Source organism: Arachis stenosperma, chromosome 4, assembly GCF_014773155.1.
Source record: "Arachis stenosperma cultivar V10309 chromosome 4, arast.V10309.gnm1.PFL2, whole genome shotgun sequence".
Lineage (NCBI taxonomy): Eukaryota > Viridiplantae > Streptophyta > Magnoliopsida > Fabales > Fabaceae > Arachis > Arachis stenosperma.
The window spans coordinates 142541173-142613261 of NC_080380.1; the positions used below are offsets into that span (position 1 = coordinate 142541173).

Sequence of the window (72089 nt, forward strand, 5' to 3'; positions counted from 1 at the left end):
ATACATTTTTCTCTAATCATATATTTACTGTTTTCTTTTTCTTGTTTCAGCATTTTGAACCTGGGTTTAACTTCTCGTAGTTCTCATTTCTCAGTCATTCTATTAGATGTAGTTGATAACTATTGAAATTCTTCGATTAATATAGGAAAAAAATATATTATTATATGATATAATTAATATGAATATATTTTATTAATAAATAAACAAAATTAATATAAAATAAAATTATACATAAGAAAAAGCAAAGAAAATAAAATTAAAATAGCAAAAATGATAAAAAGATTATTTTTATAATTTTGTTTTGTCATTTTTATTTATAGAAGATTAGAAAATAGTAAATTTTTAAATAAAGTAATTTATATTTGTTGTATTCAAGTTAAATAAGTAATAAATTATCTTATTTTAATTTATTCCTTAAATGTATGTATCATAAAAATTAAATCAAATAATTAATATACATAATTTTAAATTGTGTGATACTTAAATATCTATTCAAATCAATTAGTTGATATAATTAATTCATCATAATGAATTGTCGTTAATGAGTTAAACAAAATAAAGCAGAAGCATGCTATGTTGATTCTATCATTAAAGATAAAAATTCGATGTAAAAATTAAATCAAATAATTAATATACATAATTTTAAATTATGTGATACTTAAATATCTATTCAAATTAATTAGTTGATATAATTAATTCATCATAATGAATTATCTTTAATGAGTTAAATAAAATAAAGTAGAAGGAATAAAGGGTTGGGGGAAGAGAGAGGGGGAGGGGAAATTTGGGTCACGAGGGGGGGTTGGGAATGACTTGGATCTGTTACTTTTATTTTTCCTAGAAGTAACAGATCCAAGTCATTCCCAACCCCCCCTCTTGACCCAAATTTTCCCTCCCCCCTCTCTCTTCCCCCAACCCTTTATTCCTTCTACTTTATTTTATTTAACTCATTAAAGATAATTCATTATGATGAATTAATTATATCAACTTATTAATTTGAATAGATATTTAAGTATCACATAATTTAAAATTATGTTTATTAATTATTTGATTTAATTTTTACATCGAATTTTTATCTTTAATGATAGAATCAACATAGCATGCTTCTGCTTTATTTTGTTTAACGCATTAACGACAATTCATTATGATGAATTAATTATATCAACTAATTGATTTGAATAGATATTTAAGTATCACACAATTTAAAATTATGTATATTAATTATTTGACTTAATTTTTATGATACATACATTTAAGGAATAAATTAAAATAAGATAATTTATTACTTATTTAACTTGAATACAACAAATATAAATTACTTTATTTAAAAATTTATTATTTTCTAATCTTCTATAAATAAAAATGACAAAACAAAATTATAAAAATAATCTTTTTATCATTTTTGCTATTTTAATTTTATTTTCTTTGCTTTTTCTTATGTATAATTTTATTTTATATTAATTTTGTTTATTTATTAATAAAATATATTCATATTAATTATATCCTATAATAGTATATTTTTTTCCTATATTAATCGAAGAATTTCAATAGTTATCAACTACATCTAATAGAATGACTGAAAAATGAGAACTACGAGAAGTTAAACCCAGGTTCAAAATGCTGAAACAAGAAAAAGAAAACAGTAAATATATGATTAGAGAAAAATGTATAATAATAACAAAATATACTAAAACTGAAATTTTGTCCCCAACTAATAAAAGTGAGGTGTTAATTCCTCATGAATTTATTTTTTCTGTAGAATGAAATCACTGTTCTATTTTCTAAATTTATTTTAGAAAAATATATCTACTATAATTATATTACAATTAACATTTAACGAATACTGCATGATTATACTAATTTAGAGAAATCTTTTTATTTTAATTATATAAAATCAATATTTAATACATTATCAACTAATAAAAGTGAGGTGTCAATTCTTCATGAATTCATTTTTCCTCCAAAATGAAAGCACTATTCTCTCTTCTAAATTTATTTTAGAAAAATATCTTTATTATAATTAAATTACAATATTGCAATTAGCATTTAATGAATAATACATAATGATAATAATTTAGAAAAATAAAATAAAGTCCACTAATTTATCTTTTGACTGCACACGTGTGTAGAATAACTTTTAAGAATGAGCCATGTATAGTAAATGCAGTCGATGATTGTAAAACTGTATACTAACATTGATGTAATATTATTTCAGGTATATATTATGCAGGCATCAAGGAAAAGTGTTCAATTATTTTTTAGTAGATTTAAATTATTTATTGTTTGTTAGCGAATTTTGTGCATTAGAATTCTCTAATAATTTATTATTTATTTTGAGCTAATTTTGATATGTTCTTATTTGACAGTAAAATATAAAAATTTGTTAGTGAGTCTAACTATTATTAAGTAATTTATGGTCACATTAAGTATATATGTTTGATTTATTGAATAAAGTAGATTACTAAAACCAATTAATAACTACTTTAGAGTTAATATATTTAACACTAGATTAAGAAAAAGCAAATAATACATAACATGTTATATTTTTATTAATCAAATTATTATAATTAAATTTAATCTTAACAAAATAATTTAAAATTATAATTTCAATCTTATCGCGTGGATGGCACGGATTAATACACTTGTTTATATAATAAAATAGAATACATTATTGGCTTCTTAAAATTAATTAAGGATAGCCTTTTAATTCATTTACATCTTAAACAGCATGATCCATAATTCAATATAGCTAAAACAATAAAAAAGCTAAGGTAGAAAACGGAATGCATATTTTATATGGAGCTCTTATAAGAATTTTTTTTTTAATACCTTCAGTAGCGTTAGCTTTTTGTTTGGATGCTCGTGGATTTTATTCTCGGTTAACCCAGTATTTTTTTTCCCCTTTCGTAGATCACATCTTTTCAGGCTTTCTTACATTTTATTGGACATCCAAACTCTATCCAGTTATAAAAAAAACAAACTATGTGCATTTTTTTGGTCTATCTCTCAAAAAAGATAAACTACATCATTAAATTAACCACTTCTCTTTGTTTCGGTAATATCATTTGAAGCGAATTCCAACACACTGCATTCGACTGACAGTGTCAGTCCCTTTACCTGCTGAACAATCACAACCTGCTGGCCCCCCTTACATGCGTTGAAAGCATACTCATTCCACGTAGCATCCAGACATATGGATGTCTTTTACTGTCCATACCATAGCCTTTGCCATTCCGATTGTTATGGTGATCAAGATAACCATGAAGAACAACGAGAGCATCGAATTGTGTATTAGCTAGGATAATAGTATTATAACTGGATTTGCATTTCGAGGGCGAGGGATAGAGACGTAAAGTAGCTAGAGAAAGAGAGATTAGGAAAAATAAAATAAAATTGTCTCTAAATATTGTAGATTAATAACTAGATAACTAGACAATGGTAGTACACTGCACACACAATTTTGAAGGGGAAAAAAATGTAAGAAAATACATGATGTAGCGATGACGCGCTCAGCATCAATTATTACAAAAATCACACACATTATTCATTTTACATATACTAAATTAAACATGAATCATTCTTATGATTTTTCACCTGCGGCGTCGTACTGTAATGGGACTTCTAACTCTGTGCTTTCCATCGGTCCACAACAATTCCCCAAACTGATATTTATAAAGCTTAATCACACTTGAAGCCTGTATGGTAACTCTAAATGTCTTCTTCTCGTTGATCTTTGTGAAAGTTAAGGAGTTGGGCACAACAGTAATTTTGCATCCATCTAATTTGGCGGTTGCATTATATGTGCCTGGGGGACCAACATTGGTGAGTGTACGAGTAATTGTTAGCGGACTCAACTTAAGATTTGGTAATGTGATTGAAGGATAGTTTAACTCATCTATGGTGTGAGTTCCTTTACAAATGAAAGTTCTGTTGAAATTAAGTGCCGAAATGAGTTGTTGGTTGTATCCAGAGGCACATAAGAAGTTTAGGTAATCGTTGAGGTGTAGATCATAAACAAGTCCTGGGTCTATTGCACGGTTTGGTTGAACATGCCCTGAACCGTAAGCAAAAGGGTTTGCTAATTTATGATCAAATGCATCTTGAATCGGCTTGTTTGTGTTGTCCAATGTGGTTGCTGAGCAAGATGTACGTAAAATAGGTTAAAATTAACAACAATTAAATATATTCTGATCCTCTGTTTAAGTTCATTTTACCGGTGGTCATAATTGCTGATTTGATAGCTGCCGGACTCCAAGTAGGATGAAGGGTTCTGAGAAGTCCAGCTATGCCGGCAGCATGAGGACAAGACATAGAAGTTCCTTGCATCACGTTAAATGGAAATCCTCGACGGTTGTCTGTTAATAGGTCAGATGCACTTGCGAATAGTGAATATGCAGCAAGTATGTTCACCCCAGGCGCAGTTACATCAGGCTGTTAACTAACAAAAATTAGTCACTCTAAACAAGGATTTTCTAATAGTTATATTGATATGAAAATCTCTTTCTTTATAAAATGGTAGTAGATATATGTGGTTGATAAGGAATCAAATGAAGATGAGACCTTGAGTATGGATGGCTGAATTTTGTTGGGTCCCCTAGAGGAGAAGGAAGCCATAACTGGAGCTGGCTTTCTTCCATAGAGGGTTCTTGCCGAGGAGAATCTTACTGTGATAGACGAGGCCAACGAGGCCGCTACAGGAGCCCTGCTATATTATTATTATAAACATAACGAACATATATAAATGCAAATGGACTCTTCATATCCAAAATATATTCGGAAAAGTTATGGACTGACTATATATTTCATCATATGAATTTCACTTGAACTAGTATTGAATTAAGGGTTGTTTGTATTTTTTAAACCTTGAAGTTGTTAAAGAAGTAGGATTCCTGGTTGGCAGAGCAGGCGGCTTATATGGTGGATGTGAACCATGATCGCCAACTGTTGACAAAACATGAGGCTCAGCAAGAAGAGTATTCCCATTTTGCTGTTGATTGCGCAAGAACATTCCCTTTGCACCTGCATTCTTCGCTTCATTCCCCTCACTAACTGATTTTATTTTTCCTTCTCTCAAGCATGCCACTATTTTCCCTGTTACTTTTGCTGGGTCAAGTGTTCCTGGCCTACAAAGTAGACTGCCAAACAACAACAATAATAATAATTCTCACTTATCAACTTCACATGAAATTTACTGCATTTAAATTTTACTTACGCATCTTGTATTGACGCATTGGCAAGTTTAGCATCATTGGCATCGATCAAAGAAAATGCTTGGTTTTGTGGCAAGTTTACGAAAAGACTCGCACCCTAACAAAAAATACACCAAAGATATTATTATTTCCCTTCATATTTTAAGACACGCATAGAAAAAAGTGTGACAGTACCGTGATGCGTTGACCATTACTAAGAGTGATAGTGCTGCTGAAGTCCCTATCAATGGTGCTAGCAGCAATTGTGAAGACCCAAGGAGCCACATTCAAAACGGTTCCAGGTGTGGGTCCATCATTTCCCGCAGAAGCAACCAAAAGAACATTTCTAGAAATTGCATGGAAGGCACCAATGGAGACTTCATCAGTGAAGATATCTTCAGGGGCAACTAAATACCGGCCACCAGCAGAGAGCGAGATGATATCAACACCGTCGCTTAAGGCTTGGTCTATTGCGGCCAACACATCGGCGCCATAGCAACTGGCTGGGTCAGTTAGCGACCAACAAACCTTGTAAGCCGCAACTCTGGCTCTTGGAGACCCACCCTTTGCGGTGCCATTCCCAACCGCAAACACGCTTGCACCGGCCACAAAGTTGCCACCTGCCGTTGATAGAGTGTGGGTCCCATGCCCCACGAAGTCACGTGCTGTAAGTAGTAACGGGTTTAGCTTCCCATTGTACGCTTGGAAAGCACTGTTATAGTATCTTGCTCCAATTAACTTCCTGTTTACACCACAACATTAAAATCCAGCAACATTTTGTTGAAAAAGAAATTCAATTTTTTTTCTAAATTTTGAAAATAGAAAATATAAAAAGTTAAAGCATAACCTGTTGCAAGGATTTTTCTTGTTATCAGGTATTTGACAGACATTACCACCGCGCCATTTTGATGGAATGGGGCCATATCCTTTGTCACTGAAACTCTGTGATTCTGGCCAAACTCCTATTCAAGGGGAAATAATTTAAAGAGAGCTATTATATTATGAATTTAATCTGGGGAATGATATTTTATATTAAATGTAGGATATTTATGAAAAAAGAAGAAGGAAAAGATAGACACTAATTTTAGTACACTTGTTATGCAAGAAAAAGCTTGGTATTAATTATAAAATCATTTTCACCAAATTTTACTTACTTATTAATTAATTAATTACCTGTGTCAATGTTAGCAATGATCGTATTTTCACCAAATCTTCCCTTTGGCCATGCTGAGTTCTTGTCATTTCTGTGTAGTCCAAGAAATTCCCATGACCGGGTTGTGTGCAATTTGTGCTCCTTGGTCAAGAACACAGACACCACATTCGGTATTTCTGTTCCAATTATTATTCCAAACATTTATCATTAATTAATTATGAGTCAATTTATTTGAAATAAGATTGAGATAAATTGGTTAGATAATGAAAAATGTCAGAGACTATCAAAATTTATTATTTTTAACTATTATTTAGTTATCAATTCAATTTTTTTAATCCAGTAATCTAATAATATATTTTATCACATATTTTTAAACATTAATAGTTAAATGAGGTAAAAAATAATAAATTTTAATGATCTCTAAAATTCCTTTAAAAATAATGGAACTATGAATCGGAAGCATTCTCACTTGCAACATGCGCTGCTTCTTCCTCTTCAAGAAGCGCAGCAAAACCATTTATGTGCTTATTATATGAATAGATAATGGCCTCTTTCCCTTTCTCATGGCTGTCAAAGAACCAATACGCATACACACAACATAATTAATCAATTATCTTTTTTCATGGAATAATTATTTAATGGTTTTATACGCTTAACTTTACTAAACTACTCCCACTATATTTAGATAAAATACTTATCATATGTAGTGGTGTCTTTTCTTAAGCTTTGTGTCTATCATAAGCAAAACTTTAATAATAATAAGAGCAAAATATTTTGTACGTACCTTCCCAAAACTGAACCTAGTAAATTGTAATGATAATTTGTTGCGGCTTCAAGGTCAACAGAGGTAGGGTTTGGGCCATGAGAATGTGCTCCTAGGTATACAATGTAGCACTGTACATATATATATATTGGTGAAATACAACATGTTATCACAAAGCTTACAACTTACAACAATAATTACAGTTTTTTTTTTCATAAGAAATTAAGCAAGAAACAAATAAAACTGAACCTACCTTTTTGCTGCTATGGACAGCATCCGGCAAAAATGCTATGAGAAGAAATGATACGGCAATAATAAGGGGAAGATTAAGGTAGTAAAAACTGGATTTGCCCATTTGAATGTGAAAATTGCTTGGCAGCATACAATTCAATTATATAGGGGATTCATCGATTCCTCTCCTATTATGTTAATGTTCCTTTATTTCTATCAGTGTCTTACGCACGCTTATTGGCCTTCACAAAGTGCTTCTTCTTCACTCAGCTTTTGCTTTTGGAAAAGCAAAATGTCACAACGCATATTCCAAACCTCTTTTGTTTTTTATTCTTTCTCCAAGATTAGTTTCATATTGGGGAAAGGTATATGTTTCTCAAATATAAAGAATATGATATGATATGGGTGTTGATATAATGAATTAATGGGTAGGGTTACACTTGGAAAAGAAGGAAAATTTCTATCGACGACTTCTTTAATTCTTACTAGTTTATAATTTTGGAGCAGCATGTTTCATGAGCTTCAGGTTATTTTAATGTTTTTTGGGGCAAAAGCATCCTCCAAAGCAAAGAGAACAAGGACCATAAGGCAATATCATAACACACTTTCTTTCTTTATGCAGACAAATCACAAACCCTTTATTAGTGAGATAATATTCCAAAGTATTAATTTTATAGGAAAGCTCTATTTTTATATTTTCTTATTTTATTTTATTTTCTTTTCATGGTAAAATGCATAAATAAATTATTACTTTTTATTATGAAAAATATAAACTTATTTTGTTTAACATTCTAAATAATTTTGTTAAATGGACTCCATTTTTAATAAATTAGAGTTAATTTACATTATTTTACGGTTAAAATTATCAGTGATCAAAATTTTTATAACAAAAATAGTAGTTTATTCTAATAATAAATCGAATGTAACAAAAATTTACTATCATTCAAATAACCAGAAATTATTTTTAATATAAAAATAAGAATATTATTTTGGTTGAATATTGACATTTAAAATGTATTACAGTAGAAAAAGTATAAGAAACCAAAAGCTTATCAGCCAAAAACTAAACAAAACTACATTAATTCATATTAATAATTAATTAATTTTAAACTTTTTAAATTTAAAATTTAAAAAATTTTAAATTAATTAACTAAACCTAATTAAAACCTATAAAAACCTTCCTCTTTTCTCTCACATTAACTTATCCACCTCCAACAATCACAAATTCAAAAAATATATAAAAGAACATCCATTTAATATGAAAAAGAAACATTCTGATACTTAATAGAAGAAACATCCATATATATTAATTCGTAGAGATTTTGAATTCATCCAAAGGTATTTGGCTGGGTTTTGGCCGATATGCTTTTGGTTCCCTAGCTTTACTCATTACAGTATTGTAGAAAATATTTAACACGCCTCCCACGTGTTGGCCAATATTACCACGTGTCCAACACGCTTTCCATATGTTGCAACACTCCCTCCATTAGATAACTTCTCACCTACAAAATCCATCCATCTATAATTATACTAAATAATCCCATTTTCAAAAAATACACCAATATTATTTCCATATAAAAAAAATCAACCTCAAATAACATTTATAATGCAAAAACACAAAGAAAGTCCTCTTGCATTGGTGGTCGTACTTCTTCCTCGTGTGAATATAAGAAGCTGAGCACGAAATTTTGTACAACGGACGGAAGTTTTTCAAACAACCAAATGGAATCCAATGCATGTTCTTTCTTAGTCTTAGGTAACAGTATGAAACCAATTATTAGGCTATTAGCAATGAAAAATTAAAGAGAAAGCATTTGACTTTGTACGACATATATATAAACAGTTAAACACACAAATACAAAACATAGTATCTGACATAGAAAGTGGGAAAAGAATTGTTAGACACTTGAAAGACTCACAACACATTCCTTACACATTCATCAAATTTTCTCCTCAATTGCAATTTTTAAGATTTGAACCCTTGATCTTTGAGTTGGAGAGGAAGAGATATGGCATGTGAAAGAAAGCTAATTGACAAATTCAACGTTGGTTATAAATAAGTTATCACTTTTCTTTTAATGTTGGTTTTAACTTTTTTTTTTGTTTTTTGTTCAGGATGATGCTTTTAACTAACAAGGAACATAGTTGTTTTTACGTTGTTGGTCTGGGCCTCCTGAAAGAGGCCTAATTTTACAAGGCTACAAATGTTGCAAGGCCGAGACAAGAACATAGTCCAATACAATACTGCGAAGCCCAAGGTCCCTTGTAGCAGAACAACATAACGAGTTATTTGCCTGAAATTATCAAAGACACGTAAGTAACCTGTTTTATGCTTAATAAAATCAACTAAGACAAAAAAAAAAAAAAAGTATATGAAAAAGAAAAACTACACAAACACTAAATAATATAGAATAGATGTTTAAGTACAGTTTTAGATTAAATTTAAGAATCTAAAATAGATGTAATTCACATAGTTCATAGTTGATTAGAAAAGGAAAAATGAAACCCATATTTATATGGCAAATCGCGACACAATATGTTTAGATGTAAATTATGAAGAAAAGGAAAAAAAATATGCCATATGGAACACAAGGAGACTCACTTGTTCCTATTTCTTTCCCTTTTTATATATTTTTTTCTTCTTGGTCTTCTTTTCTTTGTTTATCTTCATTAATCACACTGAATAAAGGTCTCGTTCAGATTTAGCTAAAACATTAACAACTAAACAATTAATAAAATATCTTTTGTGGTGTGAAGGCGACACAACATAACCTTTTGCTAAAGCAATGAAGATTTTTCCACACAACAATAATAGTATAATACAACCTTTGAAGTGGGTTGGTCCGGTTAAAAAATGATTTTTGTTTTCCTTTGTGCAAAACTTTCCAAAGTGCAGGATCGGCCACTCATTAGTTGCACTTGGTTACTTTTATATATATCATTATATCCATACACCAGAACTATCTTCAGCCTTTGAATGCATTGCATCTTTGATTGATTCAAAAAGTCTTCTTATTATACTTACTCAGCTTGAACCATGTTCCAAAAAATCAGGCTTTTGATGGCATGCAGGGTAACTATATGCATAGTTCTTAGTGTCCTCATAAATATGGCCTCAGCTGCAATTGATGAAAACAGGGAAGCAAATGCACTCTTGAAGTGGAAGGCCACTCTTGACAGCCAAAGCCAAGTTAAGTTGTCATCTTGGAACAACGGCACAAGTCCATGCAGATGGAGAGGAATTCAGTGTGATAAAACAAAGTCAATCACAGGCATGGATATTCAAAATTTTGGACTCAAAGGTACACTCCATACTCTCACCTTCTCTTCATTCCCCAACCTCATTAGCATAGACATATACAACAACTTGTTCCATGGAACCATTCCTCCACAGATTGCTAACTTGTCCAGAGTTAATCACTTGAACTTGTCCAAAAACTTCTTTGAGGGTTCCATTCCTAAAGAGATCTTCACCTTGACAAGTCTTCGCGGGCTTGATCTTTTCGAATGCCAACTAAGTGGCCAAATCCCTGAGTCTATAGGAAATTTGTCCAACTTAACATATCTGGATTTTGGAAACAACAACCTCTCTGGCCACATTCCTACTGGGATTGGCAAATTGACCAACCTTGAGTATTTTTCTTTTATAAATAATTCTCTTTCTGGTTCCATTCCAATGGAAATAGGAATGATGACAAACCTTCAGACGATTGAATTCTCATATAACACTCTCTCTGGTGTTATCCCTTCTACAATTGGTAACTTGAGCAATCTGCAACAAATTTACCTTCCTAATAACACACTATCTGGGCCAATCCCACCCTCTATCTGGAACATGTCTACTTTGACCTTGATATCGCTCTTTGGCAATGAACTTTCCGGATCTATCCCTAGTTACATAGATAACTTAGCCCCCAATTTGAACTCCCTATCACTTGATGACAACCACCTTTCTGGCTCCATTCCTCCCACACTTGGAAATTTGACAAAGCTCACCGAACTATACCTGAGATTGAACAATTTTTCTGGACCAATTCCTTCCTCTATAGGTAATCTGTTCAATTTGAACTACTTGACTTTCCAATATAATAAACTCAGTGGATCCATTCCTGACACAATTGGAAACTTGAAAAGCCTCTTTTCATTAGAATTGTCCAACAACATGCTTACTGGCTCCATCCCACAGGGGATTAATAACATGACATTGTTGCAAGATTTTTTAGTGGCCCAAAACAATTTCACCGGTCATTTGCCACCTCAAATATGCTCAGGTGGGTCACTCATGTTCTTTGGTGCCGAGCACAACCATTTTACTGGCCCAGTTCCAAGAAGCTTGAAGAATTGCTCTAGTATTGTTAGAATCACATTAAAGGGAAACCAGTTGGAAGGTGACATAGCAAAAGACCTTGGCATATATCCCAATTTGAAACATATTGATTTGAGTGATAATAAATTTTATGGCCAATTTTCACCAAACTGGGGCAAATGTCATAGTCTTGAGAACTTGATCATATCCAACAATAATGTTTCCAGTGGTATACCACCACAAATTGTGAAGGCTACCAAACTTGGCAGGATTCACCTTTCCTCAAACCGATTGACAGGGAAGATTCCGAAAGAATTAGGGAGAATGAAAAGTTTGCTTGAACTCAAGATCAGTGATAATCTTCTCTTTGGAAACATTCCAACAGAATTAGGATCACTGCAGAAATTGCAAATCTTGCATCTAGCAGGAAATGAGTTGAGTGGTAACATACCAACAGAAGTTGTTGAGTTACCCAACTTGTTAGAATTGAATTTGAGCAACAACAAGCTAGAGGGAAGCATCCCCTCTCACTTTGGTTCATTCCAACCTCTCTCTTCTCTTGATCTTAGCAGGAATTTCTTGAATGGAACTATTCCAAATGTGCTTGGACAGTTGCAGCACTTGCGGTTGTTGAACCTCTCACACAATAATCTCTCTGGCAATATTCCATCCACTTTTGGTGGCATGTCAACCTTGACATCTGTCAATGTATCATACAACCAGTTAGAAGGGCCGCTTCCAGAAAGTAAGGCCTTTCGCACTGCTACAATTGAGTCATTGAAAGGTAACAAAGGCTTGTGTGGTAATGTCACTGGCTTGGTGCAATGCAAAACTAATAGCTATAGCCAAAAGAGTCACAAGGCCATGCTACTAGTATTGTTTCTTATCTTTGGAATACTAGTACTTGTGCTTTGTGTGGTGGGTGTTTCAATGTATATTATTTGTAGAAGTGTGAGAAAGAAAGGAGACTCAGCCAAAGAAATACTATCAGAAGAACACTTTTCCATATGGAGCCATGATGGAAAAATGGCATTTGAAACAATCATTGAAGCTACCAAGAATTTTGATGACAAATATCTCATTGGAATTGGAGGGCAAGGATCTGTTTACAGAGCTGAGTTACCTTCAGGTATGGTTGTTGCTGTGAAGAAAATTCATGCAGAATCAGATCCAGAGGACAAGTCCAATTTGAAATCATTTAAAAGTGAAATCGAAGCACTGACAGAAATCAAGCACCGCAACATCATAAAGCTATATGGATTTTGCCAGCATTCCCGGTTCTCTTTTTTGGTTTATGAATTCTTGGAAGGTGGCAGTGTGGATCAAGTACTAAGCAATGAAGCACAAGCAAGTGCATTTGATTGGAAGAAGAGAGTGAATGTGGTTAGAGGAGTTGCTAATGCTTTATCATATATCCATCATGGTTGCGAGCCCCCTATAGTTCATCGTGACATATCAAGCAAGAATATTCTTTTGGATTCAGAAGATGAAGCTCATGTCTCTGATTTTGGGACCGCGAAGTTTCTAAAGCCAGGTTCAAATTGGACCACACTTGCAGTCACCTATGGCTATGGTGCTCCAGGTAATAAATCCATTTTCCCTTGATACTAAAAACATATATGGATGTATGAATAACTAACTTTAAATTTTCAATGTTATAGAGCTTGCTCAGAGTTTGGAGGTGACTACGAAAAGTGATGTGTATAGCTTTGGAGTGCTTTGTTTCGAAATCCTTATGGGAAAGCATCCGGCAGATATGATAAATTCATTGTTGTCGCCATCAACAGCATCAATAACATACAATTTGCTATTGGTTGATGTAATTGATCAAAGGCCTCCTCATCCTGAGAAGTCAGTTGTTGGGGAAATCATGTTGATCACAAAGTGGGCGCTTGAGTGTTTGAGCCAAAGTCCACAATTCCGGCCAAGCATGCATCAAGTTTCCAAAGAACTCACGATGGGAAAATCACCTTTCTCTGATGACCACTTTCCCATGATCAGACTTGGACAACTCAATCAAGAATTATTGGAAACTCCACTTGTGTGATTAATGATTAATCTCACCCGTTTCTTATGAATTAGTGTGATCTAATAGGGGTTCATGTAATGCAAGTGTATCATAGGTTTGTTTAATTTGTGAGTGTGTGTAACATGTATGTATGAGTTACTTCAAAATGGAAATGGGAAAGAATATGTGTGATATGGGCAACTGTATCATAGGCTTGTTTAATCATTTTGCATACTGGTTAATGGGATATGCTAATCATTGTGTCTTTGTCTTTGAACTCAATTCTTAATTTGGGTGGAAAGGAAGGATGAGACTATAAACTAGAAAAAAGAATGTGGCATATGTACATGTCAAATATAAAGATGGACAACACAACACAGACCCTAAGTTGGGCAACTCATTGAAGGAGCGGGAAGTGCACTTACGTGATTGCTTCATTATGATCTAATGATTCATACTTCATATATATATAATAAACCTCCTGTGTCTTAATTCTTAAGCTTGTTTACTTTGGCATTGTGTTGTGTACCCTTTATATGTATGAGTTAAAGTTACTTTCTTTGATTAGGTTTTGTACCAACCAATCACAAGCAGATAAGCTTGTTGAGTTAGATTCAACGAATAAAAGTAGAGTAATCTCATTGTTAATTTCTCAATAAAAGTAGAACAAAGCTATTGATAGGAAAAATTGAACTATGACTAAACTAATTCTTAATTTTATTGGTAAAACTTGAAATACATTTTAATTTTATCTTTTAAATTATTAATAAAATTTTTATTTTTCAATTTTGATTAAAAATTTATTGCTGACTAATGAAGTGTTACATGCAACAAATGGGATTTGAAAAACCATTAGGCTAAACCAACTTTTTTTTTTTTTTGGTATTTAAACGGGGCTAAAACGCCCAAAAGAAGGAAACAAGAAACTAAATACAGATAGACCGGGGTAAGGTAGCCCCTTTCTCATCCTCCTGGAGAATGCTAACTAACTCTGGAAATGGATAATCCCAGAACAAAAACCCAAAATCAAGATCAATACTCTTTCTGGCCAGGCAATCTGCACACTTATTGCCTTCCCTATAGTTATGTACAAAAAAAATTCTCCAATTAAGCTTTTTCAGTTCACTAATCCTTCTAATCAGAGAATTAGGGTGCCTTTCTAGTTTTCTTTCCCCATTCAATAACTTCACCACTCCCTCTGAGTCACATTCTACCATTATCTTCTTCATTCCCAATCTCCTTGCCAGGTTCAGCCCTTGAACAACACCCCACAGTTCGGCACTGAAGGCAGAGCAGTTTCCAATCGTGTGAGTGAAGCCCGCAACCCACTTCCCATTCTCATCCCGCAGGAGGCCGCCGCAACCCGCCTTGCCCGCATTCGCCACCGCCGCTCCATCCACGTTAAGCTTCAGCCAGCCCTTTGGCGGGGGTTTCCACCCCACCCGGCCCAGTCTTCTCGCTCGCACCTTTCCCACCAGGTAAGCTTTTTCAAAAGCTTTGTTAATTTCCTGAATTTCTTTGATGATTTCTTTGTATGGCTGGATTGGTCTTCTATAATTGTCTTCATGATTTTCCTTATTTCTCCAAAACCAGATTTTTGAGCATGTAACCATGTATATATCCTTCCAATCTATATTTTGATTCTGTCCCAATTGTTTTCTTAGGTTAGCTTCCACCCAATCTCCCCAATTAAGACTGAAGAATTTTTGTAATTCCATAGGATTAAGAAAATTAACCCAAATTGTTGACGCTTTAGGGCAATCTCTGAATAGGTGTAGAAGATCTTCTTGCACTCCTTGGCAAACCTTGCAGTATCCATTACCACCAAACAATCTTGCTATTCTCTGGTTTGTAAGAGTTCTCTTATGCATAACAGTCCACATGAAAACCTTGACTCTTTAGGGGCCTTTCCAGCTCCACAGGTGACTCCAAATAGTTTTATTTGGTTTGCTCCAATTGTTTAGAGCTTTATAGGTCGATGCAATCGAGAAATCTCCATCCTCATTATGCTTCCACCCTTTTCTATCCTCATCTGCCTCAAAATGAGGAGGGTATGTTGCTGTAATTTTCTGGACAATCTCTTCTGGCAAATAGGTATTGAGTTTTCTCCGGTTCCATTCTCCATTCTCTTCCACCCATTCTGAGACAAGGCTATTGCTATCTGAAATCCGTGTTTTGGCACTCTCCTGAAGTGCTCCTGCCCCTTCAAGCCAGTGATCATGCCAAAATCTAGTACCCCTCCCATTCCCAATAAACTTCACAGTGTTTGCTTGAAAAGTTGGCCACATTTTAAGAACTTCTCTCCAGAAGCTTGAATCTGTGTTTCTACTTTGCGTGTCGTCATCAATTAGGTTCCCATCACAGTATTTGTGCTTGAGGACTTTCACCCACATCTGCTCTGGGTTTTCCTCCATTTGCCATAAAATTTTTATAAGGAAAGCATCATTCATGGATGATAACTTCCTGAACCCCAATCCTCCTTCGTGCCTTGGGAGACACATAGTCTTCCATCCAATCAGGTGCAATCTTTTTTTATTTGGTTCGTCTCCCCATATGAAGTTTCTCTGAAGTCTTTCCACCTCCCTACAAACTCCCTTAGGTACTTTTTCGTGCTGCATCTGGTAGTTCAGAATAGGACTAATAGTTGATTGTGCAAGTGTTAGCCTTCCTGCCAAAGAAAGACACTTAGTCTTCCAGCCTTTAAGTTTGCTTTGAACCCTTCTCACTATGTCCTTATACCTCTCCTTTCCTTCCCTTTTGTCAGAGATGCTCGCTCCCAAGTATTTGCCTAGCTCTCTCTGTTCTTTGAATTTAGACAAATTTAGAATCTCCTCCCTTGTGCTTCCAGTCGTACCCTTAGAAAACACAATGGCAGTCTTATCTTCATTTATTTTCAACCCCGAAGCATTACAAAATGTTTCCAAAACACCTTTTATTGTTGCCATTTGGTCTTGTGTTGCTTCCGCAAAAAGAAGAAGGTCGTCCGCAAACATAAGATGGGATATTTTTGGTCCATCCCTACCTACCCCAATCGGCTTCCATTCCCCGTCCAGCACATTCTGTTCTATGAGGTGCGAGAGCTTGTCCATGCACATAACGAACAAGTAGGGCGAAATGGGATCCCCTTGTCGCAATCCTTTTCTTGGAATAAATTCTTCCGTCTTATTCCCATTCCAAATAACATTGAACGATACCGTACTCGCACATTGCATTATAATCTCGACCATCTTTTCTGGCAATTTGAATTCTTCCAATCTAGTCTTGAGAAAATCCCAACTTATCCTGTCATAGGCTTTTTCGAAGTCTATTTTGATCGCCATGAACTGTTTTCTCCCCTTCATTCTCTTCATAGTGTGAATAAGCTCCTTTGCAATGATGATGTTGTCCTGAATTTTCCTTCCCGGTATGAAACTTGACTGGTGCGCTGCTATTCTGTCATTCAAGTGTGGTTTTAACCTTTCCACTAGTACTTTTGTTATGACCTTATAGCACACATTGCATAGTGCTATGGGCCTGAACTGGTTAATTAGCTCTGGGTTGTTGATCTTAGGCACCAAAGCAATGAGAGTGGAGTTTGCTTGTCTTATAGTTTCTGGATTCCTCCAGCACATATCTATGAATTCCTGTACTTTCCCTTTCATGCTATCCCAATTATTCTTATATATGAGAGAAGGGAATCCATCACTTCCAGGTGCTTTCAGGGAACCAATGCTGAAAATGGCTTTCCTCACTTCTTCTTCATTTGGAGGTGTTATGAATCTCCTGCAATCATCATTGGTAAAATCAGGTGGGGCATAGTATTTTAATTCAAAAGGAACAGTCATTACCTCATTTTGATAGATATTTTTGAAGTGGTTAATAATGTGGTTTCCTAGCTCCTCCTCTTCTTCGATCCACTCCCCATCTATTCCTTTGAGCTTCATTATTCTATTCTTTCCCCTCTTGACAATTGTTTTAGTATGGTAGTATCGGGTGTTTCTATCTCCATCCACGATCCACTTCTCCCTAGATTTCTGCAACCAAAAGGATTCCTCTTTGTCCAAAATGTCATCTAGCTCTCTGTTAAGTTTTTGCTCTAGTTCTTCAAGATAGGGATTTCTTCCGTAGCTATTGCATCTTTGAATTCCTTTAATTCTATTAAGAAGTCTCCTTTTCGTTTTGAAAATGTTGCCAAAAATATTTTTGTTCCATTCTTGGAGGTCCTCCTTGAGCTTATTGAGGGCATTGCAAAGCGAGTTCTGATTGTTCCAACTGTCATTAAAACAGTTCTGAAATTCTGGGTGAAGAGTCCACATAGCCTCAAACCTAAAGGGTTTGTTGTTGGCTATATGTGTAACTCTCTCTGTGTTAATCAGCAGCGGGTGGTGATCCGATCTTCTTCTCGTTAGCACCTCGACAGTAGCATCGTGAAATCTCGTTCTCCATTGATTATTAGCAAGACCTCTATCTAGTCTCTTAAAGACCCTCTCTTGTCCCTCCCATTGGGGTCCTCTCCAGGTGAACCGGGAGCCGATGAAACCGAGATCAATTAGCCCACTTTCATTGATCCAGCTTGCAAACCGGTTACAAGCATTAAGGTCAATAGCCGCTCCACCTTTTTTCTCTGAGTTGTCCTTGATCTCATTGAAGTCCCCTGCTATTAGCCATTCGCCTCTCATAGTGTTAGCTATATCCAGAAGTTTTGGCCAGATCACTCTCCTCATTTGATAGTGTGGATTAGCGTAAACCGCAGTAAAGAACCATTCTTTCTTTCCATCTTCTTGTATTTTAGTGTGAATAAATTGTGCATGGGATTCCACTATACTAATATTCAGGTCTGCTCTGTTCCAACAAATCCAGATCCCTCCTGCAAAACCCTGGGCTTCTTCCCAAATATAGTTGTTATATCCAATCTGTCTAATAACATTCTTTGCATTCTCTCCACTACATTTAGTTTCTAACAATATAGCAATATCTGGCTTGTGTTGTCTGATTATATCTTTGAACGTTCTTCTAAAAGCACTACTTGCTGCTCCCCTGACATTCCAAATTAAACTAATCATTAAAAAGATAGAGAAATAAAGAAAAAAAAAAGGTAACAAAACAAAACAAATTTTTTAAAAAGACACTCAATAAAAGCACAGGAAGCCCAACACCTGGCACCCTAATTGTCATCCATTCTGGTGTCCGCAAGAGCACTGATATGGGGAGTAGTGAAGTCTACCCCCTCCAATAGTTTTATATTCGGATCTTCTGTCTCTTCCTCCATTTCCATGGGAGCTGGACTATTTTCCTTTGTATTATCTAAGTCAGGTGGTCTTCCATTGGTTGGGGTATTTTGATTTGATAATTCAATTCCTTCTTCCATAGTGCATTGGGTAGAATCAACTTTCTCAATCCAATTTTCTTCATGATGTTGTCCCTCTTTTTGTTGTTTGGTCATGCTTCTGCCTCCATTTCCTTTTCCTCCCTTTTCCTTATGTTCTGTGTTGAGTGTATGCCGTTGCTGTTCAACATTATTGGCTCCCCCTATGGCTTTTCCTTCCTGATTCTCTCTTTGTGTTTCAGGTTTATTTTGTTGAATCTTAACCCTCTTCCCTTTTGCATTGTCTTTCTTTCCTTTTTCCTTCTCCTTTTCCCCCTCTGATTTTTCTCCATTTTCACCTTCAGTTGTCTCTTCATTCACTTCCTCAATATGCAGCACACTAAATCTGCTCTTATTTTCTGTCTTTGTACTTGTTTCTTTTGTCTTGCTGGTTCCTGCTTCTTGGCCTTTTCTTCCTTTTTTGGGTCTTTGGACAACCATCCAATCACCAAAATTTTCTTGACTTTTTTGCAAAACTTGCTTTCCTTTATCCAACATCTTTCCGTCTTCTTTCTTATCCCTTTCATCACTTATCTGATTTTTCTCTGGTAACTCCTTCCCCCTCTCTTCTTGAACACTTAGCACATTGTTCTGGACTTCTTTTAAGGGACAGAGCTTTTGATCATGATCTATCCGTCCACAAGAAAAACAGATCTGATGTATCCCTTCATATTCCACCCTATACTCCCTTCCGTTGATTAGGTACTTCCCCAGAAGTGGCTTGGTTAGGTCCACTTCTACGCACATTCTAGCAAACTTTCCTCTGCTTAGTTCTGCTGTGTTGCTATCCACTTTTATTGTTCTCCCAACTAAATTTCCAATCTTCCTTAGCACCATTCTGTCATACAGTTCAATGGGGAGTCCCGGTAGTCTAATCCAAGCAGTTACCTTGTCTATACTTGCTGTCAGGGGATTGAAGTTTGGTTCCCACATTCTCACTGTGAGGTAATGATCATAAATCTTCCAAGGTCCTTCTAGCAGGGCAAAGTCAAAATCTTCCATCGAATAGAACTTTACTAGGTAGTATTCCTGGCCCAAGTCTATCACATCAATGCATCCTTTCTTACCCCACATAGTTTCTAGCCGTCTCTTCATTGCTGCGTATCCAACCTTCCTTCCTAATAGCTTAACAATGAGTGTATTCCACCATGGCTTCCATAATCTTCGTTCAGTTGTCTCATTTATGATTATATTATAGAGCCCTTCCTTAACTGCCTCTACTCTTATCTCTGGGCTGGTTTCCTGTTCTGTTTCCTGCACATTTTCTGACCCTTCTACTTCTTCTTCTTCTGATGACATAGAGTCATCTTCCAAATTATTCTCTGTTGGTCCATTCTTTACGGTTTGTGCAAACGATCTTTGTCTACCCTGGTCCTTCTTTCCACCTAAATCTTCGACCATCCACTCCTCTTCCCTAGGAGTAAGTAGTTGATCCCCTGTAAAGACTCCTTCATTTGTTCTTACTTTTTTCTTTCTTCCTTGCAGGATTTCTCTTTCCTCCATCGCTGGAGGATGCTCTTGGGTAGCTCCTCCTGGATCTCCAGGGTCGCCGGCGCCGGACATCAAAAGCAAAAAGGAAAAAGTTCTTGCACACAAACTCACTTCAGAGAGAAAAAACTAGCCGTTACGGAAATTTTTTATTCACGATTTATAACCAACTTTTTTTTTTATTTTGTTAGAAGTTAAATCTTTTGGAGGCAAAAACTGAAAGTGATAGTAAGTATTTTTTTTGGGTCCTTGAATAAAAATATTGGAGGAAGGATGAGACTTGGGCTTTTGGTAGGAGGGAAGGATGAAACTATATACCAGAAAATGATGTGTCAAATGTTCATGTAAAAAGAAGATTGACAATAAGAAAACCAGGCCAAGTAGGGTGTGGGATGTGGCTAGAACCTTACCAGAATAACTTAAAAGAGCCTGGTAACTCGTAAGCCATATGACATTATGACCCACTTATATTTTAATCTTGTATTCGTCATGTGTGATCTGCTAAATTATTGCGGAAATGATGGGTTCTTATGTTTAATGGGTGTGTAGCGCAGTGCTTCCCCGTCCATTTCATTTTGTCAAATTATTTTTTGGAAAAACACAAATTATCTGTTTAAATTTTTCTTTTTTTAACTATAAGGAGAAGGGAAAACATTCCGTCTTCCATTTCCTTTAAAAACATTTAAGGAGCAAGGGAAATTGTGCACCCCGTTTTTTTCTTTTTAATTTTCTTTTTTGAGAAAAATTAGAAATTGTCCCAGCAATTTTACCCTTTTGCATATATTCCCTATTTTAGCACAATTGGGAAACACCTAATATTTTTTAATTTTACAAAAAAAAAATTATATAAAAAAATGGCAAAATATTATGCATATACAGATCTACATTAACAGTAAAAGAGAAGAGGGGAGACCAGGTGCTCAACTTCATTTTCTATTTTTTTTAATGATATTTTATATATGGATAAATTTAATAAAAAAATGTAAATTTTAAGTGTGTATTTATTAAATTTTATATCCAATTTTTGGGTTTGGAAATTTTTGTTGCAAAAACTGATTTTTAAATATTTTTATTTTTATAATAAAATTTTTATAAATTTAAATAAACTTTTACATCAACTTTCATTTCTTGATAATTAAATATAATCCTATATAATTTTTTTAAAAAAATAAAATTTTCCAACAAAACCGTCCATATCACCTTTGGTAGGTAGATTGTTAACTTCAAAGACAAAGTAAGACAAAAAAAAAGGGGTCATGATTACTATTAGAGTATAATTGATCATAATACTCAAACAATTACATGAGCTCAAACTAAAAGTGTGAAGAGTTTAAATTTTATCTTTTTCATATAATAGTTCATTAATTAGTGACAAACTTTTAAATAAAATTTAAATTTAGAGTGAATTATTAACCGTTTAAAAAATATCATGTACACATAAGATAAAGTCTCAACTATTATACCGACATCCCAAAACATTAAACTCCACAATACTAAAAACAGTTTCCATTTTGCATTCTCGAACGCTCAATGACAGTTCCACAGTTTCAGAAATGCATCCATACATCTTGTTAAAAAAACAAAACCTAAAGGCTTAAATCCGATCTTAGTCTTTGTTGAAGCGATCGTTTAATAATCATTCAGACAACAAAATTAAGTAAAACAAAACTTCCTACAGCTGTTCTAATAACTGCTAATCACTTCATTAATTCTTCTTCTCCTTTGGATGAGTGATGCCTAAGTTTGATTTCAGCATGTTTTCAGAAAATGAAAAAACAACTTGCCATAAATTATCTCAACAGGAGTGTAATAATTATTGAATCTACATAGCTACCCCTTGTATTGAGCCTTTGAAGGAGATAATTAGTAAATGATCAGGATGTTTAATTAGATGCCAAATTTAAAAAGGTGTATACTTCATTATGTTGTTTGTTCTCTTGCCATTGTTTTTCCCTCCCCTACCTTTAGCTTTTTCTTTTCCAAAATGTAATGAGGCATACTTTCTCTTTTCTTTTTATTTTTCTTCTCAAGACTTTTGCTAGCTATGTCACACTTTTCTTCTAGTGCTCTTTATTTATTATTTTTTAAACCCGTACTTATTTGAATGCAAGACACCTATGCATGTGATTATTATTATGAAAAATATTCAATGATTAGTAGAATTTATTATTTTTAACTATTAATTAGTTGTTAATATTTTAAAATATATACTAAAAATATATTATTAGATTATTAAATTAAAAAGATTGAATTAATGACTAAAGCGATGACAAAAAATAATAAATTTTAAATTTTATTAGACTATTAGTCATCTAGCATTTTTCTATTTTTATTCCCTCTTCCCTCCATTCTGATTTTTTTAGAAATGAAAAAAAAATTGTGTATAATCTAGTATTATGGTTAATTTATGCGTTTTTCTTTGATATAAATTTTAATTTTTTTATTTTAAATAATAAAAAGATTCTTAGATTTTATAGGACACAAATTAAAGGATCAATTAGTATATCTAAAAAATTTGTCAACACTAAAATATAAATATGAGTCAGACTTGTATATTTAAAAAATTTTAGAATAAAAAAATAAATCTGACTCTAAAATTTACATGTTTTGAAAAAATGAAAACCATAAATCTGACTATTAAATTTGTGGGCAAATCACTATATTAAGCCAAGAAGAGCAAAAAATTACACAAATCCGCCAAACCAAAAATTATTTCATGAATCAACCGATACACATTTCTATATAGTTCGAATTAAGTTGTTTCGAACTTGATTTACATGTAATTCGAATCAACTTGATTCGAATTATACACAAACGCACACACCCACTAATTCGAATCAACTTGATTCGAATTACACACATACAATAATTCGAATCAAGTTGATTCGAATTACACTCTGATTTATTAAAAAAATTAATAATTTATTAAAAAATTTATTAAAAAAATAATAATTTAAAATTAAAAAAATATATTTTATTTCATACATTAAAAAAAAGCTAACAAAATATTTAATTACGAGATTTTTTTAAAATATTAATGAGCTATCAATTCGAATTCCATACAATACTCTTTTGTCCAACTGTTCATGAATATTTTTTAATAAATTTTTTTAAATTATATGGTGAGATATTACATTATTCAAATTACACATGAGGAAGTTCGAATCGCTCTGATTCGAATTATATGGCGAGCAATTCAAATTCTATACAATACTCTTCTGCCCATTCTTGATAGCTCATGAATATTTTTTAATAAATTTATTTTAACTATACCACAAAAAAATATTTTATTCTATGTAAAATAATTTAAAAATTGGCTTTAAAAATATTAGAAGTACTATAAAAATTTGTAATGTTCTAATGACTTAGGTAAATACATGCATGTACACAAATTTTAAATAAAATACTCTACATAGTCAATAATAATTTAGATATTAAAAAAATATTTTATTCCATCCAAAATAATTAAAAAATATATTTTATTCTATACAAAATAATTTTAAAAAAATGGCTTAAAAGATGTTATGAGTACTATAAAGTTTATAATATTCTAGTGATTTAGGTAAATACATGATAAAAATATATTTTTTTTAATTTCTAAATTATTATAGACTATGTAGAGTATTTCTTTAATGTCCTAAGTCATTACAAATGTTTATAATACTCATAACATCTTTTAAGCCATTTTTAAATTATTTTGCATAGAATAAAATATTTTTTTGTGGTATAATTAAAATTAATTTATTAAAAAATATTCATGAGCTATCAAGAATGAGCAGAAGAATATTGTATATAATTCGAATTGCTCACCATATAATTCGAATCAGAGTGATTGAACTTCTCCATGCGTAATTCGAATTATGTAATATCTCACCATATAATTTAAAAAAATTTATTAAAAAATATTCATGAACAGTTAAAAATGGACAAAAGAGTATTGTATGGAATTCGAATTGCTGTAACGGCCCAGACCACCCGCTAGCACGATATTGTCCGCTTTGGCACACAAGGCCTCACGGTTTTTGCCTTTGACGATAGGAATGATGGCCGAAGCCCCCCACACTCACTCGTCAAAACGCGTCATGCTAGGGAGAGGTATCCACACCCTTATAAGGCATGCTTCGTTCCCCTCTCCAACCGATGTGGGCCTTACAATCCACCCCCCTAAGGGAGCCCAGCGCCCTCGCTGGCACATCGATCCGGGTTCTGGCTCTGATACCATCTGTAACGGCCCAGACCACCCGCTAGCACGATATTGTCCGCTTTGGCACACAAGGCCTCACGGTTTTTGCCTTTGACGATAGGGATGATGGCCGAAGCCCCCCACACTCACTCGTCAAAACGCGTCATGCTAGGGAGAGGTATCCACACCCTTATAAGGCATGCTTCGTTCCCCTCCCCAACCGATGTGGGCCTTACAATATAGCTCATTAGTATTTAAAAAAAAAATCTCGTAATTAAATATTTTGTTAGCTTTTTTTTAATGTATGAAATAAAATATATTTTTTTAATTTTAAATTATTATTTTTTTAATAAATTTTTTAATAAATTATTAATTTTTTTAATAAATCAGAGTGTAATTCGAATCAACTTGATTCGAATTATTGTATGTGTGTAATTCGAATCAAGTTGATTCGAATTAGTGGGTGTGTGCGTTTGTGTATAATTCGAATCAAGTTGATTCGAATTACATGTAAATCAAGTTCGAAACAACTTAATTCGAACTATATAAAAATGTGTATCGGTTGATTCATGAAATAATTTTTGGTTTGGCGGATTTGTGTAATTTTTTGCTCTATTTGGCTTAATATAGTGATTTGCCCTAAATTTGTGGTATTCACAAAAAAATACATATTTTACATTGTTAAAAAATATGACTGAAATTAAAAAGCGTCTAATTAGTAATTTCTCTTAAAGCGTCCCTTTTTTTTTGTCTAAAGTTGAAAAAAAATGAGCATCCTCTCGAATCTCCATCCAATGCAAAAGAAAATCATTAGACATGGAATTTCATTTCATTCCTAGAAAGAATACATCACTCATTCAGTAGAGAAGCCCTTTTCTTTTTTATGCGACGTAGATATATATAGAATTGTTGTCCATTTGTCTTGTATGCGTACGTTCAAAGTTCAAACTATACCCAATATATATGGATACGATGCTGGTGGTTTAATATATTTTGTTCAGTTGTCGGGTTCCAAACAGGTCGGGAGGACAGATGCAGGTGTGAGGGCGCCTTAACTTGGGTCGCACTGCTTGCGGGTTGTCGAGTAGCCGAGCACTGGTCTTGGAGAAGTGATAGGGGGGTGCCACCTGCAAAGACACTCCGACGCTCAAGTCAGCAATGTGCAGGCGAGCAGAATGTAGGGTTGAAAAGATATGACGTACCTTGGGGGAAGAGCCAGCTTTCCCCTTATATACGTGTCAGGTCCGGGCCCCTCATGAGGTCAGGCCCATTTTGTCAAGGACGCTGTCCCATGGCTACATGTGAGCCGTACGGGACGCGTGTCCGGGTCGGTGGAAGGGCGCAGGACCGGGTCGGATAGAGGTCGGGTCGGGTCGACCCGGGGAGTCATTGGGCCAGGCCGTAACAGTGCCCCCACGCGCCAATGGTAGCTGTGGAAGTTATCAATGGCGTGTTGTCTTGTTTCTTGCCTGGGGTCGTCTGGTCGGCCGTTCGTGCTAAGGACGTGTCTTTTGCACGCGTGTCCTTTGGTTGCGCCAGCAACCGTTTCGTCGCTTCGTTCCCCGTGCCGAGCATTAAATGCTCATTATGGGGTAAAAAACCCTTGCTGAAAGGACCATTTTGCCCCCAGTCGTTTCGCGCTTCCTGGGGTGGTTTTTAAACAGGGCAGTTTGAGCACTTTCTCTTTTTTGTGCCTTCCTCTTTTCTGTCCTCTTCTCGCTCCCAAAACACAACACTTCTTTGCAGTGCTGCTGTGTGCTTTCCTTTTCGCATCTTCCTTCAACAACCACTCCATCGTTTTTCCAGTAATTCAGGTATCTTTCGAATTCCACTCTCTTTTGTGCATTATTTTTGTATGCTTGTTATTTGGTTTTTGACGTTACTGCGTAGCCTTTTAGTCCCGAGTAGACGTGTTAGGGGGGAAAGTACCATTCCAGGGTAGGCTTTTTCTCGTTCTTTTAGTCATTCAGTCTTGTTTAGCCTTAGTCGGGAAGTCGTAGGGGTAGTGTTTGTGTTCGGCCTGAGCAACCGATCTCTTAGACTAACTGGATGGTACCCCCATGTAGGTATGGCTCGCACGGTCTCCCGGGCATCCGTTAACCCTGCGGCGTATGACCAATATGCTTGGGTCGTCTCCGACGTAAGGGATTCACCCAATCAAATGGGCGAGGAGGAGCTCACCGAGTTCCGACAAGCCGGGTATTTGTGCGGCGGGACCGACGAGGAAGCCAATTACGACGTTTTCGTCCCGGCTCCTAACGAGCGATTGTACGAAATCAACTTCCAACCCCGCCAGGTCGCCGACTGGATCTGGTTCTACAAAGCCATGTTTACTCAAGTCGGAGTTCGCATTCCGTTCTCAGCCTTTCAAATGGCGCTCTTAAACCGTATTTCCGTGTCACCGTCTCAGTTGCATCCGAACAGTTGGGCTTCGATCCGCTGTTTCGAGATGGTCTGTGAATATCTCGAACTGCCGGTGTCCGTGGATGTTTTCCTCTTTTTCTTCACCCTCACAAACCCTTCCAAGGAGGGGAAACATAGAAAAGGGTTCATGTCCTTCCGGGCTGCCCAGGGTCGGAAGATTTTTGGCTTGTTCGAAGATTCTTACCATGAGTTTAAGGACAAGTATTTTAAGGTCCGCCCGGCCAAAGATCGTCACCCCTTTTGGTTGTCTTTGGAGGGGGTACGGCTCATCCCGACTTATTGGAGTTTCGGGGCAGGGGCCAATAGTTTTATTAAGGTAAATTATAGGAGCATGTCGGCAGTAGATAAGCAGATTGCCGAGGTGCTAAACGCAGTTTTTGGGAAGAACCCAGTAAATCCTCATCTCCTCATGGGTGACCGGGAGTCCGGCCGTAATTATATTTGTGAGGAGCTTTTTACTTTTCCCTTTACCTTTTTTCCTTTAATTGATATTGTGTGACGATTAACCGACCTTTTTTGTTTTCGTGCAGTGGATATGTCTGCGTCGGTAACGGGTCTTCCCGACTTGTTCCAAACTTTTCTAGGTGGCGATGATGAGGAAGGTGATGAGCAAGCCGCCCCCGAAGGGCCTGACGCTCCCCCGGAGGGCCAGGATGCTCCCGAGCAAAGGGCCGCAACCGATGGGATTGGCACTTCGACTCAAGGTGCCGCGGTTGAAAGTGGCAAGGTAGTCCATGCCTCCCCTATCCACGAGGTGGTAGGAACTGATGGTTCCGTTCTTGGCCCGGATGTTGAGGTGGAAGAGGTCCCCAACCCAAGAAAAAGGAAGAAAGCCTCCACGGCGTCGTCTAGCCCCGAGGGAGCCCTTACTGTCATGGAGAGGAATTTTGATGCGAGCAACTTCATAGATACCCAACTGGTCCCTGGTACTGAGGAGTTCTTCCACGAGTCTTCTCTTGCCGGGCAAGCGAGGTGGATGTACCGAACACTTCTGCGGGGTGCCGTGATAGCCCGGAAGGCCGAGTTTGAGCTGTCCGGGATGGAGTCCCTCCGCAGGAGGCTGGAAGCTAGTGGGAAGGCCAATAATGAGTTAAAGAGCGAAGTTGAAACTCTCCGGGAGCAATTGACCCAATCCTCAGAAAAGTTGGATGCTGCCGAAAAGAAATCCACCGCTGCCGAGCAGAAAGCTACCGCCGCTGAACAAAAGGCAACCGCTGCTGAGAAGAAGTTGAAAGAGTCGGCCACAACGGTTGAACGTTTAGTCGAGCGTGAAATGGCCTTGGAGAAGCAGGTCGGTGAGGCGCAAAAACGTGTGGCCGAAGTTGAGAAAGAGAAGCAGGCCGTGGAGGCCGAGTTGGCAACGTGGAAGGCGAAGTACAAAGATGTCGTTAAGCAGGGGAAGGCTGCGATCTTGGGCACCGAGGAAGCCCTCAAAGCTCAAATTAAAATTGTTGCTCCTGAGTTCGACACGTCGGCGATTGGTGTCCGCAAGATTATTCTGGATGGCAAGGTTGTCGACGTTCCTAAGAAATGAGTCCTTTGTTTTATAGTTTTTTGCCCAGCCGCTTTGTCTTGACTTGTAAACTTTATTAGTTTTTTAGCCGTTTTTGGCTTGTGAACAATTCTACGTTAGCCGTTTTATTCTGGCTTTGCAATCAATGTTCGTTTTAATCGTTTGTTCGTGTTGTCGTGGTGAACTTTTCTTTATTCGTTTGGTGGTATATTTCTTTTAACCATTTTTGGTTTATTGTCGTCGTTTATGTTGATGGCCCGTGGGCTTTTGCGTGGTGGTTCCGGTTGCGGTTAACGGGTTCCCGGGGTGATCAGTCCCGGGGACGTGCGTCGTCGTTGGTCGTGGTGGTTTATCTGGAAAATTAAGTAAAAAACAAAGGAGAGGAAATTTGCACAAGTATATCTTATCGGTAATTGTATAAAGGACAAGTAAGACGCTATGAGAAGTTTAAAAGATAAATATGCGAATTGGCCACTTAGCTAGGCTGGTCGGTTTGTCGGGCCTCCCCTAGGAGTAGAATCTTCTTAGGTTGTCCGCGTTCCATGTCCTCGGGACCTCCTTGCCATCGAGCCTTTCTAACTTAAAAGCTCCTTTTCCCATCGCCTTTTTAACTCTGTAGGGGCCTTCCCAGTTTGCCGCTAGCTTGCCCTCTCCGGGGGTCGGCAGGCCGATATCGTTTCGCCTCAAGACGAGGTCGTTTGGCTCGAATTCCCTCTTGAGCACTTTGGTGTTGTATCGCAGAGCCATTCTTTGTTTTAGCGCCGTCTCTGTCAAATGGGCCATTGCCCGAGCTTCATCTATCAGATCTTTTTCTACGGGTTCTTCCACTCCCTTCAACAGCAACCGCGGACTCGGTTCACCGATCTCTACGGGGATCACCGCATCTACCCCGTATGTTAATCGGAAAGGAGTTTCCTTGGTGGAGGATTGCTCGGTTGTTCGGTAGGACCAGAGGACCGACGCTAGCTCGTCAGCCCAAGCACCCTTCTTGTTGTCCAACCTCTTTTTTAAACCTGAAAGGATAACCTTGTTGGCGGACTCCACTTGTCCGTTCGTCTGAGGGTGCTCTACCGAGGAGAACCTTTGCTTTATGCCCAGGCCGTTGAGGAATTCCGTGAACTTCTTGTCAGTAAATTGCGTGCCGTTGTCCGAGATGACGACTTCCGGTATCCCGAATCGAGTTATCACCTGCCTCCACATGAACTTCCTGCAACTGGCCGAGGATATGCTGGCCAGTGGCTCGGCTTCTATCCATTTGGTATAGTAATCAATTGCCACTATGAGATATTTGACCTGCCCAGGGCCGACCGGGAAGGGCCCTAAGAGGTCGACTCCCCACTGAGCGAATGGCCGGGAGGTCGTTAGCAAGCTTAACTCGGAGGTCGGTGCCCTGGCAAAGTTGGCGTTCTGTTGGCACTTTATGCACCTTTTGACAAACTCTTTGGAATCTGCCATCATCGACGGCCAGTAGTACCCAGCTCGGATTAATTTCCTTGCTAGGGCTTTGCCTCCGATGTGGTGCCCACAGCACCCCTCATGGACTTCCCTGAGGACATAGTCCGTCTGGTCGGGGTGTAGGCACTTCAGTAGGGGTTGGCTAAGCCCTTTTCTGAACAGCTGTCCTTGGATGACGGCGTATTTGCCCGCTTCTCTCCTTAACTTCGCCGCATCCTTTTCATCACCAGGGATTTGGCCGTGTTCTAGGAAGTTGGTGATGGGGTCTAGCCATGAAGAACTTAGGGTTGTTATGTGTAGTGCAATTGCTGGTTCTCTTGTCATGCCTTGGATGAGAGACCGGTTCCCCTCCCCTGGCTTTGTGCTGGCCAATTTTGATAGAAGGTCTGCCCGTGTGTTCCTTTCTCTGGGTACGTGTTGGACCGTGACCTCTTCGAACTTCTGGCTCAAGCTTTTAACCTTTTCCAAGTACTTCTGTAACAGGGGGTCCTTGGCTTGATAGCTGCCGTTTACTTGGGAAGTGATGACTTGGGAATCGCTGCATACTTCCAGCCTTCTCGCTCCGACCTCTGCCGCTAGGGTCAAGCCTCCTATGAGGGCTTCGTATTCTGCTTGGTTGTTCAAGATGGGAAACTCGAATCTAACCGACTGTTCGTATACAACCCCGATCGGGCTCTCCAGGATGATCCCGGCACCTCCGTAGGTCTGGTTGGAGGCTCCGTCCACGTGGAGCTTCCACCGTGTACCCATGTCTTCGCCTGGGTCTCCTGTTACTTCAACCAAAAAATCCGCCATGGCCTGCGCCTTGATGGCTTGCCGGGGCTCGTACCGTATGTCATACTGAGAGAGTTCGATGGACCAAGTCATCATTCTTCCCGCCAGGTCGGGTTTCTGGAGAACTTGCCGGATCCCTTGGTCCGTTCTGACGACAACTTGGTGACTTTGGAAGTACTGTTTTAACCTTCTCGAGGAAGTTAGGAGTGCTAAGGCTAGCTTTTCCAACTTGCTATACCTTAATTCTGCTCCTTGCAGGGCCCTGCTTATGAAGTAGACTGGCTGTTGGGCTTTCCCGTCCTCCCGTACCAGAACTGCGGCCAGGGCTTCACTTGTTATGGCAAGGTATAGGTATAGTGGTTCCCCGTCCCTTGGCTTCCCGAGAACGGGAGGTGCCGCCAGGATTTCCTTGAAGTGTTGAAAGGCTTCTTCGCACGCGGGTGTCCACTCAAACGCCATCCCTTTCTTCATGAGGTTAAAAAATGGCAGGGCCTTTGTCGCAGAGGCTCCGAGAAACCGGGAAAGTGATGTCAATCGCCCTGCCAACCTCTGGACGTCCTTGATGCAGCCCGGGCTCTTCATCTGAAGTATTGCCTGGCATTTCTCCGGGTTAGCTTCTACCCCTCTCTGAGTTATCATAAATCCCAGGAACTTGCCGGCCTCCATGGCGAAGGCGCACTTCAGGGGGTTTAGCCTCATACCGTGTTGGCGTAGGGACGCAAATACACTTGCCAGGTCGTTTAGGAGGTCGTCAGGTCGTGTTGTTTTTGCCAGGATGTCGTCCACATAGACTTCGACCGTTTTCCCTATGAGGTCGTGGAATATCCTGTTCATCAGCCTTTGATATGTCGCCCCTGCATTTTTCAAGCCGAATGGCATTACCTTGTAGCAGTAGGTTCCTCCTGGCGTTATGAACGCCGTCTTGTCTTCGTCCGGTCGGTGCATCGGTATCTGATTGTAGCCGGAGTAGGCATCCATGAAACTCAAATACCGGTATCCCGCCGCGGCGTCGACGAGTGCATCTATGTTGGGGAGAGGGAAGCAATCTTTGGGGCATGCTTTGTTAAGGTCAGAGTAGTCCACACACATTCTCCATCTGCCGTTGTGTTTTTTCACCAGTACCACATTTGAGAGCCACGTCGAGTAGTCCACTTCCCGTATGAATCCTGCTTCTAGGAGGCCGGCCGTTTGCCTGGCTACCTCCTCCGCTCTTTCCGCCGACATCTTTCTCCTCCGTTGAGCCACTGGGCGTGCTTCCGGCTTGACGGCTAGGTGATGTGAGATGATTTGTGGATCTATGCCCGGCATGTCGGCTGGTGTCCATGCGAACAAGTCCTTGTTGGCCCTTATCATTTCAATCAAAGGTTCTTTCAGCTCATGTGGGAGGTTCTTGTTAACGAATGTGAACTTTTCCGCTTCGTCACCGATTTTAAACTTCTCTAGGTCCCCTTCTGGTTTCGGCCTAGGCTTGTCCTCTACTCTGGCATCAAGGTCGGCTAGGAATACGCCAGATGCTTCCCTGGACTTCTTTCTGAGGGAAAGGCTGGCGTTGTCACAGGCGACCGCCGTCTCGAGGTCTCCTCTTATGGTCCCTATGGATCCATCATCGGTGACAAACTTCATAACTAGCAGTTTGGTGTTGATTATGGCTTCAAAGTCATTGATTGTTTTTCTTCCCAAGATGATGTTGTAGGCTGTGGAGTCTCTGAGGATTACGAACTCGGCCATCGCCGATCTTCGGCCTTGCATCTGTCCCACCGAAATTGGTAGGGAAATGACTCCGTCTGGTTTGATGAAGTGATCGCCTAACCCGATAACCCCGTGCTGGTGAGTCGTCAGGTCGGCATCCTTTAGCCCTAGTGCGTCGAACACGTTGCGGAACATGATGTTTGAATCGGCTCCGGTGTCGACAATGATCCGTTTGACGAGGCCGGTTCCGACTCTGGCCGTTATGACCATGGGAGGGTTTTCCGGGGCGTCGCTGAACCATTGGTCTTCCGGGCCGAAGGAAATGGACGGAGGTTTTTTGGTACTTTGCACCGGTGGTGATGAGATCGCCAGAACCTTGGCGTCTTTCTTGTGTGCCGACCGGGACTTTGGTGCAGTGTTTTTTGCCGTTACCACGTTTATTACAGTGAGGCCGTGGTCTCGGTCTTCGGGCTCCTGTCGCCGCTTGGTCGAGCGTGTCTTGCCTTCCTCGTCTTGATCACGATAACGCCTTCTCGGCTCCCTGATGAGATGGGAGAACGCTGCTAGCTTTCCTTCCCTTATCGCTTGTTCTAATGCATCCTTCAGGTCGAAACAGTCCTGTGTTTGATGGCCATATCCCTTATGGTAATCGCAATAAAGGTTCTTGTTTCCACCCGTGCGGTCCTTGAGTGGTCGGGGCTTCGGAAGAATTCCCTTTTCGGCTATTTGTTGATAGACTTCCACGATGGGGAGGGTGAGTGGAGTGTAGTTAGTAAACTTCCGACTCGAGGGAACGGCCTAGGTGCTTTGTTTGATGCCTCCTCCCTAGCTTTTTCTTTTGCTCTCTCCCCGTCACCACCGGACTGACGAGCCTGGCCGTAACCGGACTGCCGCTTATTGGCAGCCACGACTCGGCTGACTTCCTCGTCGTTTATATACTCTTTGGCCACCGTTTGGATTTCATGCATCGTCCAAACCGGCTTCGTGGTAAGGTGTTTTCGGAAGTTCTCGTTGAGGAGGCCGTTCGTCAGGCAGAGACTGGCAACCGAATCGGTTAAGCCGTCGATTTCCAAGCATTCGTCGTTGAACCGATCTAAGTACCTCCTGGTCGGCTCTCCCTGTCTCTGGGTTACCCCGAGAAGGTTGATAGGATGCTTGGTCTTTGCTATTCGCGTTGTAAATTGAGCCAGGAAGGCGCGGCTGATGTCTGAGAAATTGTAGATGGAGCTTTGAGGGAGGCCGTTAAACCATCTGATCGCCGGTCCTGCTAGAGTTACCGGGAAGGCGCGGCATCTTACTTCGTCTCCCACTCCTTCTAGATTCATCCTGGCCTCAAAGGCCGTAAGGTGTTCTAGAGGATCTTGAGTTCCGTCGTACCTCATGTCCGTTGGCTTGTCGAAGTGTTTCGGCAGCCGGACCTCGAGGATAGATCGGTGGAAAGGGGTGGCGCCCATTATGACAGGTTGCCGTGTTCTTCCGTCTTCGCGACCTCTTGTCGCTCGATGGGTCGGTCTGCCGCGGGAGTAGATGATCGTGTCATTTCGTCTCCTTCTTACGGGTGACTCCTCCCGCGAGCTCTCCGCTTCCGTCCGCGGGCGGCTTCGGTGAGAGTCTTCCTCCTCGCTCCCGGGAGACGGGGTGTAGCTCGGGTCGTAAGACCGTCCTTCCCGCTCCCGATCGGCGAGCTGCCGTTCTAGGTTCTGAACTCTGTGGCGTAGCTCTTGCATTATTATGGCACTATCGCCGCCCGTTCCTCCGAATGGTCGTGTCCTCGTGTGTCGATGGGGGGACCTCCGCCGCCCCCCTTGTGAGGCGACGGAGGCTGCCCCCTCCGCTCCGGCCGCCCGAGCGTGGTCGCCGGGACCCAGTACGACTTCCATTTAGACGTCCCCACAGACGGCGCCAATGTTCAGTTGTCGGGTTCCAAACAGGTCGGGAGGACAGATGCAGGTGTGAGGGCGCCTTAACTTGGGTCGCACTGCTTGCGGGTTGTCGAGTAGCCGAGCACTGGTCTTGGAGAAGTGATAGGGGGGGTGCCACCTGCAAAGACACTCCGACGCTCAAGTCAGCAATGTGCAGGCGAGCAGAATGTAGGGTTGAAAAGATATGACGTACCTTGGGGGAAGAGCCAGCTTTCCCTTTATATACGTGTCAGGTCCGGGCCCCTCATGAGGTCAGGCCCATTTTGTCAAGGACGCTGTCCCATGGCTACATGTGAGCCGTACGGGACGCGTGTCCGGGTCGGTGGAAGGGCGCAGGACCGGGTCGGATAGAGGTCGGGTCGGGTCGACCCGGGGAGTCATTGGGCCAGGCCGTAACATATTTTATCTAAAATTTTATCGTTATCAATATTTATTTTTAATATTAAAAATTATCGTCTAATTTAGATTTATACAATATTAATTTTTAATATTCTATATTAAATTGTAATTATTAATAATTATTTTATAATTTATTATGAGCAATGCTAGGAGGCCAGCAACTTTTGTGATTAGTAGCTAACAAATAGTCATCAATGATAATTTAATAGTGTGAGATTGATGTGAGATTTCATCCAATGACTCACATTTCTCTGCTGGTTACATGTTGGCCAAAATTCAACAAAACTGCTGGCCCTCTAGACTTTTCCATTTGTTAATAAATAGGATATACATTTCTGTCAAAATAATATAATTCATTTTTATAATTATAATTTTAATAATATTTTAATATACGTACTGAAACTTTAGAAGATAATTATTTTCAGACAATAGATCCAATATTATATAAAAGCAACATCATATATATAATGATTGACACAACTCAGTCAAGGGAGACTTTAAACAGCATATATGTACGACGGAACAATGCAAAGATAAATTATGTTTTCGTTATTGGAGACATGGAGCTGTCTACATAAAAAAAAGTTGAATTCCTACTAAGCTAATCAACTCACTCGAAATAATTACAACCAAGTTTGCATCACTACTCTTTTCTTTTTTTTTTTTGGCACATCATCACTAAATAATGTTGACTTAAACATTATTCTCCCCGTAACAAACGTTAGTAGTAGCAGATGATCCCACACCACTGATCTTAATATAATCCATATCGATATGTTAGTACTAGAGACAAGAAATTAAAAACATTATGTTACCCACTTTATGAATTTACGAAATTCCTCGTGATTATTGTTGGTAATATATAATACTAGATGAAGTGGATATGATATCATTTGGTGCGTCCTTTTAGAGATTCGAAATGGATGACAACAAGGCCAAAAGCAGTGCGGTCACTATAGGTGTTTCACATCACCAATAATGTTTTAAGAGAATCTTTTAGGTGTATTTGAGACTTACTCTAAAGTAAATGACAATTCAATAAACAAATTAACGCTGATCCTTTTAATTTGGTAAAACCCTTACTGCTTATCCTTTTGGATCCTACTAATATTATTAGATCATCAATTTCTTGAGATTGTAATGCTATCTTCATTCGTTTGTTCCACTCCTCCCACCACAAAAACAGAGTCGTCACCCCTCACTATCAGAAAGCATATTATTAAAAGCACAGTTTGGAGATTGAGAACTAGTTCAAACTTTTACATTAAATATTATTCTCGGATAATTATTAATAGTACAAACCATGTTCATGCACGCACGCATAATACATATCTGAAGAAAACATAATATAAATACACGAGGAATAAAGCACACAACATTCGCCATGGTTACATTAAACAGTAACATTATATACATAAACTCATTTGCGGCGTCGGATTGTAATAGGACTCCTGACTCTGTGCTTTCCATCTGTCCATATCAATTCACCAAATTGATATTTATAACTCTGAATCACACTTGATGCTTGCACAGTAACCTTGAAGGTCCTCTTTTCATTTAATTTAGTAAAAGTCAAGGAATTGGGCACAACAGTAATTTTGCATCCGTCCACTTTGGCAGTAACGTTATATGTGCCTGGGGGACCCACATTGGTGAGTGTACGAGTAACAGTTTCTGGACTCAACTTTAGATTTGGCAATGTGATTGAAGGGTAATTCAAGTCGTCTATGCTGTGATTTCCTTTGCAAGTGAAAGTCCTGTTGAAATTAAGTGCTGAAATGGCTTGTTGATTGTATCCAGAGGCACATAAGAAGTTCAAATAATCGTCAAGGTGCAGATCATAAACAAGTCCAGGATCTATTGCAAGGTTTGGTCGAACATGTCCTGATCCATAAGCAAAAGAATTCGCTAGCTTATCATCAAATGCATCTTTGATAGGGCCGTTTGAGTTGTCTAGTGTAGTTGCTGCAAGGGCAAATAACTGAATATGTTAAAATATGTCGTAAAAATAAAGTCTAAAGAAGCAAACATTGATTAAAAAAGTATATATATGTACCGGTGGTCATGATTGCAGACTTAATAGCAGCGGGACTCCAGTGAGGATGAAGAGTTTTGAGAAGTCCGGCAACTCCAGTTATATGAGGGCAAGACATAGATGTTCCAGCACATTGAATCGAAACCCTCGACGACCATCTACTAGTAGGTCAGACGCACTAGCGAATAGTGAGTAGGCAGCAAGTATGTTTGTTCCTGGTGCTGTAATATCAGGCTGAAACCAACATCAAAATAGAAACAAGGTGTTATTATATGTAGTTGATAATGAATTAAACTAAAATAATGTGTTGGTTCACCTTGAGTATTGATGGCTGAATTTGACTCGGTCCTTTAGAGGAGAATGAAGCCATAACTGGAGCTGGTTTTATATTAAAGAATGTATGTACTGGGGAGAACATTACTGTTGTAGGCAAGGTTACTGAAATATCACTGCATCAATATATAATTGAATAAGATATATTACGCAAATTGAATACCATATTCTATGTATGTAATAAAAATATTGAAAATTCAGGTAGAGTGGATTTCACGTGAAATTGATATATGAGAGATTTATCTAACGGTTTTTAGATATCAACTTCACCTCAAGTTCACTGCACCTGAGTTTCTACCAATAAAAATATAAGGAAACTCTAACTTACGTGGCAGCAGTGTCATCAAAACGTGGGCGTGGTGGTTTTTGCTTTTTGACATCTGTTTTTGTTAGAGGTGGAGTACTCACACCGGCCATAATGTGAGGCTCAGCAAGAGTTGTCTCCCCATTTTGCTCTTGATTTTGCACGAGTATTGCCCTGGCACCTGCGTCCAGAGCTTCCAAACCCTCCGAAACTGATTTTATTTTTCCTTCCCTCAGGCAGTCCACTATTTTTCCGCGGACTTGTGCTGGGTCAAGTGTTCCTCGCCTACAAAGTGAACTGCAACAACGCAAAATCCAAATAATAATAATATGTAATTAATCTCACCAAGCTACGGATCGGATCAGTGAATTGAACTTACGCATCTCGAGTTGTGGCATTGGCAAGTTTACCATCAGCAGCAAGAATCAGAGGAAAGGCCTGGTTAGGTGGCAAATCTACGAATAAAGTGGCTCCCTGAAAACAAAAGAAAAAAACAGATATTATCATATATTTACAAGTCTGGTGTATAATAATGTAGCTAAAAGACGTACCGTGATTTGTTGACCGTTACCAAAAATAATGGTACTACTAAAGTTTCTATCTGTTGTGCTAGCAGCAACTGTGAATATCCAGGGAGCGACATTAACGACGGTTCCAGGTGTTGGCCCGTCATTTCCGCCAGAGGCAACGAACAAGATGTTGTTAGAAATAGCATGGAATGAGCCAATGGATATCTCATCGGTGAATATATCTTCAGGGTGCACTAAATATTGGTCGCCGATGGAGATGGAGATGATATCAACACCGTCGTTTATGGCCTGGTCGATTGCGGACAAGATATCGCCCCCAAAGCAATCTGATGCATCCTGTAGAGACCAACAGACTTTGTAGGCTGCAACCCTGGCTCTTGGAGACCCATGCTTTGCTGTGCCATTCCCAACCGCGAATACGCTTACTCCTTCCACGAAGTTGCCACCTGCTGTCGATAAAGTGTGTGTCCCGTGCCCTACAAAGTCACGAGCTGTCTGCAACTTCCCCTCAAGTTTCCCATTGTATGCCTCGAAAGTTCTGATGAAAAATCTTGCTCCAGTCAACTTCCTGATGCTCACAGAATATTAACATATATTCTAAAATAAAAATATTAATTGCATATCAAAAATACTAAACTTAGTCATTATATAATTATGTATAACTATATGTGATGGTTATCCGTAGTTAAAAAAAGAGGGATTGAATCTTAGCTACCGTTTCGACTAAATATTACTTTTTTTCCCTCAAAGAAACTTAGGAGATATTTTTATTTTTGTCTTGTAATCAACTAAGAGACATTTTTATTTTTGTCTCTTGAATAACAGAAACAAAAAAATAGTAGAAAAAAAAATGACACCCAGATATATCTTGGTTCAACTATAAGATGCAATGTAGTCTATATCCACTCTCCATCACAACAATGATAGAATTTTACTATCTCTTTTTCAAGATTACAAACACCAATACTTCCCTAGGATCTATCCAATCATATCTAGGACAAATTCAGATTCTAAACCCAATCTGAATTTGACTTGGACTCAAACCAAGCTTTCAACAGCAAAGTGTTAACTCAACTTGCAAGAAAATTCTCACAGGATCATGACACAAAACATAAAGATGTACAAAGAACATCTGAGACATCTTATGGCTTTTTTTCACTGCCTTTTTACCTTTCATTAGTTTTTTCTTACAAATCTTACTATGTTTGCCTTTTATAATGAAACTCATATAGATCAAAAACTGAGGAAAAAAATACAGAATAACTTACATGAAGGAAAAGAATTCTAACAGTTTGAGTAGCTGTGAGAGTGAACTCTGTGCTTTTCACTTACTCTCCTTGCCTTCAATCCTTGGTCGTTCACCCTTAATATAGAAGAGTAAAGCTTTCAAGGTTGAAATAAGTTCAACCCACACAGTGTCTTCTTCTCTAACATCAGAGTAGCAACAGTTTCATTAGAGAGGAGGGAGAGGACCGAGACTTTTACATGCATGGTCATCTCTTCTCTCTCATCCTTTTTCTTCAAACTTCATCTTGACCATTGAGCTTGACTTTGACCCCAAGTTTTGACTTTGAATGTTAATGTCCTTCTGACCCAGGTAGGCTTCACGTTTTTCATTGTTACTTCTTCCATGCATGAGACCTTGACGCTTTCTTCTTTGATCCTCGATGAAGCACTAAAGAAAAGAGAAATTTTTTGTTGTGCTTTGATCGAGAGAGATTTGCTTCTTACCCAAAGCCCTTTCTATTTGCTTTGATATGACAAAAATCCTTTTTGCCTTTCTTCACAATCTAACTTCTGGTGAGCTTTCCATTTTCTTCTTTCTTCTTCTTTGAATGAGTGACGTGTAGGCCGGACGGATCTAGAAAGTACAATATGGAGGAGACGAATTTTAGATAATTTTTTTTATTTCATAAAAATAATTGACATATAGTTATTAGAGTTAGTTTTTCAAAAGATTTATCAATATATATATATATATATATATATATATATATATATATATATATAATTATAAATTTTTTTCACAATTTTATTTTTAATATGATAATTACATAAAAAAATATAACAATATCAATAGTATATCATAAAATTATAAAGTATCAATAATTTATAGTGTGTTTAGTTAAAAATTATCACATATCTTATTAATTAAAATTAATTCTTTCAAAAATTTTAAAAAATTTGAAAATAAATAATAAATTATTAATTATTTGAAAGACACAGTACCTTTATAGAATACAAGATATAAGATATTTTTATAAAAAGTTTTCTTTTAACAACGTAAATTTAGAAGAAAAATAAGTATTTTTTATAAAAAAAAATATCTAAAGTACATCATGTGATTACCAAAATATAACTATATAAGTTATTATTAATATAATAATATAAATTTTAAATATGTTAATATAAAATAAATAAATAATTTTTTTAAATAAATATAGAGATTATTATATAAAAACTAATTTAAAAGTTACAAAGACTTGAAGGTATGATATTAAATTAGTTAAGTGAAAAATATTAGTGAATTAAATAATTAAGACATAAATCTATCACATAATGAAAAATAATACATATAAAAATACTAAATTATATAATATTTTTTATTTTTTTAAATACATATCTCATATATAAATATAGTTTCTAAAAATTTTGGGGCTCGAAAACACTACTCGTCCCCTTCTAGGTCTGTCCCTGATGATGTGACCGAAACAAGAGAGAAGAGAGAAAAGAGAAAAAAAAAATTTGGTGATAGTTTTCAATAAAATTAAATCAAATTAAATTCTAAATTCCACTTTTCAAGAGTGGAGTAACTGGAAGCATACTTTGAAGTCGTTGGGCCATTTCCTTCTTTTTTTTGTTTTTGATTAAGGATATTGATGGACCAAAGTGGTGTTAACTTGGGCTTTACATTTGTTTCTTGGACCAACTTATTTTATTTTATTTCCTGCACACTTGACCAAATTTATTAAACCAACAACTGAAAATATTTTAATAATAAACATCTAATTAACATTTTAATAATACTTTAATAATGTTTGTTCATCATTTTAATTGAATATAAATTTTTTAAACTCAACAACATTTATAATTTAACTCATTTTTAATATATATTTTATATTTTAATTTATATTTTATTAAATATTTTAGATAATCAGATATACATTTAATTTTTTAAATGACTATTTATATAGTCAAAATAAAAGATAATTATTTTTACTATTTAATTTTACTAATAAAACATTATAAATGTATTCATAGGGGTGTTTACGGGTCGAATTAGTTCGGGTTTAGGATGAAATGAAAATTGAACCAATTGAATTGTAATTAGTTCGGAGTGGTTCGATTTTACATTTTTTTGTATATATAATCAAATTAAACCAAATTGATTAATAATGGATTGGTTCGGTTTGAATAATTAGGTGTCCAATAAAACAGAAATTAAAAAAAATTAAAAAAACAAAAATTTTATTTTAAGAATCCTATAAATACAATAAACATGTAACAGACAGGGTTAGTTTTTCTATTTTTAAAACTGCATAACATACCAAAATCATCAACCATTCAAAATTTTTAATTTTTATATATTTTACAAGAACTCAGAAATTGTGACCAACATGAGTTTGAACAAGAACTAAAAATTTAGAATTTTAACAAAAAACTAAACAGATAGTAAAAATTGAACAAAAAAATTAACATTTAACAAAAATTAATACTTAATCTTAAAAAATTAGATCCTTACATGATCGGAAAAGACGACACAAAGGAGGCAACGTTGTTGACGAGTAGACGATGCTGCTGGCAAGGATGACACTGCTGAAGAGAAGACAACATTGACAGAGATAGCAACAGTGTTACTGGCACTCTACAGATTGTCGTCAACTTTCTACCGCTACCGTGAGAAAGCCACTGCCGATTTGCTAGAATGAGTAACGGTAAAAAAACTTTGCTAAGACTCTGAGGAGAAAAATACGATAAATATAGATAAAGAGGCTGCAATAATTTTAAAGTTACGTTAATGATCTCATTAAAAATTATATATATATATATATAATGAATTTTTATATTTTTTAATTTAATTAATAAAAAATTTGAATCTACGAATTGGTTTGAATTTCACACTCCTAACCATTATCCGTCTAAACCAATTAATAGAAAATATTATCGATTCGCTTCAAATTTTATCTAATTATTCATTAATTTTTGAATCAATTTAATTAATTCGGTTGGGACCGGCCATTCATTTAACCTTTTGTGAAAAATTCACTAGAACATAAACTATCTATATATACATATCTACCACAATAGACATGTGGAAATTTGGAATTTTGGATGCCTAAAGAGGTGTATACTTTTCATCTTGTCTGTTCTCTCGTTTCTTGACCCATTATCCATAATCCATGTTAGCTTTTGCTTTTTTGAAATGCATTAAGCTATACTTTCTCTTTATTTCTTTAATTTTTCTTATTCTTCTCAAGACTTTTCATTTTCTAGGTCTATATATATGACTTTTCTTTTAGTGCTCTTTACTTTATCTTTTAAAACTGACTTGTAAAAGACTTGGCTAACATTTAGTAATTCCTTTCTCCCCTAAAAGTGGCCTCCATCCAAAAAGAATAAAAAATGGAATTTAGTTTTTTTTCCTAATAATTAAAAAACAAATGCATTGAATCATTGAAGCAGGCCAGGAGGATGTTTACCTGTTCAAGCCTGATGGGTGGAGAAGGAAAAAATATTATGACTAATGGGGACTCTCTCTACTGCTGAATCTCTTGATAACTTTGAGTTAAATATCAAACAATTGGAGAAATATTAGTTTGAAAATATACACAATATTACTTTTGTATCTCAGAATCAAATATTTATGCTATTTTTCTTATCTCGAAAGATATATATGTTAAATTAGTTTAGTCTGAGAAAATTGTTATCGTCGCTATTTGTCTTTCTAATTTATCTTCCATGCTTAAACTCGTTATCTTATTTGATATCATATAATCTTTTTATAATTAAATTAATGTATAAAATATTTCAAAGACTAAACTAATGATATTAATTTGTATTTTTTCAAAAACTAATACGGTATCACAGATTTTAGAGAATTCGTCAATTGATGTCACACATACATATCTTTAAAATTGGGATTTTGGTCATTTTTCATATAAATAAAATAGCTAGATGCAATGGTTGGTACAAATTTGAGTCAATGGAGACTTTAAACAATACATGTAGGAAGAAATAATAATAATAATAATAATAATAATAATAATAATAATAATAATAATAATAAAAATAAATAAATAAATAAATAAATAAATAAATATAGAAAAATAATTTTTAATTAATTAATATTAGTTAATTTTTTGTAAAATTATTTTAAAATTTTTATTTTTTGAAGAATATAGAATTTAATATTAAGATTTAAAATTTAGAATAAAAAATAATTAATATTTACTAAAAAAATTAACTCCATAATTAAACTCATAATACTAATTGTTCTTCTTTCCTCTAACATGTTGACGTGAAGCGTTCCTCGTCATTCTATAAAGTTAAATCCTAGTAAGCTAGATGCTAGAAACAAAATCAACTCACTCCAAATTATTAGTAACATTATATGCGAGCCATAATTAACATTTAACATTATTCACCCACATGTAACAAACGGTAGTGCGTGCTAGCAGATGACCCCATTTCAGATTTTCATTCTATCTTAATGAATAATTATTAGATATGTTAATGCTAAAGACAACAACTTTCAGAACAAGAGGAATATATAATTGCTCACTTTATTATGATAGTAAGGTTTGTTACAATATAATGGTTGGTAGTATAGCATATCATATTATTTTGTGCGCATGCCTCTTTTTTCTAGAGATTCTAAATGGATGACAACATGGCCCCAACTATGCTAACAGGTATTTTATCACTTATACTTTAATTAGAACAAGAGTTTTATGTTAAGTATTTAAGAAATTCTCTTTGTATTGTTAAGCACAAATATGTATGTCTTGATTAGTACATACACAGTGACGAATGACTCAGAAAATTTTATCAATAAGAATAAAAATATACAAAATAAACTTTAGGTATAAATGTATTTTTTTCATAGTACTTTACAGGTTAATAATTAATTCGTCGTAGATCTAAATTCTATTTAAAATTTTATCACAAAATAATAAATTGTTATATACATGAGACAAAATTTAAACTCAAAGTGAATGATTGAACTAATCACTCGACTATCTCAAGTTGGTTTAGATATATTTAAACTTTAAATTAAAACTATTTATGTGTTGAAAAAATTAGAATTACCACATACAAACGTCTATATACAGTTATTATAGTATTTAAAATAATAAAAAGATAATTTCACACACATTATAGTATTTAAAATAATAAAAGATTATTTATAACAATTTTTTTTATTTTTGATATGATTAAATATTATTTTTTATATATTTTTTAAAAATTATTTAATTATTCATTATCTCCTATTCAATTGTGAAATTTACTTATTATAGTATTTATGGTATAAATTTTTTTTTTTAACATAATTACTATATTCAAGACCATTTTAATAAAAGATATTAATACAATATATTATATAGATAATATATTTTTATCTTAAATATTTTTTTAAAAATTACTAATAATTTAAGTTGTATTTAATTAAAAAATTAAATTTTAATTTAATTATTAACTAATTAGCTAGTATCATAAAGTTAATTATTATTATTTTTATAAATAGTTTATTTATTTATTTTTAATTTTTAACAAAATATTATACATCAATATACATAAAAGTAATTATTATTTTATATTAAATTTAACAAAATATTTTTTAATATAAAACAGAAAAAGAATTATATTTTATATTAAAAAAAAACATAATATAATAAAAAGACAAATATATAAAACAAAATATAATTATTAATATTTTTTTCAAAATCTTTAATTTGTAGGGACAAATGTCTCCTCTTCTTTATATTTGGGTAATTGGGTCCATTCCTGCACACACATACACATAAAACTCACGTAAAGTTAGACTAGTCGTATATAGGATAAGAAAAATAAAATCGTATACCAAATTTTCTCTAAAAAGTTTAGAATAAAACTCATATAATAGATATACGTATACTCTAAGTCGTTACAGACTTAAATTAACGAAATCCAATACTGCTAATATACGAAATACGGACACTTTATTAAGTTATCGTGTTTACAGATTAGATATATTTTGAACACAATATTTATTGATATTTGTTCGATATGCATATCTATTGTGTCTGAATTATGTCTTAATAAAAAATAAAAAAAATTTTTTGAACACATTTAAATATATCTAAATACCATTACGTGTTAGCATGTCCAATTTTATTCTTAAAATATATTCTTAAAATAAATTTAGATATAATATATATTATTATTTATTATAATAAAAAATATTTTAAATATTTAATATAATTAAAATAAGATATTAAAAATAATTAAAAATTAATTTATATTTTAATATCAATAAAATATCACAATATCATTACGATTTATCTAAAAGATACTTTATATTTTATATGTGTGTATTTTTATATCTTATAAAATTTTAAAATTTATGTATCAATATGTCTCATATTATATTATATCTTGTATCTATGTTATTGTCCGTACATCACAGTAAATTTAGTTTTTTTTCAAATTTTCGCCTTTGTGTATATCGGAAGTGATCTAATATATATATATATATATATATATATATATATATATATATATATACTTCCTCATCCAGTTAATAGACTTATTCTCTCTACAATTCTGCATCAGGTGAAACCCAATTCTATCTCTTGACTTCTTGCTCGATCGAAGATATCAAACATAAAATATACATATATAAGGCATGCATGCATGGTTCGTTCGATTGAGTGATGGACTTAAAAAATTTTATTAATAGAAATAAAAAAATATAAAATAAATTTTAGGTATAAATGTATTTTTTTTTGTTTTTTGTAGTATTTTATAAGTTAAGAATGAATTTGTCGTAGATCTACATTTTGTTTAAAATTTTATTGCGAGATAATGAGTTGTTATATATACAAGATAAAATTTAAATTCAAAGTAAATGACTAAACTAATCACTCGACTATCTCAAGTTGGTTTAGATATATTTAAATTTTAAATTAAAATTATTTATGTATTGAAAAAATTAGCACTACCACATGTAAATGTCTGTACATACATTTATTATAGTATTTAAAATAATGAAAAAATAATTTCACACACATTATACTATTCAAAATAATGAAAAGATCATTTATAACAATTTTTTCTTTATTTTTGATATGATCAAATATTATTTTTTATATGTTTTTTAAAAATTATTTAATTATTCATTATTTCCTATTCAATTGTAAAATCTACTTATTATAGTGTTTATGGTATACATTTTTTTAACTAAAGTAATAATTACTATATTCAAGACATTTTAATAAAAGATATTAATACAATATATTAATATATAGATAATATATTTTTATTTTAAATAATTTTTTAAAAATTATTAATAATTTAAGTTGTATTTAATTAAAAAATTAAATTTTAATTTAATTATCAACTAATTAGTTAGTATCATAAAGTTAATTATTATTATTTTTATAAATAGTTTATTTATTTATTTTTAATTTTTAACAAAATATTATACATTAATATATATCAAAATAATTATTATTTTATGTTAAATTTAATAAAATATTTTTTAATATAAAAAAATAATTTATATTTTATATTAAAAAAACATAATATAATAAAAAGACAAATATATAAAACAAAATATAATTATTAATATTTTTTTAAAAATAATTTGTGTGGACAAATGTCGCCTCTTCTTTATATTTGGGTCCGTACCTGGTTGGATTATATGTCTCTCTATTTTCGTATTACGTATTACCGTTTGTGCGAATGGTATGTCTTTATTCTCTGGTACTTGTTTTGTCGGTGCCTTTGATTGGTCTGATTTGGAGTTTTAAGTTGGTGTCTCAGTCTTAGACTATTAGTACGTGAGACTGTGAGAGATTTATATAAGCTATGCTTCGTATTGCATCATTCTCTTTTTAATTGGACTAGTTTTCAGCTTTTTTAATTGTTAAAAAAAAAATTAAACTAGTTTAATTAACGAATTAGTATAAAATGATTTGTAATATATTTAATTATAACAGGGTTTATTGGTACAAATTAAATTAGTAATACATAATTAAATACTCTCCACTAGTATAAAATTATTTTTTATAAACATATATAAATAATAAATTTTAAAATGATTCTTTTTACAATCTCTACTTTATCGTCACAGTCCGCACAATGATAGAACTATTCTTTTGAGGAGGAAAGATAGGTATGAAATTCCATTTATGGATTAATTTACTCAAATTATTCTACTTAATTTAAAGGATTTTTTTTAATTATAGTAAAACCGGAGTCCGAGTGGAAAAGAAAAGTCAGCCACCACTTAATAAATTTTAAAAAAGATAGGAAAACAAAGTTTTTTTTTTTTTTTTAAAGTTTGAGAATAAGCCTTATTCACATTTCAAAAGCGAAGATTCTGTGAAGCATTTTCCCAAGACCAATCGGAATGAGACAATAAACAAAGTAGGTGGGATTCGTGGATATTATGCAATTGTTTTTTTTTTAGTTTAAATTAATAGAAAGTATATAAACAGTTATATTTTTAATATATTTTTTATGCAAAATATTTTTCATTTCTTGTAAAAATTTTTATAATTTTTTTTGTCTTGTATTAATTTTTTTTATCCAATAAAAATTAAATTTTAATTTTTAAATTATAAAAATTCTGATATTATATTATAAAATTATTTAAAAAAAAACTTAAGTTAATAAGAATAAAGAGACACATTAGCTATTTGCCTAGTTCTAATTAAGTTTTCATATTTAATTACATTACATATAGATTCACTGTATGTAAAGTCAACTAAATCTGTTAGAAAAAATGAATATATTTTAAATAAAGCTAATAAAATATATTTTGAATAATAATATTATATAATCAATAAAATTTATAATATTTGGTCAACATTTGATTACAAAATTCTAAATTTTAAATTTTAATATTATAAAAATAAAATATTAATTAAATATTAACTAATATTAATAAAAAATATTAATCTCTTAATAATTTTTGTATATTTTTATTAGTGACTACTGATAAATATTATGCTTTAGACTTGTTTTTACACGTCAAAAATAGAGAAGAAAAGATTCCTACATATCGTTTTTGCATTTTAATACGAGTTTTAAGAGATTGTAATTATTTATTTTAATTTGTCGAGTTAAAATTATATATATACAAAATATATATAGTTTATTTTGAATAACAATTTAACTACGTTAAATATTGACATAAATAATTAAGCAAATACTTACAAATTATTGAAATGTAAAAGGTAAAAATATTTTATAAGATTATTCTTAATTAATTGATTTTACTATTTATTCTTTTTCTCTAATTGTTCAATAATATTTTCTCATTTACTATTCTAAAGTATATTATCATGATATTCGGATTGAGTCTTAGATTTTTTGGACATAGAATTCTGGTGATACTATGTCATGATATCACTTATCTCAAAAATTTAAGTTGATAGGAAGAGACAACGAACATGAATGATTATATTTCTAATAAATAGTATTGATATAACTGAAAAATATTTAATATTTTTTTAAGAAAAAAAATTAATATTACAGAATTTTTGTAATAAATAAATAATTATTTACAAACAAATAAAGTTTAGCATAATAAACAATAATTTTAAAAGCTTGTAAATTCAAATTAAATATGTTCTAAGAAGACCCTTTATATACAAACGCTAGCTTTGGGCACCAATCCATTTCCAAAGACGACTCCAAAAATATGGGGAGTTCCAAGTTTCACTACCTTCGCATTATTGTTTTATCATTTCTTCTTTTCACCTTCTTGCCAGAAGCTGTCCACGGCAGCAAAAAGGTATGACAAATTTGTTTGTTTTGATCAGTTCCCCATCATACATGGTTCTAATCTAAACATTTTTTTGGATTCTTATTCTGTTTTTGATAAAAGCTTTAGATTGTTATTAATCTCTGTTTTACAGTGCTACATTGTGTATTTGGGAGCACATTCTCATGGCCCAAGCCCTACCTCTCTTGACATGGAAGCCGCCACATCTTCTCACTATAATTTGCTAACTTCAGTTCTGGGAAGGCATGAAAATATGGGTTTAATTTTGATTAAATATACTGTTAACATAATTTTTTACTTATTTATTATTTTGACAATTCGATCATCAAAATATAAACCACATTGACTACTACGCTACTATTTTTAATAGATTTAATTATTTTATTAATTCTTATAATTATACCAAATTTATAATTATATTTTTATATAATTTTTTTAATTGAGTTTTTACATTGTTTTTAATTTATAATTAAATTTTTGTCAATGTAAAAAATATTAGATTTAATATACAAAACAAAAATTTTGCAAATTAAAAGTACTCATAATTAAGAATATAATTAAATCTTTGATCACATATTTTTTAAAATAAATATTTTATTAATTTTAATATTTTTTATATAAAATAACTTAATTATAAAATTAAAAACTGATGTAATTAAAAAAAATATAGACTTAGTTACAAATTTATTAAAATGATATGAATTAGCAGAATAATTAAATCTTTCTAATGTACCACCATTGTCATCATATGGTACTATTAAAATTTAAAACTTCCAGGATTAGTATAATAAATTCATTAAGAAACTAATAATTACTGTACATTAACAGTGTAAAATTAGAGTTTAAATTATTTATCAAGCTATGATAACCTAAATACTATTAGTAATGGATTAATTATGCAAGCTTGAATATTATAACAGCCATGAGAAAGCGGAAGAAGCAATGATATACTCATACAATAAGCACATCAATGGCTTTGCCGCACTACTTGAAGAGGAAGAAGCAGCACATATTGCAAGTGAGAAAGCACTTTTATTATTGTTGATACAAAAATCTATTTGGATACTAAAATTAATTATTATGCATTTATATATAAATATATATAATTTAATATATATTTTATATTAATAGCTAATTTTAATATACTTTTATTGTTGATAATTTACCTGCCAATAACAGTGTTTTCACTTTTCAACAAACTTTGAAGTATGTAATAATATATAATTGCCCACTCACCGTCACTCTTAATAATTAGTCCAAATAAAATTAAAAAACACTTATTTTAGACCAAATAATTAAAGAGAATATATTCTATATTTCAAATAGTTGAAAATTGAGAGGTGTGTTTTGAGTGGGACAGAAAAGCCAAATGTAATATCGGTGTTCTTGAGCAAGGAGCACAAACTTCAAACAACAAGGTCGTGGGACTTTCTTGGACTAAGAAGAGATGCTAAGAACACGGCATGGCAAAAGGGTAGATTTGGTGAAAATACAATCATCGCCAACATTGACACAGGTAGTATATTATAATTTAGTTTTCTTCTTTTAATCCGATCATTATTTCTCTTGTTATGTGAGATGTGGTAATTAGTTGCCGATTTAAAATATTTGCTTAATTCTTAATTAATATATATGAACATATATATTAAAAGAAGATGTGGAATGTATAAAGACTTTTTATTAGAAGCTGAAAGTAACATAACAAGATTCTTGAATACCCTTGGGATTGCGCCATGTACAGGGGTTTGGCCCGAGTCCAAAAGCTTCCGGGACGGAGGATATGGCCCCATCCCTTCAAAATGGCGCGGCGGTAAAGCCTGTCAATTGGACAGAGTCCATATTTCCCCCAAAAATCTCTGCAACAGGTTATTATTATATTTATTTACTTTTTCTTCTTGTATGGTTCTCCCTACCAAAGTTACCATTTTCAATATAATTTATTTGGCGTGGTCGCGGGGATACTCCAATAAAAATGATTAGAATAATCTTCATATAAATTATCATGTTGAAATGTTAAAACACATATCGTTTCAAATGATTAACATTTTCCTCTAGCACGAAACTAAGGTGAGTTGATAATGGATTTTGCTGTGAGCAGGAAGCTAATTGGAGCAAGATTTTTCAGCGATGTGTATGAGGCAGCAAATGGGAAGGTGAATCCAAATGAGCGTACAGCGCGTGACTTACAGGGGCACGGGACCCACACTCTATCAACGGCCGGGGGAGAATTCGTCCCAGGAGCACATGTGTTTGCAGTTGGTAACGGCACCGCAAAGGGTGGGTCTCCAAAGGCCAGGGTTGTAGCGTACAAAGTGTGTTGGTCCAGAACAGACGAAAACAGTTGCAACGAGGGCGATATCATGAGCGCAATTGACCAAGCCATCAACGACGGCGTTGATATCATCAATCTCTCTGTCGGTGGCCGACGGGGTGTAACCGCTGAAGATATATTAACCGATGGGGTCACCTTAGGGGCTTTCCATGCCATGTCTAACAACATTCTGTGCGTCGCATCGGCTGGAAATGATGGACCTTATCCCGGCACTGTTGTCAATGGGGCTCCTTGGATATTCACTATTGGTGCTAGCACCATTGACAGGGACTTCACCAGTACCATTACTTTTAGTGACGGTCACAAAATCATAGTATGCATCATCATCATCATCATCATCATCATCATCATCATCATCATCATCATCATCATCATCATCATCATCATCATCATCATCATCATCATCATCATCATTATCATTACTTTTTGAGTTTTTTTTAAAAAGATTTTATAAAAAATAAAAATAATTTTATATTTAAATATATTGTGTAAAAAGATCTTTTTATTTATCAATTATGTTTGGGTATAACAATATAAAAATATTTTTTTATTTATTTATTATATAAAAAATATCTTTTTTTAAAAAAATATCTTTTTTTATTTTTCTAGTACTTTTATTTATGGCCCCAAACAAGTACTAAAATTAACCCAATAAAATAAAAATAGGTTAAATTACACAGTTGGTCCCTACACTTTCAGTGAAATTGCAAATTAGTCCTTACACTTTAAAAGTTTATAATTGGGTCCCTAAAGAGAATTAAAATTTGCAATTTAGTCCCCGCCGTTCAAAAAGTGTTTGATTTACAGAATATTCTCAGAATATTCTGTATTTTGAACACGTGAGCTGCACATGTTTGCAATAGGGACCAATTTGCAACTTTAGTCAAAGTATGGGGGCCAACCGTGTAATTTAACCATTTGAAAATGACAAAAAACTCCCTAGACTATCTGAATCCACCCTACCCCTCCCCAGCTCTCTCACTCTCACTTTCTCACTTTTCAAAATGGCACCCCAACCCCAACGCTCTCTGTCTCTCATGCAAGATTTAATTCATAGCAAACTATATGTGACTAAACCCTGATTCCTTAGACCTTTTTAGTCTCCTCTAAAATTCATTAACCGCCAATTCCTTGGTCACTTAATTCCAATTAGAGAGTGAAGTTCAATTCTAGTTATATGCCACAAAAACCCTAATTATCCAAATATAAGAGGATTATATATCACGTAAAATATATATTTCCTAAAACTAAATAATATATTTTCTTATTTTTAAATAAAATAAAATTTAAATCATAATTAATAGGAGTGCGTGCTTGCTTCTTGGAGAGTTGGGGACCACTTGATTCCTTAATAGTCCACGCCTAACTTGAGAAATCTCAAGTTAGGCGCAGCCTTGGCAGAATTGATGGAAAAGAAGTATGGACTATTATACATCATTAGAAAGCTCAGGAAGTTAGCTTTCCAACGCCACTAGAATCGCGTCAATTAGACCTCTATAACTCGAGTTATTCATGTTTGAGTGCAGAGAGGTCAGGGTTGACAACATCATTCGCCTTCTTCTCTTTTTCTGTGAAAACTCCATCAAATCCATCCGAATACTACCTAAAATAAACATAATTGCACACAACTCAAAGTAGCATCCATAGTGGCTAAAAGATAATTAATTATTGATTAAACTCTACAAATTAAATGCAAATTCACTAGAAAAATGTAGGAAAGATGGTCACGCATCATTCGCCTTTCATTTATCGTCGGTGTTCAGTATTGGGATTGGAAGAGAAGAAAAAGTTGTCGGATGAAAGAGGCGAGATGGAGGAAGGAGGCAAGACTCGACTTGTGAGCACAAATGCGGTGGATCCGGCGTAGCGACGGTGAACCGAGGTGACAGATAGAGAGCGGTAGGGTTCGGTGTCGTTTTAGAATGTGAGAAAGTGAGAAAGTGAGAGTGAGAGAGTTGGGGAGGGACGGGGTAGGTTCAGATAGCCTAGAGAGTTTTTGGTCACTTCAAATGATTAAATTCTACAGTTGATCCCCATACTTTCACTAAAATTGTAAATTGGTCCCTGTTGTCAACATGTGCAGCTCACATGATCAAAATACAGAATATTCTGAGAATATTCTGTTAAATCAAACACTTTTTGAACGGCGAGGACTAAATTGCAAATTTTAATTCTCTTTAGGGACCCAATTATAAACTTTTAAAGTGTAAGGACTAATTTACAATTTCACTGAAAGTATAGGGACCAACTGTGTAATTTAACCATAAAAATATACTACACTCTTAAATTATTTACCTAAATCTTAATATTAGAATAATCATCTGCACACCTAATAAATTGAACATCTAATATATTTATTATTCACATTATTTAATATTTTTATTGTCTATAAATACTTTTCCATTTCATATACTCATAATTACTTTATTGTTTATTATTATATATATGTTTTATATGTCATTTGATTATAGATTTTATATTAAAGTTTAAAAGTACTTATTCAATTTTTAGGGAGGCAGTCTTTCCGTAACATTGCCACCTGACGAAGCCTTCGATTTTATCCTTGCTACGGATGGTAAACTTGCCAATGCAACAATCAAAGATGCGTAAGTACGCTTTTTATTTTTGATACGAAAGAGGATGGGGTGATAAAACATTGTGGAGAAGAAGGATACTTTTTCTACATGTGTGTCCAAGGGTGTTTTAGTAGAATTCGGAGAATTCGTTTTGATTTTAGAAAAAAAATAAAAAAAAAAAGTCTAAGCGGAGGGTCCATTTTGGTTTTAGAAAAAAAAAAAATAAAACTAATGTGACGGTCCGATTTATGTTTTTAAAAATAAAAAAAAAATTAATATTAAAATCTGTCAGATTTTTATTTTTAAAAATAAAAAAAATAAAAAATACAAATAAGACCCTCCAATTTAAATAATATCCAAAAAAAATATCATATAGAAAAAAATACTTAATTTTTTAATAACAATGTATTACCCATATATTTAATCAATATAAAAAAAATTAGTCGCGTAAGTGCTCTTACTGCGATTTGTATTTTTATGTATTTACTCATAAATTTGGCATACAAACGTGTCTAATTAAACGCCTGTTTTTCAACCATTTTTTCCCTTATTGCTGTGTACTTGTGCAGTCAATTTTGTAAGCCAGGAACACTTGACCCGGCTAAAGTTAAAGGCAAAGTTGTGAATTGCATCAGAAAAGATAATATAAAATCAGTTGTTGAGGGTTTGGAAGCCAAATCCTCGGGTGCATTGGCAATGTCGTTGCAAAATCAACAGCAACAAGGGAAAACACTTACCGATGAGGCTCAGATGGTGCCTAGTGTGAGTTATCATAAGAAGTCATCAAATTCAGGAACAAATCTTGGTGGTCAACCTCCAAAATCTCCCCATCCTCCTAAAGTGCCTACTACTTATTATGACGTCATAACTGCCACGTAACTACAAATCCTTCTCTTTCGTCGTTTTACTTTACAAGAAACTAATAGTGTCAAAACAAAAAACTAGCATCAGCACTGTATATTAATTCTGGAAAGAAATAAGCTAATGAGCTAAACAATGCAATGAACATTTCCAATATAGATCTCTCAGTACAACAACCTATAAGTGCAATGCACTAAAGATAGTTGCCATTGCAGCGCTCCACCGAGCCCGTCTCTTACAGTAAAGCTCTCCCCAGCAAAAACAGTGATTGGAAGGAAGCCAGCTCCAGTGATGGCTTCCTACTCATCAAGAGGACCCAATAAGATTCAGCCATCCATACTCAAGGTACGTATGTATGTACGTATATACATAATACGATCTTTAATTACATGTGACTGGTTTTGGTTTTTGTTTTTTGTTTCAGCCTGATATAATTGCACCTGGAGTGAACATACTTGCTGCCTATTCACTAGGCACAAGCCCCACTACCCTCCAACAAGATCCTCGCCGGTTTGAATTCAATGTGCTTCAAGGAACTTCTATGTCTTCTCCTCATGTTTCTGGTATTGCTGGACTTCTCAAAACTCTGCATCCTACTTGGAGCCCCGCAGCTATTAAATCAGCAATTATGACTACTGGTACTAATATATATACGTATACAATTACTAATATTCTGAAGTGGGTTGGCTACCGTTACACTGAATTTGGGTTTACACAAACTTTGTTACATGGATATTAAAATTTATAATTAATAGATCATTGATATATAAAACCGGTTTTTATCGATTTTTTTACCAATTTTTTATTATATTTTTGCATGAAACACATTGGCAAAATGACAATTTTTTTTTATTAAATTACTCGATTTGGTCTGATTTTTAAAACAGTGATTTGGATACTATGTATTTTATTAATTAAATAACTGTCTCTTCAAATTTTATAATACTCTTCAAAAGTTATATTGTTAAGTATTAGTGGGTTTATTTATTTATTTATTTTTATTTTTGAGTCTTTATGTATATTTATTGTTTTAAGTGTTCCAATTATAAGGTTGAGCCTTTATTCAATTATACATTAAAATGTTGAGCCCTCAATTTAAAGTTATGCCTTACTTATACATGAGAATTTTTTTCCCATAAGATATGTTTAACCTATTCATTGTATGTGCTTCGTTGCTTGCAGCAACCACAAGGGACAACACAAACAGGCCAATCCAAGATGCATTTGATGACAAGTTGGCTGGTCCTTTTGATTATGGGTCAGGACATGTTCAACCAGATCTTGCAATAGAGCCAGGATTGGTTTATGATATAGGATTGAAAGATTACCTCAACTTCTTGTGTGCCTCCGGATACAATCAAGAACTCATCTCAGCACTTAATTACAATAGCACTTTCGTTTGTAGGGGAAGTCATAGCATAAATGACTTGAATTACCCTTCTATTACATTGCCAAATCTTGGGTTGGATCCGGTAACAGTTAAGCGCACACTCACAAATGTAGGGCCTCCTGGCACATACAATGCAACTGCCAAAGTGGATGGATCCGAAGTTACTGTTGTGCCCAATTCCTTGACCTTCACGAAGATGTATGAAAAGAAAGCATTCAAGGTTATTGTGCAGACATCAAGTGTGATACAGCGTTACAAATATCAATTTGGTGCATTGGTATGGTCAGATGGAAAGCACATAGTTAGGAGTCCTATTACCGTCCGGCGCCGAAACTGAAATTATTTTTTAAGATCTTCCTCTAAAATGTTTGTGTTATGGCTAGCTGGCTGTACTGGTTAGCATGCAGATGAATATATGTAACAATAATGGGGCTTTATATGTTAATGTTACCACGGTGTTGTGTGCTTTGTAATAATTCATGCTTCTTGCGTGAGAATGAGTGATAGTAAAAAAATTTCAATCTCCAAATTGTGCTTAACTCTAATTAAAATTTCTATAAGGTAGTCAAAAAATGGTTTTCAGTATTGGACAATGATGAATTCCCATCCTTCTAAGGGTAGTGAACATTACATTTTAAGATACGAAGATTTTTTTACCTTTTTTCCTGGAGGTTAAATCACTTCACACTATTATCTAATGATTTTGGGTGGTTACCAACTTGAAAAAAATGTTTATAAAGTAGATAAAATATGATGTGAAATTTCCTACTAATGACCCCTGCTGCTGCTATATAGTTTGGGTCTCAGGTCGGATAGTCCGACAGCACATGATTACGGTCATCAAGACAAATAATATTACACATTTATATCTTTTTTATAAATCAAGTCTAATTAAATTAAATAATAATACTAGTCATAACTAATTTTTGTTATATTAAACTAATTTAATTAAATTTATTTAATAAAAAACCTTACATGTATCACATTATTCTTTTAAAATTGAGTCAAAGTCGAATTTCGTCTCTTATTGTTTCAGACACAAAATTTAGGTCAACAGATTTGAATCATTATGTTAACAATTTTAAACTTTACTTTTAAAATATTATTTCTAAATACAATTCTTTTTCTTAATTTATTTATCTAAAATGACTTTTGTTAGCAAGTGCTCTGATAAATAGTTAATTGACATTTGTTTAATACAGAAGGTAAGATTTTAAAAATCTGCAATGGTATAAAATTCATACCCTTTTTTCGTATAGTCCTTCCATTTTTTAATTCTTAGCAAAACTCTACCTAAAATAAATTATTTCTCTACTTTTGACTTTTTGAAAAGCGATTCCAGTATTCCACACTTATTTAGACTATCTTTTTTTTTGGGCAATCAGTGAACAAACTTCTCTTTCAGACGTGAAATCCACTTCATATACCTGTGCTAACTAATATAAAGCAGTGTAGATTTTTCCACATTACTTACCATAAAACACAACACACGGCTTTGATTCGGAAATACAGAAATTAATGAGAAGAGAAATTAAAGACAACCATGTAATCTTACTTCATAATCAAATTTTATTAAAAAAATATAATCGAAATTGAGAAATACTATGTAAACAATATAATTATTAGAAATAATAATGATATTTACATTCGCATTTATAATTAAATTAGATTATTCATATTAATAGTCAAAATTTATAAATAATATAATCATCAAATTATATTTATATTTATATTTATAAATCAAAATATGAATATAAATAAAGAAAAGTTACAAAAACAAAAATACCGTAGTGGCTAATTTTTTTTTATATTACAAAATTTTATTTACTATGCTAAAAAAGTTTGATTATTTCGCTATTATATTAGCCACTAATGTAATTTTTAACTAAATTAACTAGTTTTCTGAAAAAAAAAAGGATTACTCTGTTAAGGAAAGTTTGATTATTTTAGTAGTTAATTATTCTACTAAAAAATCATATGGAATACGCATAAATATAAACAAATTTATGGTAATTGATTTCTACTATTTATAGAACATTTTTGTAAACAAATTTAATTAAGAAATATCCTAAGAATAATAGTTATAAAAATAAAGTAAAAAGTTAGTTTTGATTCTTTCAATACATAAAAAAAACTTAACTATTTAATTAAATAAGATAAATTTTGATTTTTTTTTAATTTTTTATGTTTTTAAAAAATAATATATATTTAATTTTTTTATTCTTTTAAGTATTAGGAGAATGAATTATAATTTCTATTATTAATTCTTTAGGCTGTGTTTGTTTGATGTCTCTTATAAATTAAGACATAGAGACAAAAGTAAAAGACACAAAGACATGGACATTGATGGTTTTCAGTGACTAAGAGAAGGGGTGTTAAATCTTAGTCCCCTTTTTTGCTTGATTACAATTTCTGGTCTTTGAGGAGACTTTTTGATTTTTGTCTCGTCCCTAGCCACGAGATTTTTTTTGTCTCGTCACTTGGAACGAGATATTTTTTATTTTAGCTCCTGTGCAGCAGAAACAGAAATGGAGTAGAAGAGAGAGAAAATTACACCCAGATATATCCTGGTTCAGCAGCTAAGTGCAGTGCAGCCTACATCCAGTCTCCATCACAACAATGATGGAATTTCACTATAATCTTCCAGATTACAAACTCTAAAGTGCTAACCCAACTTACAAGGGGATTCCCACAGAATCATGAAACACAACATAGATGAACAAAGGAACTCTATGGACATCTATGGCTTTTTCTTTTAATTTTTCACTCTCTGCCTTTTTCCGCTCTATGATTTTTTCATACAAACCTCACTGTTTGCCTTTTTCCATGAGACTCAAGACATGACAAAATTAAACAGAAAAATACTAAACAGAATACATTGAAGGAGAAAAAAATCTGTAAGCTTAGGTAGCTCTGAGACTTCTGTGCTTTGCACTCTCAATGCTTACTTCTAACTCCTTGAATCAAACTGTGGCTGTTCACCTTTTTTATAGAAGGGAGAAGCCTCCACAGTTGAAACCAAAAACCAAGCTTAACTTCTTTTCCTTCACTTGTAACCGGTTCGGCCAGAAAGAGAGAAGAGGTAACCCATGCAAAAACCAACATGCAAATACCTCTAGTCCTTCCTTGGTCATCACTCTTCATCAATCCGAGCGCTCCATCCTTGGCTTGCTCTCCAAGATGGATTTCTGGCCCTTGATGCTTCATGATGATGATGGCTTCATCTGCTCAAATCTCTGCCTCCTCCATCACTTCGCCACTCTAGCTACTTCCTGTGGTGGTTGAGCAGAATCAGAGACAAGCCATCCCTCCAAGAATCTCCTCCATACTGGCCGAATCTCCTTCTACCATTTTTGATATGAAGAAGCCAAGATCTCATCACCATATCTTACCATTCATGGTTGAAGATCTTAGCCACTACATTTTTTATGTTTTCTTGCCATCATCATGATGGTCTTGAGACTTGCCTTCCCTTCCTTTTCGGTGAGTAGGTGTAGCTTCCACGGTTTCCTGGGTATTGACCGAAAGAGAAGAAGGAAAGATAGATTAGAGAGAGTATAAAATGAAGAAAGAGAAGCAATCAAGTGTGTTTGAAAAACTGAGTTGCTTTTACTTCCCTTAGAGTAGCGTGTAGTATTAACCACACCAATCATGTCACTCATATTCTCTCTCATAGTTTCTATGCAATGAATAATAATTGAATGAATTTTGGAATCTATCACATGGTTAAAATTCTTGGATCCGTTGGAAGCAATGAAGCTTAGTTTTCTTTGCTTCATGTTTTCGGACCAAACATGCTTGCCTTCAAGCAATTTTAGTTTGGGCTTGTAACAATGATAATCAAAACTGGCCCAAAATATTTCAGCCATGAGGTCCGATGGAAGGCATAGGGCAAATGATAACATTTGCTTTCCTGATGGATTTTTGGATCAAGCATTGGATTACTAAGCATGGAACATAGTTGGGCTTTGGAGCAATGAGATTCATTCTGGCCCAATAAATACAATTAATTCAGCCACATAGTATAAGAAACATGTAGCAAGGCTGATTGTTAGTTTTGATTTGGGCTTGCAACATTTCTTTTATTTTTCGGCCCATTTAATAAAACCTGCAACAAAATTATTAATTAACATATGTTAAATGAAAATCAAATTAATAATTTTGTAATTTATTATTTTAATAATGTTTGTTCATCATCAAAATTAAAATAGAGTTTTACAAACTCATCAATCTCCCCCTTGATGACAAACATTATTAAAATTGAAATGGAAAGAAATTCAAATATTGAGTAAATAATACTCCTTTTGAATTTGAATTTCTCCCCCTTTCTAAATGTCACATAGCTCCCCCTTAGTGTATGCTTATTTTACCAAGGGAAGCACAAATCTGTAACATTTTAATCAAGCCTCAAATAACAATGTTATTTAGCATATTCATTACATGATGCTAAATACTTGATTTATGAGCAGAGTTGGATGATAATCAAAACTCATTTGTTATCAATAATTTGATTTTCTACTCAAACTGATCAAAAAAATCTTTTGAAGATAAAGTGCTGTTTTAAAATATTTTTCATTCAAATTAGAGCAACATACTTATGGTAAGAAAATATTTTTAATCATTGCATGATCACAACAACTTTCAACAATTATTTTCATACTTAATGCTGCCAAAAAAACAGAGTTCATCAAGCATATTCTATTTACCAAGATAAAGCAGAATATTCCTAATCCACTTATATTCATCAAGATAAATCACAAGAAAACAATCAGGCAGCCATGAATTCAAATGCATAACAAATGTAATCAATCAAGCATCAAGTGAATTATTCTATCAAGGGTGATCATGAATTCTCAAGAGAGAATTTCATCCCCTGAATTTCAGTTTCAATTTTAGCACTTTCTCCCCCTTTTGTCATCAAAGGGGCACCTGCAAAAAGATTTTGTTATAGGAAAGAAAATATGCAAGATATAACCAAACAAAACAGAGTATCACAGGATATCTCAGAGTTATAAGAGTATCCAACCCAACAAAAAACAGAGTATCAGATTGAGCCTACTTAAGCCAATATCCTAAACTTAAACAGAAGTTTAATCATCAGATAAATTAAGATCAGATTCTCCAGCATCTTCTTCACTACCAACTCCCAAATCTTTCTCCAAGTTTTCCAGCATTAGACCCACTCTATCTTTGCATCTCATCCAGGCTCTTTCATTTTCATATGCTAGTTTACGTGCAGCCTTATGAGATTGGACCATGACTTCTGACATATTTAAAAATTCTGTGAGAATTTCTTTGATAGACTCGGTGGCCTTGGAGGACTCAAGTCTGCCCTCAAACTCACTTTCTGAAGCCATAAATTTCTTGCTTTTGGTTCCTTTAACTGCTCCACCTCCTTTGACCATTGACACTTTGTTCTCTACTGCCTCATTCAAAAGGTCAACTTTAAAGAATTTAAAGATACTGGTTAAGAACATACCATAGGGCAGATTTGCCTTTTTGGTGCTCTTGACCGAGTCCCACATATGGCGGATCATAATATAACCAAAAGAAATGGGAGTAGATGTAATAAATGCAAAAAGGATGAGAGAGTCAGAGTATGTTACTCTATTGTGAGAGCCGCTTTGAGGAGTTAAAATGTGGGTGATGATCCTGTGTAGTAGAGAGTTGATGGAACCAAGAGCTTTATGGGTAGGAGTGGTGCCATGCAATCCAGAGAGATTTTCACAAATGTGCTGAACAACAACATTATAGGTAACGCCAACTTGTGAGTCCCATTTCTCGGCCATGTAAGCTCTCGGCCCTTCCTCTTTGTATCTCAAGGCAGTCTCAATGGTGGTAGTGTCAAGAGTGATGTGAACTCTTTTCACATATGAATGGATGGTGCCATCAATAAGTCTCATGTTGGCGTAGAACTCACAGACCAAACCTGGATAAACTGGCTTCTGGATGTGAAGCAGAGGAGTCCATTGAAGCAGTTCAAAGAGAGGAGAAACGTTTATCCCCTTGTTGGTGAGAATGTCAAGATTAACAAGATAGGTCTGACAAAGATGACGCTTTTCCATGACTTCTTTGTGGAATTCATAGGAAGTGCAAGAGTTGAATCTGGCAGGGTCATAGTGGGAGTGTGTTTTGGCAAATTTATTCTTGAACTCTAGGGATTTCAGGTTTGCCGGTTCAATGGTGTTGTGTAGAACAAATCCTTTTGATTTCTGACCACTTTTCCCTGGTGTGACTTTCTTCGGTGATGGTGGTGGAGAGGGAATGGGTGAAGTGTGAGATTCTTCTTCCTCAGGATTTGGCTCCTTATTTTTGCCTCGACCTGAATTTTTGTGGGCGATCACTTTCTTTCTCATGGTGGCCGTGTGTTTGGAGGGTGGTGAGGGAGATGATGAAGATGTAGAATGGATATGGATATGGATATGAGTGTGGGTTTGTGGAATGGGAGTCTTTTGAGAAAGGAGAATGCGTTCACTTTTCCTAGGAGCAATTTTCTTTTTCATGATGAAAAGAAGAAATGGGGGTGGAAGATGAAGAGATGGCCGAAGGGTGTGGAGAGTGGAGGGATGTTAGAGGTGCATTAAATGTTGATTGGAAAGAGATAGTGGGGGGAAGTTAATGATCATCATGGCGCGGTTATTAACCAAGGGTTTTCTTTTATTTGAAATCAAAACTGAAGAGTAGTTGCCTAAAATCAAGGGATTAGTTGAAAAGAAAAGATTTGATTTGACATTATGCCTCTTTCAACTAGATTTGATAAGACAACTTAGAGATTTTGATTTTCAAAAATGAGGAACTAACAAAACGGTCAGAGTGGGGTCAAAAAGATTTAGTGGGGCCCATAGAAATTTATTTCTGCGTAGTCTCCCCCTTGATCACAGCTCTCCCAGCACTCTTTTATTTTCATCTCGTCCATTCCTACGAGACAAAACTGAACAGAAACAAAATTTCACAAATTCTCAACAGAACTTAAATCAAACATTTCCAAGCTTTTTCTTAACAAACAAAATCTGTCTTCACAGAGGGATTTTGTAAAAATATCAGCAAGTTATTCTTCAGATTTTACAAATTGAATATCAATAGTACCATTTTGCACATGTTCTCTAATAAAATGATATTTGATCTCAATGTGCTTAGTTCTTGAGTGCAAAACAGGATTTTTTGAAATATTTATAGCACTCATGTTATCACAAAATAAGGGTATACTATTGATCTTTAATTTGTAATCTTCCAATTGTGTTTTTAACCAAATTAATTGTGAACAACAAGCAGATGCGGATATATATTCAGCTTCAGCTGTGGATAGAGCCACTGTGACTTGTTTTTTTCTTGACCACATGTTGAGTGAGCTTCCAAGGAAGCAACACATGCCGGAGGTGCTCCTTCTATCCACTCTATCTCCCGCATAATCTGCATCACAAAACCCTACTGCACAAAAGTCATCAGTTTTAGGATACCATAAGCCATACTCACTAGTTCCCTTAATGTATCTACTAATGCGCTTAACGGCTGAAAGATGGGATTCCTTTGGGTGAGATTGAAATCTTGAGCATACACCCACACTTTGAACAATATCTGGTCTAGAGGAGGTAAGATACATTAGTGAACCAATCATTCCTCTATACCGTGTTTCATCCACTTCTTTGCCATTATCTTCTTTTTCAAGTTTAGTGTTTGGATGCATTGGAGTTCCCATAGGTTTGGAATTTTCTAGGCCAAATTTCTTGATTAATTCTTTAGCATACTTTTCTTGGTGAATAAAAGTACCACTAGGAGTTTGTTTAATTTGGAGGCCAAGAAAGAAAGTTAGCTCTCTCATTAAACTCATTTTAAACTCACTAGTCATGAGTTTTCCAAACTCTTCACACAAGGACTCATTGGCCGATCCAAACACAATATCATCCACATAAACTTGAACTAGAAGCATATCATCTTTAGATGCTTTAATGAATAAAGTTGTGTCCGTGGTACCCCTTTGAAATTGATTTTCTAATAGGAAGGCACTAAGCCTTTCATACCAAGCTCTTGGAGCTTGCTTAAGGCCATAAAGAGCCTTTGAAAGTTTAAAAACATGATTTGGAAAATCTTTATGTTCAAAACCGGGGGGTTGAGCCACATACACTTCTCTATCAATAAAGCCATTAAGGAAAGCACATTTAACATCCATTTGAAACATTTTGAAATCCTTATGGGCAGCATAGGCAAGAAGCAACCTAATTGCTTCCATTCTAGCTACCGGAGCAAAAGACTCATCAAAATATATTCCCTCTTCTTGATCGTAACCTTGGGCCACTAATCTAGCCTTGTTACGAACAACTTGTCCATCCTCACCAAGTTTATTTTTAAACACCCACTTAGTACCCGTAACTTTCTTACCATCCGTATGAGGTACTAGTGTCCAAACCTCATTCTTGTCGAATTGTGCAAGCTCTTCTTGCATGGCTTTGACCCATGATGGATCTTCAAGAGCTTGTTTGACATTGTTGGGCTCCAATTGTGACAGGAGTGCAAGGTTGCTTGGTTCGGATTGTCTTTTGGTTGAGAATCTTGTTGTCACTCCTTGTGAGGGATCACCAATGATGAATTCATGAGGATAACCCCTCATAGACTTCCATTCTCTAGGCTTCCTTTGTGGTGTTAAGCTTTGATGAGTTTCTGTTGGTCTCACTGTTTCAGTTTCTCGTGCTGGCTCAGGAGACAAAATGGAAATGTCTCCTCCAATTTGACGAGACAAAACTGGACTGGTAGATTCTTCAATTTGGGCAGACTTGGGATTCTCTTTGCTTGTTTCAGCTCCTTCACAATCTGAATCATTATCTATCACAGTACTGGAAATTAAGTTAGAATCACAGAAAGTAACATGTATGGATTTCTCTATGGTCCTATGTTCTTTGAGATAAATTCTATAGGCCTTGCTAGTGGTGGAGTATCCAACAAACATTCCTTCATAAGATTTTGGATCAAACTTGCCAAGATTTTCTTTGTTGTTAAGCACAAAACATTTGCATCCAAAAACATGAAAATACTTAAGATTTGGAGGGGTTCCTTTCCATAGTTCATAAGGAGTTCCTTTCAACCCTTTTCTAATTATTGTTCTATTCAAAATATAGCATGCTGTATTTACAGCTTCAGCCCATAGAAATTTAGGAACCTCATTCTCACATAACATAGCCATAGTAATCTCTTGAAGGCTTCTATTCCTTCTTTCAACAACCCCATTTTGTTGAGGTGTTCTAGGGCATGAAAAATTATGAGTAATTCCAAAGTCATCATAGAATTTTTCAAAGTCTTGGTTTTCAAATTCTTTTCCGTAATCACTTCTCAAATGGGCCACTTTTAAATCTTTTTCATTTTGAATTTTCTTGCAAAGGGTTGAGAAAGCATGAAAAGCATCATTTTTATGAGCAAGAAAAAATACCCAACCAAATCTAGAGTAATCATCCACCACCACTAAACCATAGTGTTTACCTCCTAAACTTTGAGTTCTTGTTGGACCAAAAAGATCAATGTGTAACATCTCTAATGGCCTTTTGGTTGAGATTCCATCTTTTGGTTTAAAAGAGGACTTAACTTGTTTGCCTAATTGACAAACATCACAAGTAAGATCCTTATCAAATTTGATTTTGGGAATTCCTCTAACCAAATTTTTCTTTACTAGCTTAGAAATTTGGTACATGCTAGCATGACTCAACTTTTTATGCCATAGCCATTTTTCATATTCAAAAGAAGTAAAGCATGTTATATTTTGTTCTTTCAAGTCCTCAAGAGTTAATCCATACACATTGTTGCATCTTTTAGCTTCAAACAAAATATTCCCAGTTTTTTCACAAACAACCAAACACACAAATTTTCTAAAAATAACTTCAAAACCTAAATCACACAATTGGCTTACACTAAGTAAATTATGTTTCAAACTATTTACAAGAAGAACATCATTTATACAAGAGGAAAAGCTTTTACCAACTTTACCAACAACCACTATCTTTCCTTTACCATCATCACCAAAAGTGACAAGTCCTCCATCATACTCATCAAGCTTTATGAAGAAGGTTGTCTTTCCGGTCATGTGCCTAGAGCATCCGCTGTCCATGTACCACATATTTTATTTTTTCTTGGATGCTAGGCATACCTGATCTATATGGTCTGCCATGAGACATAGTTGTGACTTGGTCTCAATTTCCTCATCATCATCATCTGAGTCATTTTCCAAATCTTCCCATGAAGCCATCAGTCCCTTCTTCTTTCCTCTTTTTGGTTTCTCTTCCTTCTTCAACTTGGGACAATCAGATTTGAAATGCCCAATTTCCTTGCAATTGTAACAAGTTACTTTGCTAAGGTCTTTCTTCATTTTCTTTGAGCTGCCGCCTTTGCCTTTGAACTTCACCATTTTCTTGAATTTTTTGGCAAACAACACAAACTCATTTTCAGAGGAGTTATCACTGGATTCATCATCCAGAGGGTTAGTCACAGATGAAAAAGCAAGTCCTTTCCTTTTTGAATATTTTTTCAAATAAGTGTTTTCAAAAGCAAGAAGGTTTCCTCTCAAATCATCACATGTCATGGAATCAAGACTACTGCTCTCAGAAATAATTAAAGCTTTTGTTTCCCACTCTTTTGTGAGACATCTCAACACTCTTCTCACTAGCACAGAATCAGGATATGTTATTCCCAGAGCATCTAAGCCAACAATGATGATGTTGAATCTTTCAAACAGTTCATCAATGAACTCTCCTTCCTTCATTGCAAAAATTTCATACTCTCTGTTCAACATGTCTGTCCGAGTCTTCTTTACAATGGTGGTTCCTTCATGAGTGATTTGCAGTTTGTCCCAGATTTTCTTTGCTATTGTGCATCGTGATACCCGTCGGTATTCCTCGAAGCTGATAGCACAGTTGAGTAGATTAACAGCCTTTGCATTTAATTCCACCTTCTTTCTATCTTCCTCGGTCCAGCTTGCTTCTGGTTTAAGTGTGACTACTCCTTCAGCACTTGTGTTGGTTGGAAATTGAAGGCCTTCTAGGATGATCTTCCATAGTCTGTAATCCACTGCTTGCACAAAGATCTTCATTCTCTCCTTCCAATAGGTATAGTTTTTCCCATTGAAAAGAGGCGGTCTGTTGCTTGACTGTCCTTCTGTAAGGTTGTAGGAGACCAGGTTTGTGCCACTGTTCTCTGCCATCTGGATCTTTTCTCTAAGCTATAAAGCTTGATCTCTTTGAGACCAAGCTCTGATACCAATTGATAGTTTTCAGTGGCTAAGAGAAGGGGGGTTGAATCTTAACTCCCTTTTTTGCTTGATTACAATTTCTGGTCTTTGAGGAGACTTTTTTATTTTTGTCTCGTTCCTATCCACGAGATTTTTATTTTTGTCTCGTCACTTGGAACGAGATATTTTTTATTTTAGCTCCTGTGCAGCAGAAACAGAAATGGAGTAGAAGAGAGAGAAAATTACACCCAGATATATCCTGGTTCAGCTGCTAAGTGCAGTGCAGCCTACATCCAGTCTCCATCACAACAATGATGGAATTTCACTATAATCTTCCAGATTACAAACTGTACAGTGCTAACCCAACTTACAAGGGGATTCCCACAGAATCATGAAACACAACATAGATGAACAAAGGAACTCTATGGACATCTATGGCTTTTTCTTTTAATTTTTCACTCTCTGCCTTTTTCCGCTCTATGGCTTTTTCATACAAACCTCACTGTTTGCCTTTTTCCATGAGACTCAAGACATGACAAAATTAAACAGAAAAATACTAAACAGAATACATTGAAGGAGAAAAAAATCTGTAAGCTTAGGTAGCTCTGAGACTTCTGTGCTTTGCACTCTCAATGCTTACTTCTAACTCCTTGAATCAAACCGTGGCTATTCACCCTTTTTATAGAAGGGAGAAGCCTCCACAGTTGAAACTAAAAACCAAGCTTAACTTCTTTTCCTTCACTTGTAACTAGTTCGGCCAGAAAGAGAGAAGAGGTAACCCATGCAAAAACCAACATGCAAATACCTCTAGTCCTTCCTTGGTCATCACTCTTCATCAATCCGAGCGCTCCATCCTTGGCTTGCTCTCCAAGATAGATTTCTGGCCCTTGATGCTTCATGATGATGATGGCTTCATCTGCTCCAATCTCTGCCTCCTCCATCACTTCGCCACTCTAGCTACTTCGTGGTGGTTGAGCAGAATCAGAGACAAGCCATCCCTCCAAGAATTTTCTCCATACTGGCGAATCTCCTTCTACCATTTTTGGTATGAAGAAGCCAAGATCTCATCACCATATCTTACCATTCATGGTTGAAGATCTTAGCCACTATATTTTTTATGTTTTCTTGCCATCATCATGATGGTCTTGAGACTTGCTTTCCCTTCCTTTTCGGTGAGTAGGTGTAGCTTCCATGGTTTTCTGGGTATTGACCGAAAGAGAAGAAGGAAAGATAGATTAGAGAGAGTATAAAATGAAGAAATAGAAGCAATCAAGTGTGTTTGAAAAACTAAGTTGCTTTTACTTCCCTTAGAGTAGCGTGTAGTATTAACCACACCAATCATGTCACTCATATTCTCTCTCATAGTTCCCATGCAATGAATAATAATTGAATGAATTTTGGAATCCATCACATGGTTAAAATTCTTGGATCCGTTGGAAGCAATGAAGCTTAGTTTTCTTTGCTTCATGTTTTCGGACCAAACATGCTTGCCTTCAAGCAATTTTAGTTTGGGCTTGTAACAATGATAATCAAAACTGGCCCAAAATATTTCAGCCATGAGGTTCGATGGAAGGCATAGGGCAAATGATAACATTTTCTTTCCTGATGAATTTTTGGATCAAGCATTGGATTACTAAGCATGGAACATAGTTGGGCTTTGGAGCAATGAGATTCATTCTGGCCCAATAAATACAATTAATTCAGCCACATAGTATAAGAAACATGTAGAAAGGCTGATTGTTAGTTTTGATTTGCGCTTGCAACATTTCTTTTATTTTTCGGCCCATTTAATAAAACCTGCAACAAAATTATTAATTAACATATGTTAAATGAAAATCAAATTAATAATTTTATAATTTATTATTTTAATAATGTTTGTTCATCATCAAAATTAAAATAGAGTTTTCCAAACTCATCAGACATATACACAAATACATAATAAAAAATAATTGTGTTTGGTAGTTATAATGGACACAACATATAAATTTATAAAATGTCTACTTTATCCTTCATAGCATAAAAAATAGCATCATTATCATCTTCATCACCCTCAAATCTTTCAATCTTTTTTCTCATAACAACTTCCAGATCTAATATCTTTTTCAAAAAAAAAACTATAAATAAAATTAATTACAAAACTAGAACATGCATTTACATAATCCCATAACAAAATAAGATTTACAATATATATTCTGAAAAAATTTAAAAATAAAAATAAAGAAGCACAAGAAGATAGAAACAAAACAATGGCAATATAATGATACTCACATTAATACTAATCAAATTACAACAAATTCAGTATCAAAATTTAACAGTTAAACTAAATTCAAATAACCAAATCTGTATTCAAATATTATTATCTAAAAAAGAAAAACTCCTTGAGGTATGGGCACCTGCAGCACTCATATTGACGGCGAGTCCAAAACGATGAGGGAGGGGCGACGCGGTAAGTCCCGTGACAAGGAGGGAGCGAAGGAGGCACGGCGAGATGCAGAAGCGCAGAAGCAAAAAGCAGAAAAGAGACAACATAATAGTGAGAGGAGAGGTTGAGTCGCCAGAGTTCCAAGTGAGGGATGCGGCTAGCAATGGCGGCGAGGAGATTGAGGAAAACCGGAGGCGAGACAGTGGTCAGACTTCTAAGAGAGAGAGAGAAGAAGAAGAAAAAGAAGAAGAAAGAAAGAAAGAAGGAAGGAAGGAAGAAGATCTGAAAAGAAGAAGAAGGGGGTTGAGGTACTGACGAAGGAGAAGAGAAGGGCCAAATGGTTTGGATAAATGTGAAATTTTAAAAAAATACTAAGGGTAAATTTGTCCAAAATTTTAGTTTAATTTGTGTCTCATGATGAAAATTTGTGTCTCATAATTTGGGAGAGACACAAAATACATATATTTTATGTATTCTTGTGTGTAACCGTGTCTCTCTCTTTTTTGTGTCTCACAAAACAAACATTGAACATGTGTTACTGTATTTTTTGTGTCTCACAAATTAAACATTAAATATGTGTTACTGTGTCCATGTCTTTGATGGACATAGACAGTATCTAAACGGACTGATAAATAACATTCTTAGAATACTTATGGCGTGTTTGAAACAAAATAATTTTTAAATTAAGTTGATTTGATTTAAAATGAAGTGAATCAAAAATGAATCATTGTGTTTGAAATTAATTATGTAAAATAGGAATTGATTTGATTTTAAAAAAATGATATAATGACTTGATTTTATATTTTTTTTCTTTTATTGACCATATACTTTTTTATCACCACTTATAACTGCGCTGTAGTTGGCCAATATGGGCAGTGCAGTCAGCCGGAGAAGCCGAGTGTCAGTTAGGGCGAACTTGGGACGTCAAAATTCTATCACCCCATTCTTACACCGAATCCTTTTTTATATTAATATCTAAAAGGCAAAAATGACCTTTTACATTTTTAGCACACAAAATTATTTAAATTTCAATCAAATTCTAAAAAAAATTAAAAGAATTTGAGTTTAGTTATAATATAAATCCATAAAATTTACAAATTAATTCTTAGTTTTTATCTCTCCCTATTCAATTCATATTTTTTATTTATTCCAAATAAAAAAATTAATTTTAAAATTAAATCGATTCTAATTCCAATAAAAAAAACCCTTATACTCTAAATTCATTGCATTCAAATATTAAGAAAAATTTTTAATTTTCAAATAGAATACGGTTAAGTTATAGAGAGAATTTAAGAAATACTATTTGTATACTAAAATCAGCTACTAATATATTTGTGTATAAATATATGTGTGATTTAATTTATTTCTATATTGTATTTGTATTTTAACATATATTTTATACTAGTGACTGACTTTGGTGGCTGATTTTAGTGAACTCGTAGCATAATCAAATTTGTAGATAAGAATAGAGCGGAATGTTAGAGTGGAGTTTAAATCTCATTCTACCATCCTCTTTACCAATCCTAAAAGCTCTATATTAATTGCAATCAAATATTAAGTATATACATAAAAACGTTTTTTTTATGATATATTTGTTAGAAAGACCTAATAAATTGTGACTTTCGAAGAAAGTATCCTTAGGAAGAGAAAGGTTAGTGCATACATATGGTTATTGCTGGTTTTGTGGAAGACTTTGAAATTCTACTCATGTCAACCATGATCGCCACGCGGCTGTATGTGTCCTGTCCTATATATGTGCAATCATGTAGATGCGACTTCTTTCATCACCACAAGCACCATAATAATATATATACATCCATTTACTAATAAAATTATAAAACATCGTCTTGCATATCCATACTTGAACCATGCCACCCATGTCCCAACAACTTCTCTTCATATTCCTTTGTGTCCTTATTGTAAAACTCTCTTGGGTTGCAAGTGAAAAGAGTGAAGCAAATGCCCTCTTAAAGTGGAAGGCCAGCCTGGAGAACCAAAGCCAAGTTGCCTTATCATCTTGGAAGAACGGGACAAGCCCATGCAGATGGAGAGGAATTCAATGTGATAGATCCAATTCCGTAACCGCCATCAATCTTGAAAATTATCTTCTCAAAGGTACACTCCACGCTCTAGACTTTTCCTCACTCCCCAACCTCCTCACCTTTAACATCTACAACAACTTCTTTCATGGAACCATTCCCCCACAAATTGGTAACATGTCCAAAATCAATCGTTTGAACTTTTCTTTGAATCCTTTTGATGGTTC

At 34.8% G+C, this 72089-nt stretch overlaps 4 protein-coding genes and 1 pseudogene across 5 annotated transcripts in view; 3 read left to right on the forward strand and 2 right to left on the reverse strand.

Annotated features, from left to right (window-relative positions):
- Positions 1–3401: 3401 nt before the first annotated feature.
- On the reverse strand, positions 3402–7653 carry LOC130977115 (subtilisin-like protease Glyma18g48580). 2 transcript variants are annotated; one of them, XM_057902131.1, is made up of 11 exons: positions 7359–7653; positions 7127–7236; positions 6812–6909; positions 6363–6518; positions 6037–6151; positions 5385–5931; positions 5213–5307; positions 4863–5135; positions 4561–4705; positions 4215–4431; positions 3402–4135 (listed from the first exon to the last, which is right to left on the reverse strand). In XM_057902131.1, exons 1-11 carry the CDS (start codon positions 7485–7487, stop codon positions 3591–3593), a joined length of 2430 nt encoding a protein of 809 aa, XP_057758114.1. In that variant the 5' UTR covers positions 7488–7653; the 3' UTR covers positions 3402–3590. The 2 variants fall into 2 exon arrangements, with proteins under 2 accessions (XP_057758114.1, XP_057758115.1); XM_057902132.1 differs by having other exon boundaries at positions 4561–4702; positions 7359–7652.
- A 2557-nt stretch (positions 7654–10210) lies between these two features.
- Positions 10211–14184, forward strand: LOC130976431 (MDIS1-interacting receptor like kinase 2-like). The gene is made up of 2 exons (XM_057901300.1): positions 10211–13224; positions 13304–14184. The coding sequence occupies exons 1-2, from the start codon at positions 10374–10376 to the stop codon at positions 13687–13689; spliced, it is 3237 nt and encodes a 1078-aa protein (XP_057757283.1). The 5' UTR covers positions 10211–10373; the 3' UTR covers positions 13690–14184.
- A 21902-nt stretch (positions 14185–36086) lies between these two features.
- LOC130975759 (subtilisin-like protease Glyma18g48580) lies at positions 36087–39534 on the reverse strand (annotated as a pseudogene).
- A 9388-nt stretch (positions 39535–48922) lies between these two features.
- Positions 48923–56745, forward strand: LOC130974250 (subtilisin-like protease Glyma18g48580). Its single transcript, XM_057899049.1, has 11 exons — positions 48923–49045; positions 49170–49279; positions 49957–50054; positions 50397–50552; positions 50778–50901; positions 51135–51681; positions 53880–53974; positions 54514–54819; positions 55021–55150; positions 55230–55443; positions 55988–56745. Exons 1-11 carry the CDS (start codon positions 48953–48955, stop codon positions 56530–56532), a joined length of 2418 nt encoding a protein of 805 aa, XP_057755032.1. The 5' UTR covers positions 48923–48952; the 3' UTR covers positions 56533–56745.
- Positions 56746–71619: 14874 nt separating this feature from the next.
- LOC130974331 (MDIS1-interacting receptor like kinase 2-like) overlaps positions 71620–72089 on the forward strand; it is a 3619-nt gene continuing 3149 nt past the window's right edge. Inside the window, exon 1 of the mRNA XM_057899167.1 lies at positions 71620–72089. This exon is cut by the window's right edge and continues 2435 nt beyond it. Within this exon, the coding sequence (XP_057755150.1) occupies positions 71692–72089 (398 nt within the window). The 5' untranslated portion in view covers positions 71620–71691.

Excerpts from the sequence above, each read along its gene's own strand:
- LOC130977115 (XM_057902131.1), bottom strand. The coding sequence starts at position 7,487 with ATGCTGCCAAGCAATTTTCACATTCAAATGGGCAAATCCAGTTTTTAC. Across the intron at positions 6,152-6,362 it reads CATTGCTAACATTGACACAG|GAGTTTGGCCAGAATCACAG; the intron begins GTAATTAATTAA and ends CCCCTTGAATAG. Across the intron at positions 5,932-6,036 it reads AAGAAAAATCCTTGCAACAG|GAAGTTAATTGGAGCAAGAT; the intron begins GTTATGCTTTAA and ends TGGTGTAAACAG.
- LOC130976431 (XM_057901300.1), top strand. The coding sequence starts at position 10,374 with ATGTTCCAAAAAATCAGGCTTTTGATGGCATGCAGGGTAACTATATGC. Across the intron at positions 13,225-13,303 it reads CTATGGCTATGGTGCTCCAG|AGCTTGCTCAGAGTTTGGAG; the intron begins GTAATAAATCCA and ends TCAATGTTATAG.
- LOC130974250 (XM_057899049.1), top strand. The coding sequence starts at position 48,953 with ATGGGGAGTTCCAAGTTTCACTACCTTCGCATTATTGTTTTATCATTT. Across the intron at positions 49,046-49,169 it reads CTGTCCACGGCAGCAAAAAG|TGCTACATTGTGTATTTGGG; the intron begins GTATGACAAATT and ends TCTGTTTTACAG. Across the intron at positions 54,820-55,020 it reads TATGACGTCATAACTGCCAC|CGCTCCACCGAGCCCGTCTC; the intron begins GTAACTACAAAT and ends TTGCCATTGCAG.